Here is a 71,813-nt window from a genome sequence, read left to right on the forward strand (position 1 = left end):
TAGTTAAGTCTTGGCTGTTGTTGGCAGTTCAATGGAAGGGATTTACCCAGGCCAGTCAGCTGCAAGAATTGGGTGTGACCACTTACCACCAATGTCCACCATCCATGGTGGATCCGCTCTGCAGGAGTAGGGTGGTGCTCCAATGTGGTCTATAGCTGTCCACTGGGTGTGCTGGCCCTAGGTTTCCCAAGTGGTGCAGACCAAGGTCAGCCCCTGCCTGTGTTTTGCCCTGGGCCACCCAGTCTGAGTTATAAAGGAATCTGAGATGACTGCTAATTTTGCTGGGATTGCAGATCCCAGATGAAGCCAAGCTGTGAATCTAAGCTGGCTGCTGCTAGTACTAGGCCTGGGGCTCACTGAGGCCAGCTATTCCTTGGTTGAGAGTATTCAGGAAGTTGTGAAACATGAGCTAAGACTAGTCACGCATATGGAAAAGCAGCTTGGGTGGGCCTGTAGTTTGGGTGGGGCAGAGTCTCTGGGGATCTTCAAGGTGGGTCAAATAGTGTTAGCCAGGTTGATGGAGTCTCATATGTGGCACCAGTTTGCCACTTCTGTGGTTCTGTGGGGGGAGGGTTTAGAAAAGAGACAGTAGCCTCTGCTCACCTTGATGCCAGAAACTTCAGTTTCTCCCAGTATGCCACTGGTATCTTTCATGCTGCTACTCCAGTGCTGGAGCTCAGTGGAAGTGAGTCTGAGTAGATGAGTCTGTGTGTGGGTTCTTTAAGAGGAACTGACTAGGGCTCCAGAGTTTTTTCCACCAACTCAGTGCCCTCTGGTTTTTACAGCCAGAAGTTGTGGGCACTTATCTTCCTGATATTGGAACCCTGGACTTGGAAGACTAGTGTGGGGCTGGGACTCTTGGCTCCTGAGATATCCCTCCTTAATTTCATCCACCTCACATAGTTGTGGGACTAACCTGTTCTACATCTTTACCCCTCCAACCAGTCTGGATGGGTGTGATTTTTTTAATTCTGTAGTTGTCAGACCTTCATTCAACTTGATTTCTGATGGGTCCAAGTGCTCATTGTTCTATACTTTAGTTGTAATTTTGATGTGCTTGAGTGAAGAGGCAAGCTATGTAGTCCTCCACTGCCATCATGACTGGGAGTCAGGATTTTCAATAAATGGTGATTGAATTCCAGTCAGTGGAATGTGAGTGAAAATGATGTGGGAATTTCTTGACTAAGGATTTCAAGAGGTAGGTAGACTACCTCCACTTTTTTCCCCACTTTGTTGGCTGGACACAGGCTGTGATGATGTCCCATGATAGAGATAGAATAAGTAAGTGATGGTTAAGAATGAGAAACATTACTGAAGGCACTGTGGCATTGTGCTGGACATGGCTCTTCCAAACCCCATAATGGAAAGTTGGCCAGAGGTCCCCTGGCCAGAAGGAATATGTATTGCTTTGGAAATGTATTGTAATTACCTCCTCATCTCCTTTTGGGAGCAGCTTGGTGTCCTGTGTGACTGCTTCTTGACCTTTTCCCTCCACATTTACACACTGAGGTAATGTAGTTTAGAGTCATGTGCAAGACACATGCTCCCTTTGTGTGGGACCCCTTAAAGTAAATTTTGGACTCAGGGAGGTGTGATCCTGCTTTCCCAATCTGCCGCCATTGGTGCTCCCTGCAATGTGAGTAATAAAGGCTATGTCTACTTCATCCAAACCTCCTTGTGGTTTTTTGGCTTATCTGAATGAGCAGTTGAGGTCCCTGGGTTCATGCTCTTGTGGTTACTGTTGGTGTAATTGTCAGCAGTATTCAAATACCCTGAACACCCCCCAAGTTCAGTCAACTATGGACGATGTTATGCCAAGTGAGAGTGAATTCAATCACCATTTATTGATTGGCCGGGAGAAATCCTGGGTTGGCCAGCAAATTATATGTGATATGAGGTGGCAAACCTTCTTGATATATGAAGACTGCCACAGGATTAAGGGGATGCCCCTGAAACTCCCATTGTCCTCTTATGAGCCTTGCAGCATGTGGGAGAGTGGTGCACCCTAGGGACAAAGAAAGACCTCTGCCACTTTTTTGTCCTGTGGGCTGGTTAATGTTACCAGTGCTGCAAAAGATAATTGAGAAACAGTGGCAGAGGCATGCACTGTTTGTTTAGAAGAGAAACTGAAACTAGAAAGAAACATGTGTTTCCTAACAGCAGACAATATGGATGCCTTGGGGAGCTGATTAGAACAGACTGGTGTGCCACTTTGAGAAGATACAGAGAAGGCAACTAGCATCCACCCATTATATGGGCAATTGTGGCACAGTGTGAATGGAATCCTTGCAAATGGGATCCTGTGGCTGAAAGTGAAAGTGACTCAGATGGAGAAATCATAATAGATGAGAGCAGGGAGGCCATATAGCTAGAAGAAGGGACACTTATGGTTCGTTTGATTATAACTCAAAAGATTAAGACCAAACAGCCACAAGAGCTGCAGGGAACTCCAGTACTGCCTCCCAAGCAGACCTCGCATAATACAGTGCACCCCTACACCTCTGCTGAGAGAGTAGAGCTGACTGCTAAGTTCAGACAGAAAGGGTTCAAATCCATCATAGGATGGCTATTGTGGCTGGGGAATATAGGGACTGATGGTATTTTGCTTATGGGGGATGAATTAAAGCATATGTCTTCTGTCACCACCCACCCCTCTCTGAGACAAAGAATTCACAGGGCCAGAGCACAAGGAGGTCACACAACTATGCTCCTTATGTGACTAATGGCTGGCTATAGGGTGGTGTGGCCTGATTAGGGGAATTTACCCTCCTCTAACCCATGTTGGACCAGTTTACTAGAACTTCAGCAGTTCATCCAGGAGCTAGGCATGAAACATGCCATCTATAACCTACAGTCTAATGGGCCAGATATGGAAAGATTTACTGTGGGAATGAGGGATTGGGTTGTGCAAACAGCACCCCTGACTTACTTCAGTGCCTTTATAGCTATTTTGTCCACCAAGGTGGGCAATTTTGTACAAGAGGCACAGAGAGTCACCAATCTAGAGAAAGTAGAGCTACTGAGACAAAAGAAAGGAATAAGACAGGTAGAAAAGAAGAACAAGGAAGGGAAAAGGGAGAGAATCTAACTGTGAAATATAAGCAAAAAGTCCCAGTGAAAGTAACCTGCTAACAACTATGGAATGATCTGGTAAAGACTGGGGTAGATAAAGATAAAATGGACAAAAAGTGTAACCACATATTTGTAAGGTTGTGGCCACAACTGCAACCTGAGCAACAGTTGTAGTCCATAATAACATCTACTGTTGAACATTAGAATGGACACTGTCAACTGGAAAGGTCCCATCAGTGTTCCCAGAGCTGACACCCTGCTTGTCTGACTTCATGGCTGCCCAGCTTGTGGAGTGGCCTCTGGGCCATCCAGAGGACAATTCATGGGGAGGGTCTTTGCATGAGGGGATGGCCAAGGTACTCACTTATGAAGACCCAGTGGGGACTTGAAACCACATGTAGAACTTGCTATTTACTTGTTCCCAAAGAATGTTGGCTTTAGTTGATACTGGTTCAGAATGTTCTTTTATTTATGGTATCCCAGAGAGACTTAGGGGGTCCATAACTGCCACTGATGACTACAGAGGATATCCATTCTGTTGCAGGTTGTGACAGTGACTCTCAGAATAGGGTGTTTACCTCCACACCCCTATAAGGTGTATGTTTCCCCTATTCCTGAGTATATCCTGGGAACTAACATTCTAGCTGGCATGTACCTGGAGACCACCATGGGGGAGTTTCACCTCTGAATATGGGTTGTGAAAGCCATTTTGAGGGGGCATGCCAGACAACCCCCTGTGTCACTTCCCACTCCCCATAGAACAGTGGCCAACAAACAATACTGCCTTCCAGGTAGCCATAAGGAGATTGGGGAAACCATAGAATTGGCTAAGGTGAACATCATCAGACTGGCCCATAACCCCTACAACTCACTTGTGTCGCCTGTCTGAAAGCAGGATGGAACTTAGTGCATGATTTAGATTATAGAGAACCAATCAAGGTAATTCCCCCCTCTTTTCAGCCGAGCCTAATATAGCTAGCCTCCTGCACCAGCTCAGCCATGAGCTGGACACATACCATTATATATTAGATTTACCTAATGTTTTTTTCTCTACTGATATTGATTCTGAGTCAAGATCAGTTTGCCTTCACCTGGGAAGCCTGCCAGTGAACATTCACTGTTCTGCACCACCTTACTGTCTGCCACAGCCTTGTAGCTGAAGACTTAGCTTCATGGACTGTACTTAGCTTCATGGCTTCATCCTCTGTGAGATTATACTAATATGTACTATGTATTGATCATCAGTACTATGTATTGATGATATCATGCTGACCTCTGATTCTCTTACAGAGTTAGAGACTATCACCCCTCAGCTGTTGACTTATCTCCAGGGTTGAGGATCGGCAGCCAATTCCAACAAAATCCAGGGACCTGGGTTGCCTGTCAAATTCTTGGGTGTTGTTTGGTCAGGTAAGACAAAGGTGATGTCTGCTGCCATGATAGTTAAGATTCAGGCTTTCCCCATCCCACAGAAGCTGAAGAAATTACAAGAATTTTTAGGGTTGTTGGAATACTGGCAGGATTTTATACCACACTTAGCTCAGTTAGTGTGCCCTCTTTATCACCTTGTCTACAAAGGAGCCAACTGGGATTTGGGGCAAGAGCATGACCAGGCCTTTAAGACTGCTAAGCAAGTGATGAGGACCATACAAGCAGTGGGGGTCATGGATCAATCTCAGGAACATGATTTATACATCTACATCACCCCTGAAGGGCATGCCTGGTGCCTCTGGTAATAGCAGAGATACACCAAGGTGCCAATTTGCTGAGTCAAGAATTGCAGCAGCTAATGGGCCCAGTTACTTACCAAGATGTGGGCATGGAGGTTCCTGCTCCTTGACCCATCTTGAGCCTACAATTAAAGATGGTTGAGCCTCTGTGCCTGAGGACACCTGTTACACTGATGGCTCCTGATGGGGGCAGCCACCCACCTGGAGGGTAGTGGCCTACCAGACCAGCATGGACAGAATATGGATGCCAGATGGCTGAGGACAAAGTAGTCAATGGGCTGAGTTGAGAGCTGTCTATATAGTCAACCCAAAAACCTGGGTCAGAGACCTTCTGCACAAATAGCTGGGCAATATAAAAAGGACTGACTTTGTGGCTGCCCCATTAGTGGCAAAATGATTGGCAAGGGGCTTGAAAACTCCTATGAGGGCAGGAATCATAGATGGACATTGATGAACATACTCTAAAAAAGTTAATAACTCTTTTTTATCATTCAAGTACAGTTGTCTACATTTTACCACTGATGCAGACCCTGGCTTGTGGGGTCCGCCACATTGTGGATGAGATATGAAACAAATTCACATGGACTACCAAGTCCTGTGGAGGAAAAGGGATGGCATGGCTCTTCTCTCTCAAGAGGAGAAAAAGCCTTGGAGCAGCTTGGCCACTCTCTCAAGGGGACAGCACCCCAACCCTTGCTTTGACAAGCTTTTATTGCTTTTCTGGGCACATTACATGATGGCCCTCATTTACTATGCACAGGTTCACTTTAGGTGGTTACCTTTTACAGTAAACAAAAGAGAGGATGCCGCTAATCACAACACAGAAGAAGGATATTTGCAAATGCAAAGGGAAAAGTGGCTGAACTGGTTACACTCATCCTTGGAAGGTTTAGCATAGATTTTAGGAAGTTACTTTAAAGATATGCAGTAAATGTTCACTGCCTCAATTCAGGATGAGGGAGTTTCAGCAAAAAGCAAATCTCAAAGTGGCCGAGGTGCAATGGAGGCCTGATTCCCTATGGGAGAACCTATCCATGAGCATGGGTCCTGTGCATCGGACCTCCCTTTCCACTGGGAGCTGGGCCCACGCCACACAGAATGGTCTCATATATACCACCACCACTTTCCCCTTCCCCACCTATACAATTTCCACCCTCAATCATTCCCACATTTGGCTTTGACCATGGGTCCTTTATACATGTTTCTCTTCTTCCTTTATACTCACTTCCTCTTCTTTCTGCCATTATGCCCCCTCCACCAACCCTCTGGATACTGTTCATTTATTCTTTATTTCAATGTCTTTGGTTATACTCTGCTTGCTTGTTTTTTTGTTGTTTTTGTTGTTGTTGTTGTTGATTATGTTCCACTTCCAGGAGAGATCATATGGTATGTCTCTTTTACCACCTGGCTTATTTCACTTAGCATTATGCTCTCCAGATCCATCCATGCTGTTGTGAAAGAGAGGAGCTCCTTCTTTCTTTCTGCTGCATAGTATTCCACTGTATAAATGTACCATACTTTTTTGATCCACTCATTTACTGATGGTAACTTAGGTTGGTTCTGGCACTTGGCTATTACAAATAAAGCTCCTATGAACATTGGGGTGCATACGTTCTTCTGAATGAGTGTTTCAGGGTTCTTAGGTATATTCCCAGCAGTGGAATTGCTGAATCAAAAGGCACTTCCACTTTTAGATTTTAGAGGAAATTCCATAGTGTTCTACACAGTGGCTGCCCCACTCCAAATTTCCACTAAGTGCGCTAGGGTTCTCTTTTCTCCACAACCTTGCCAGCACTTCTTGCTTCTTGATTTGTTAATGATGTCCATTCTAACTGGTGTGAAGTGGTATCTCATTGTGGTTTAAATTTGCAACTGTCTGATGGCTAGTGATGTTGCACATTTTTCATAGGTCTCTGGGCCCTCCATATATCCTCCTTGGAAAAGTATGTGTTCAGGTCCTTTGAACATTTTTTAAATGATTTTATTGTTGTTTAAGTACAGTTGTCTGCATTTACCCTCCTCCACCACCCCCCACCCTAGCCATTGCCACCTTCCTCCCCTGATTCCACCTACCTTAGTTGTGTCCATGTGTCCTTTATAGCTGTTCCTCAAAACCCTTTCAACTTTCCCCTGATTTTCCTCCCACCTCCCCTCTGGTTGCTGTCAGATTGTTTTTAATATCAATGTCTCTGTTTTTATTTTGATTGCTTATTTGTTTTGTTTATTAGGTTCCATTTATAGGTGAGATCATATGGTAATTTTCTTTGACCACCTGGGTTATTTCACTTAGCATAATGCTCTCCAGTTTCATCCATGCTGTTCCAAAAGGGAAGAGCTCCTTCTTTCTTTCTGCTTTATAGTATTCCATTGTGTAAATGTACCATAGTATTTTGATCCATCCATTTACTAATGGTCACTTACATTGCTTCCAGATCTTGGCTATTGTAAATTGTGCTGCTATGAACATCAGAATGCATAGGTTCTTATGGACTGGTGTTTCAGGGTTCTTAGGATATAACCCTAGCAGTGGAATTGCCAGGTCAAAAGCCTTTGCCCATTTTTTAATTGGGTTGTTTGTTCCTGGACTGGAGTTATGTGAGTTCATTATATATTTTGGAGATCAAACCCTTGTCTGAGGTATCATTGACAAATATATTTTCCCACACGGGTGGCTCCCTTTTCATTTTGCAGAAGTTTGATTTAGCCATGCAGAAGCTTTTTATTTTGATGACATCCCATTTGGTTATTCTTTCCTTTATGTCCTTTGCTGTAGGGGACATATCGGTGAAAATATTGCTATGTGGAATATCTGAGATTTTCCTGCCTATGTTCTCCTCTAGGACTTTTATGGTGTCATGACTTGTATTTAAGTCTTTTATCCATTTCAAGTTCATTTTTGTGCATGGTGTCAGTTGGTGGTCAAGCATCATTTTTTTGCATGTAGCTGTCCAGGTTTCCCAACACCATTTTTTGAAGGGGCTGTTTTTATTCCATTTCATGCTCCTTTCCCCTTTGTTGAATATTAATTGACCATAGAGACATGGGTTTACTTCTGAAGTGTCTATTCTGTTCCATTGGTCTATGTGACTGTTCTTATGCCAGTACCAGACTGTTCTAATTACCATGGCCTTATAAAATAGCTTGATATCAGGTATTGTGAGCCCTCCTACTTTGTTCTTTCTCAATATTGGTGCAGCTATTCAGGCTCATTTATCATTCTATATAAAGTTTTGAAAAATTCTATATCCTTGAAATATGTCATTGATATTTTAATAGGGATTGTTTTGAATCTATAAATTCCTTTGGGTAGTGTGAACATTTTAATGATGTTACTTCTTCCAATCCATGAACATGGAATAAGCTTCCATTTATTTCTGTCTTCCTTAACTTCTTTCTTCAGTCTTGTGATGTTCTCTGAGTACAGGTCTTTTACCTCCTTGGTTAGGTTTATTCCTAGGTACTTTATTTTTCTTGTTGCTATATCAAATGGGATTTTTTCCTGATTTCTGTTTCTGTTATTTCATTGTCGGTTTCAAAAATGCCTTCAACTTCTGAATATTGACTTTAAATGCTGCTGTTTTGCGAAATTCACTTATCAGGTTGAGTAGTTTTTTGGTAGACTCTACAGGATTTTCTACGTACACTATCATGACTTCTGTAAACAATGACAGTTTTGCTTCCTCCTTTCTAATTCAGATGCCTTTTATTTCTTTTTCTTGTCTGATTGCTGTGGCTAAGACTTCCAATACTATGTTGAATAGAAATGGAGAAAGCATGCATCCTTGTCTTATTGCTGATCTTAGTGGGAAAGCTTTTAATTTTTGCCCATTGAATATGATGTTGGCTGTACATGTCTCATATATGGCCTTTATTATATTGTGGTATGCTCCTTCTACTCCCATTTGCTGAGTGTTTTTTATCATAAGTGAGTGCTGTACCTTATCAAATGCTTTTTCCTCATCTATTGATATGATCATGTGATTTTTGTCTTTCCTTTGTTTTATGTGATGTATTACATTTATTCACTTGTAAATATTGTACCATCCTTGCATCCCTGGGATGAATCCGACTTGATCATTGTATATGACCTTTTAATGTATTGCTGGATGCAGTTGGCCAATATTATGTTGAGGATTTTAGCATCTATGTTCATCAGCGATATTGCCCTGAATTTTTCTTTCTTTGTCGTGTCTTTATCCGGTTTTGTGTTTAGAGTGATGCTGGCTTCATAAAAAGAGTTTGGGAGTCTTCCATATTCTTGGATTTTTTGTAATAGTCTGTGAAGGATAGGGGTTAGCTCTTCCTTAAATGGTTGTAGAATTCTCCTCTGAAACTGTCCGGCCCAGGGCTTTTGTGTGTTGAGAGATTTTTGATTACTGCTTCCATTTTGTCAGCTGTTATTTGTCTGTTCAGGCTTTCTGCTTCTTCTTCATTGAGTTTTGGAAGATTATATTTTTTTAGAAATTTGTCCATTTCACCTAGGTTTTCAAATTTCTTGGCATAAAATTCTTCATAATAATTTCTTACAATCTTTGTATTTCTGTGGTATCAGTTGTAATCTCTCCTCTTTCATTTCTGTTTGTTTGTCTGAATCCTCTCTCTTTCTTTCTTAATGAGTCTGCTTAAAGGCTTGTCAATTTTTTTATCTTTTCAAAGTGCCAGCTCCTGGCTCTATAGATCCTTAGAATTGTGCTTTTAGTCTCTATGTCATTTAATTCTACTCCAATCTTGATTATTTCCTTCCTTCCACTTGCTCTAGGCTGTCTTTGTTGTTGTTTGTCCAGTTCTTGTACGTGTAAGGTTAGGTTGTTTATTTGAAATGTTCCTATCTTTTTTAGGTAGGCCTGGATCAGTACGACGTTCCTTCTCAGGACTGCCTTTGCCACTTCCCACAAGTTTTGGCTTGTTATGAGTTCATTTTCATTTGTTTTCAGAAACTTTTTGATTTATTCCTTGATCTCACTCTTGACCCATTCATGAGTTTGAGTGTTTTTGAGTTTTTTTTCTTTTTTTTTTAATTTTTTTAAAGACTTTATTTATTTATTTCTAGAGAGGGAAGGGAGGGAGGGAGAGAGAGAGAAACATCAATGTGCGGTTGCTGGGGGCTATGGCCTGCAACCCAGGAATGTACCCTGGCTGGGAATCGAACCTGGGACACTTTGGTTCCCAGCCCGCACTCAATCCACTGAGCTACGCCAGCCAGGGGAGTTTTTTTTTTTTTCTTTGAAGTTGGTTTCTATTTTCAGTCTCTTGTGGTCATAGAAAATGCTTGATATGATTTCAATTTTCTTGAATTTGTGGAGACTTGTTTTGTGTCCTATCATGTGGTCGATCTTTGAAAATGTCCATGTGCATTTGAAAAGAATGTATATTTTCCTTTTGGGGGATGAAATGCGTGCTCTGTGTGTGTGTGTGTGTGTGTGTGTGTATACATATACATATATACATATACATATATACATACACATACACATATCAGTACATATCATTAGGTCCACTTGATCTAGGACATTGTTCAATGCTGCTATATCTTTGCTGATATTTTGTTTGGAAGATGTATCCATTTTTTTAAAGTGGGGTGTTGAAATCCCCTACTATAATTGTGTTGCTGTCAATTTTTTTCCTGAAGTTCTCCAAGATTTTCTTTATATATTTGGTGCTCCTATGTTGGGTGCATATATATTTACAATGTTTCTGTCTTCTTGATGGATTCTTCCTTTGAGTCTATTGTGAAGTGACTTTCTGTGACTCTTATTATGGCCCTTGTTTTGAAGTTTGTTTTCTCTGATATAAGTATTGCTACCCCAGCTTTTTTTCCCCTGTTTATTTGCTTGGAGTATTTTTTTTTCCAACCCTTCACTTTAAGTCTGTGTAGGTCTTTTGTTCTGAGGTGGTTCTCTTGCAGGCAGCACACGAGTGGGTCACAATTTCTTATTCATTTAGGTATTCTAATTCTTTTGTTTGGAGTATTTAATCCTTTTACATTTAAGGTTATTATTGGTGGGTACTTATTCATTACCATTTTTCCTACCTGTTTTCTCTGTCTCTCTCACTCTTTTTCTCCCCTTTTCTTAAAGCAGACCCGTTAGCATCTCTTGAAGTGATGGTTTGAAGGAAGTGTATTCTTTGAGCCTTCTCGTATCTGGGAAACTCCTTATTTGGCCTTCCATTTTAATTCAGAGCCTTGCTGGATAGAACAGTCTTGGTTGCAGACCTTTGTTTTTCATTACTTGGAATATCCCTCGCCAATCCCTTCTCACTTGGAGAGTTTCTATTGAGAAGTTAGCTGCTAGCCTCATTGGGGCTCCCTTGTATGTTACTTCCTGTTTCTCCCCTGCTGCCTTTAAGATTCTATTTCTCTTTAAATTTTGCCCTTTTAATTATGATGTGTCTTGAGGTGGGCCTCTTTGGGTTCATCTTGATTGGAACTCTCTGTGTTTCCTGGATTTGTGTGAATTCTTCTCTCATCAAATTAGGGAAGTTTTCCATCATTACTTTTTCAAACAGGTTTTCTATCCCTGGTTCTTCTTGTTCTTCTTTTGGTATCCCTATTAGAGAGATATTATTATGTTTCATGTTGTCATGCAGTTCCCTTAACACCTCTTCATTCTTTCTGAGACTCTTTCCTTTTTCTTGCTCTTTTTGGGTGTTTTTTTCTACCTTTTCTTCCAGCTTGCTGATTTGATCCTCTGCTTCATCTGGCCTGATTTTTATTCCTTCTACTGTGCCCTTCTATTCAGAAATTGTGTTTTTCATTTCCTCTTGGCCCTTTTTGATATTTTCCATTTCCTGTTTCATGCTGATATAGTTTGCAGTGAGTTCATTGTAGTTTCCCTGTAGTTTTTGGTAATTCTCTGTGAGCTCATTGTGATTCCTTATTACCATTACTTTGAACTCAATATTTGATAGTTGACTTGCCTCTATTTCATTTAGCATTCTTTCTTTGGCTTCCTCCTTTCCTTTCATTTGGGGTTCATTTCTTCGTATTTCCACTGTTTGTGAGACTATTGTTGCTTGCTTCTGTTTCTTAAATTGACCTGTTCTGACTTCCTGGGTTTGTTGTGTGAACTTCTGGGGTAGAAGACCTGTGAGATTCAGTGGTCTCCTTGATCTACTGAACTTGCTACTCTTGGTCTGTCTTTTATCTTGGCTCTCTGGATGTCTTTCAGTTTTGATTGTTGTTGGGTCTTCCTGTGTTGGGTCCTTCCTTCCATCTGGTTAACTGAGGGTCACTCTGCCCACCACATCTTGTGTGCTCTTGCACAGGTGCGGATACATTGTGTTGAAGCTGGTTCTTCTGTCTGTCTGAGGTTTGAGGCTACACTCTCACTATTGTTCAGTTCTTTGTTCTGGGTAATTTCTCCACCATTTAGTTGTAATTCCAGATTGGTCCTGGGTGGAGGTTAGTGTGGCTTCCACTCACTCTTTCACCTTTTCCAGTTATCATCTGTTGGTGGTTCCTTTGTTGGTGTGTTCTCTCTTTCAGCAGGTATACTGGTGTTCACACAATCCAGTATACTGGATTTGCCACAATCCTCCTTGTGAGAATGGCCAAAATCCAGAACACTGAGAAAATGAAATGCTGGTGAGGATGTGGAACAGAAGAAACTCTAATTCACTGCACGTCTTCCTGACCTTCGAGTCCACTGGCTTTCACACTTCCTGCTTGGCCCATGGAGGCTTGCTGTGCACCCCAACTTTTTCCCATTCATTGCCTGAGCCTCACAGAGGTGGGGATTCTGTGTCTGGATCCACAACATCTGGGCAGGCTTGCGTCTCCTCAGGCCCTGCCAGCCCAGCCTGCGTGAGTTACATTTGGGACCAGCTTGGCTTTGGGGCCTCCATGGTCACCTCTTCTTGAATTTTTTGAGGCTTGTTTTGTGTGCTATCACGTGTTATATCTTTGAAAATGTTTCATGTGTATTTGAAAAGAATGTGTATTTTGCTTCTTCGGGATGAAATGTTTTATATATATATATATATATATATATATATATATATCCATATATATATATATATCTGTTATGTCTATTTGATCTAATGTGTCATTGAGTTCCATAATATCTTTGTTGATATTTTGTTTGGAAGATCTATCCATTGTTGACATTGGGATGTTAAAATCTCCTACTATAATTATGTTGCTGTCTATATCTTTCTTGAAGTCCTCCAAGATTTTCTTATATATTTGGGTGTTCCTATGTTGGGTGCATATGTGTTTACAATTTATGTCTTCTTGATGGATTCTTCCCTTGGGTATTATGAAGTGTCCTTCTGTGTCTCTTCACATGGCCTTTGTTTTGAAGTCTATTTTGACTCAGATAAGCATTGTTACCCTGGTGTGTTTTTTTTTTCCTGTCTGTTTGCTTAGAATATTTGTTTCCAGCCCTTTACTTTCAGTCTGTGTAGGTCTTTTGTTCTGAGGTGGATCTCTTGTAGGCAGCATATGTGCGAGTCATGTTTTCTTATACATTCAGCTACCCTATGTCTTTTGATTGGAGCATTTAATCCATTTACATTTAAGGTTATTATCGAGAGCTATTTATTCATTGCCATTTTCCCCTTTGTACCTGTGTTCCCCCTCTCTCTCATTGTTTCCTTCCTCTTCTTAAAGCAGTCCCTTTAGCATATCTTGCAATGCTGCTTTGGTGGAGCTGTATTCTTTTATTTAGCCTACTTTTTTTCTGGGAAACTCATTATCTGTCTTCCATTTTAATTGAGAGCTCAGCTGGGTAGAGTAGTCTTGGTTGCAGGCCTTTTCATTACTTGGGATATTTCTTGCCATTGCCTTTTGGCTTATAGTTTTTCTGTTGATAAGTGAGCTTACATGCTTTATCAGAGCTCCCTTGTATGTTACTATCTGTTTTTCTCTCACTTCCTTTAAGTTTCTATCTTGGTCTTTGAATTTTGCAATTTTAATTATGACGTGTCTTGGAGTGGGCCTCTTTGGGCTCCTCTTGGTTGGGATCTTCTGTGCTTCCTGGGCTTGTATGACTTTCCTTCAACAAATTAGGGAAGTTTTCCATCACTGCTTTTCAAACAGGTTTTCTATCCCTTCCTCTTCTTCTCCTTGTATCCCTATTATATGGATATTATTACATTTCACGTTGTCCTGCAGTTGCCTTAACCCCTCTTCATTCTTTTTGAGTCTTTTTTTCCTTTTCATGCTCTTTCTGGGTATTTTTTTCTACCTTGTCCTCCAGCTTGCTGACTTGTCCTGTGCTTCATCTAGCCTGCTTTTCATTCCTTCTACTGTGTTCTTTAGTCCAGAAATTGTACTCTTCACTTCCTTTTGGCTTTGGTTGATAGTTTCTATGTCCTTTTTCTTGCTAATATAGTTTGCGGCAAGTTTCTGTATAGTTTTTTGGCAATTCTCACTGAGTTCATGGAGCTTCCTTATAACAATTGTATTGAGCTCAATATCTGATAGTTAACTTACCTCTACTTCATTTAGCACTCTTCTGAGGATTCCTCCTTTCCTTTCGATTGGGGGTTGTTTCTTTGACTTCCCTTTTTTTTGTGAGACTCTTCTTGTTTTGTTTAGCTTCTTAAATTGATGTGTTTTGACTCCCCAGTTTTATGGTATGAACTTCTATGGTAGGAAACCTGAGAGGTTTAGTGGTGCAGTCTCCTTGATCTCTTGAACTTGATGCTCTTGGGATGCCCTCTATGCTGTTTATGTTGGCTCTCTGAAAAGAATTGGGTCTTGGTGGTTGTTTAGTCCTTCTTTGGTGGTTCCTTCTCTCCAGTTGGTTGACTGAGGTTCATTGCAACCACTAAATATTGTATGCTGTTGTGCAGGTGCTGCCAGAACAAAACCACAAAGCCCAAGAAACAAACCCACACCCACATAAACAACTCACCCCAGCAATCCCACTATCACCAGCAATTTAACCTGTATTAATAAGTATGTAAAAGGAAGGGTGAAAGAGGAAAAAAGAAAGAAAAACCAGGCTAAAACAGGGCAAAATTTAAAAATTGAGATAAAAAAGGGTAGGAAAGGGGACTAGTAAAATTTGAGATGGGAAATACCATATTAGTGAAGATCTAGAGATAAAATTGAAATTATGCAACAACAACTACCCTATCCACAACGAAGAAGGAAATATTGCTAAAGGTGGGGAGAGAATGTAGGTATTTTAAGAGCCGGGGGGCATGGATGTGAGATGACCTTTGACAAGAAAATTGGTTTTGTGAGGTTGTATGGAGGAGAAATAATAAGAGTTTGGCATGGAAACGAGTCGTAGCAAGGGTGAAAACAAAATTTAAAATGAAAATAATGAGCAGAAAGAAGGTAAAATGGGGTAAGAGAAAGGAGGGGCAATGTATGTGTGTTGAAATAAACTATAGTATAAAATCTAGTGACTTAATATGCACAAATTTGATGGACCAGATATGAATGTTAAAAAGCTATGCAGGAAAGAAAATAATCACAAATTGTGGAGAAGACCACAGTAGATTTTGTGCCGGTAGCCTCTAGTATTTACCACTGTTTTTTGTTTCTGGATCTGCCTCTGGTGATGTCAGATGTTGACCCCTTCTGACCTTAGGCAGTCTGTTGGAGACTACCAGGATCTACTGTCTGTGGCTGTCTCCTTCAGTTGTTCATCTAGTCACTCTGCACTCAGCAGTGAGGCTTAAGCCACATAGGGCAGTACAGGAATCCCTCCTGGGGTTTGGGCTATTATTTCTACTAGGTTCCTCAGGCTACTGCTGCTCAGAGGTGAGGGATCTGTTTAAGCAGGACAGATGCTTCAGTATGGGGGATGACTCAGCACTGGGACCCTGGCGGCTACTCTGTCAGTTCTCTCCCCAAAGCTTCTGTCCCCAGTCTCTCAGGTGTCTCTGGCCCACCCTGTCCACCGCCTCCCCCTTTGCCAGAGCCCAGGGTAAGTAGCTGCAAATGAAAATGTTTGTGTTGGCCCTTTAAATGGTGCTTTGTGTCTCCAGCCACCCATCTCTGACAGAGAGAAACCCAGCTGCTTTTCACCACTGGTTGTTATCTATGTACTTTGCAGGCTCTGCTGCTCTAGGTCGGTGATCCCAGCCTAAGGTTCGGACCCCACTCTTCTCAGGGGGATCCAACTGATTGCTTAATTATCCTTCTGGTACTGCCATCTGTGGGCATCCAGCCAGCCTTCTCAAGTCTCCACTGCACTCCTTACCAGTGAGGTTGTGCTGAAGCTTATTCTTGTGTCTGTCCAAGGTTATATGTCTTCTCTCTCACTATTGCTCAGTTGTTTCTTCCAGGTGATTTCTCCACAATTTAGTTGTAATTCCAGATTGGTCCTGAAAGGAGGTTAGTGTGACTTCCATTCACTCCTCCACCATCTTGCCAGTCCATTAATAATTCTTCACTATGTCAATGGGCAGCAACCTCTCCACAGCCCTGGCAATGCTGAGGGTGATAACCCAGTATGTATCTGCTGGTTGGAAGAGGCTCCAGCAGTAGACACAGTTGAGTGGTTCCACCAAAAGATGTGCCATGTGGGACAGAAGACTTTCTGGGAAGTGGTAAAAGCTTGGGACCTCCTGCTTTGTTACTTCAATGCAGTCACAGCCTGTGAGCAATGTACCAACCATACAGAGAAACACTCTCACTGGCTACCCCAAGATCTGGGAGGCCTGTGATAAGGGGATACTCCACTGACCTGCTGGCAGGTCAACTACATTGGCCCCCTGTCACTATCTGAAGGCTCATGCTGTGCTTTGGCATGTGTGAACACAACTACTTTCTTGCTGCAAACAGACCTATGCCAGCAGGTCACGGAGTGAGCCACCATCTTAGGCCTAAAGCTGCTCTGTGCTGCCTATGGGAGCCCAGACATCATCAAAAGCTACCAATGCACCCATTTCATGGAACATCAAGTACAAGAATGAGCAAACACCCTCAATAAAGATTTGAGATTCTATCTGCCATACAACCCCTCTGGAGCCTGCCTCACCAAAAGGTACAACAATCTTTTGAAAGATGCCTTGAAGACTGACTCTAGCTCATTCCAGGGGTGGATGACCCACCTTTCTGACTGCCTGCAAACCTTGAACCTTGAACCTTGAAACCTTGAAATGGCCTGGAATAGGAAAAGGATCTCCTGTCACCATCCTCACTAAACCTTGGGTGGCCCTGGGCTGAGACAACAAAAATAACATGCTTGCTCTTGCTAGTGCCCCAAAACATACTCCCAGGGAAAAGCACCCTTACCTGGCCAGTGCAGGTAGAGTCCTGCTGGTGTTCCTTGGTGGCTACTTGGGGGAAGGGCCTTGTCATGGGGTTGCAGCTGGCATGTATGGTGGCAGCCTCTTGGCCCCTTACCCTTGTTTGTTAAAATGCACAGCAGACCTCAGTTCCTAAGGGAACCTACATAGCCTTAGTTTGGCAGGTACACACACCTCCCTTGGCCCTTTGAGCACAGGAGATCCTTAGCCTAGGGCCAAAGAGGACATGGTACCAACCAACAACTAAGGCATACACCAGTCAGTGTAGCCATATTAACCAAAGACCAGACTGTAGCATATACATTGCCAGACTGCCAAGACCTAGTTTTACTAGTTCCTATTAAACATCTTTCTTATCACCCTTAGGCTCTGCTCTGGAAACTCCTTTCCACAGTGGGCCGGTAGGCTAGTAGCCATCAGCAACTGCTCTGATTACTGGGTCTGCATTGAATTTCCCACTGCTGCCTCCTTCGGCCTACCATGGTGGATCTGTCCTGTGAACCAAACACCTTGGGACTGGTGGCAAGGCTAGAAGGCTCCTGACTCCTCTTTGAGCAGATGCATGAAAAGGTATTTTCCCTCATGAGAGAACAACAGGCCAACTGCACCAAGCCATGGGTTTTATATGCAATCTGGGACATTGTTGGGTGGCTGTCAGCATTACAGGTAGAGGTGTGACAACCTGTGTCCATATGTATTGAATGTAGAAATGGTACTATAAATGAGACTGTTCAGCTCATGGGGTGCATGTCAGCAGTCTTATGCAAGAAGACAACAGTAATGACTGCTACTGACCACTGGGGACAATATACTAGCAGGGATAGGCCCACTCAGTCCCATGGGGAGCTCTGTGGGCCTGTGGCCAATACGGTTGGCTTACCTCCCATTTAACTGGACTGGGTGTTGCACCTGGGATAAACCATATGCTCCAGGGCAAGTGTTACTCTTCTAAATGTCCCTATAAATTGGGACTCACTTTAGGGACTCATAAATTGGGACTCATTATAAATTGGGACTTATCCTATCAAATCCCTATAAATTGGGACTCATTATAAATTGGGACTCATACTATCAAGTCAAGCACTGACTGGTGGTTGTGTCCTCTAGCCACTTTTGTGCCCCCTGAAGGTACTATTCTAACCCATGAAGCCATTAAAGCCCTAGCAAATCACACTGCAATAGCTCTTAATCACACTAGATACACTATAGCCCTGGTTGCTGATGAGGTAAATCAAATGAGGAAAGTTGTGCTGCAGAATAGAATGGCACTAGACTTATTCACTGCTGCCCAGGCTGGTACCTGTGCCATTCTGCACAGGCTGTTGCATATACACCACAATGTGTATCAGGCTTTAACTGCTCTAAGAGCTGAGATTAAACATATATCGGCCATAGCCTCTGATCACTTTACAACTTGGTGGAATTCTCTAGGTTCCTGGTGACATTCCCTTCTCTTAGGTCTCTTTGGGTTTTGTCTTGCATTGTTGGTCTTGGAGTGCAGCCTTTACTATATTTGTAGTATATGGATGCCACGTGCCAACATGCTCCCCACACAGATCCCCTATTGGAAGAATGTGATGTGAAAAACGTGAGGTGGAAGAGCAATGTTTGGCTGGACTGTACAGTTGTGCTGGGCATGGCTCCTCCAAATCCCACAATGGAAGGCTTGCTGGAGGGTCCTTGGCCAGAAGGAATGGGTATTGCTTTGGAAATGAACCTTAATTTCCTCCCTATTTCCTTTTAGGAGTGGCTTCTTGTCCTCTATGACTGCTTTTTGACCTTTCCCCTCTGCATGTATACACTGAGGTAACATAGTTTAGAGTCATGTGTAAGACACATGTCCTGTTTGTGTGGGACCCCCTAAAACAGGGGTGTCCAACCTTTCGGTGTCTCTGAGCCACACTAGAAAAAGAGGACTTATCTTGGGCCACACAGTAAATATATTGCAACACGTAATCACGCACACAAAAAATCCCTCAATGTTTTAAGTAAATTTACAGTTTTGCGTTGGGCTGCATTCATAGCCATCCTGAGCTGCATGCAGCCCTCAGGCTGAAGGTTGGACACCCCTGCCAGAAAACAAGTCTCAGACTCAGGGAGGTGTGGTCCTACTTTGCCACCATTGGTGCTCCCTGTAATGTGAGTAGTAAAGGCTATGTCTGTTCCACGAGGTCCTCCTTGTTATTTTTCTGGCTTATGTGAATTAGCATTCGAGATCTTCAGGCTTGACCTCCTGTGTTACATGTACTATATGGACTTTTCATTATTTTTTCTATTTTGAAAAGTAATTTGACATTCGATTAAATATCAGTATTTGCTGGCATTGTAGAAATTCAGGATTTCTTATCCCTATAAATTTAATAATCTCACCTTACCAGCCCTTTTAGACCTAACAGTCTTCAAGGAGTATTTTCTATGTCCTGAATTTCATCGACTTTCACGCGATTTTTCTAGGTGTTGTTGCCACACTCAGCTTTATTGTTAAACACTTATGTCCCTCCAACTGCTCCCTTTAATTTTCCCAACCACTGTCCATACCTAGAGTCCTCATGATGTCAGAGCTGAGTACTGGTCCACATTTTAAAGCCATGTTGGAGAAGAGGATGTTTTCCTCTCTTTAGGCTGCACTTTTATAAATGGAATTTGCACACCAGAATATAACAGAGTTTATTTGAAAACAGTGCTTTCTGGGATACTTTATGAATTTGACTTTGTTATGACAGACATACAGTTGAGGGTGTATGTTAGAATAGACAAAAATTGGAGTCTTAATCCTAGGGCTGCAATTAGAATAGCTATACTCCCCTAATGACAAGGCATTATTTCTGGGCTGAGATCATTGTGCCCAGTTTTGTTTTCCCTCAGGATACATTCTCTTAAACCAGAACCCACCCCAAATCCAGAATAACCTGAAAATATTGTTGGGGCAAGCCTACCCACAAGTTCTCCAAATGTTCCTTGTCTCAAGCAGTAGACACAGGCCAAGAGGCTCTTTAGCCTCTACTGAAACTATACATCTGTTGAGACAATTTTATCAGAAGAACCCAACCTAGTCTTTTTGGTCCCAACTGCAAGGGACTTGAGCTCCTGTCTAAAGCTCCTGAAACTCAGGGATAGAAGAATGGATACATTCTAAGAATGCACAGGGTTTGACTCAACCTTGGACAAAAGGGAGACCCCAGGAGAGTTTGCCTGAAGCACATGAAAAAGAGAAGAAAGGTAAGTTAAACTAAGTGGGCATAAACAAGTCCATGACCACTATGACTGAGAGGGACAAGAGATAATCTGAGCTGCACAGGCAAGTGATATTCTAATATGAAATTTCACATGAATGTTATGTGGGAGGTGAGTGGGGGTGTGGGCAGACCTATAGATATGATGAAGCAGCACAGCTGTTTCTGTATCCTGGACTAATGCTTGGGAGAATATTTGGTTATGAAAATGTTCCATAGGTCTTTAGACTATTGATGGTAGCACCCTCAGTTAGGAATGCCTGGGGGTGGGCAAAGGAGAGAAACAACAAATCTGGGGCTCTGGCTTTATTAGGGTGTGAGGGTGGGGAGCCTAGGGTTCAACAGGCTTTAGTGTTGGCTAATTTAAAGTATAAGAGCAGGAAGTAAGGTGCAGGAAGGATAAATTGGGATCATGCAATGGCTCAGTTATGGAGGTTACTCTGGACTTTTTGAAAAAGAAATCTTTTATGGGGTGACCTCGTTCCTTATCCAGTTGTTTTGCTAGTAGCTGTGTCATACAGCTGTTAATGTCTATTAAAGATGGATGTCTTTTGAAATGGATACCTTGGAAATAAAAAGATTAATGTTAGGCACTTACAATATAATAAGAAGGCATAATGTCAGGTATTAATGAGGCAGGAGACAGCATAGGAAGAACTCTCAGACTGCAATACTGTTACGGGCCAGCATCTAGCATCCTGGTTGCCAGGAAACGCTTTTTACCAATTAGGTAGAATAAACAGTAAACCGAGGTAGGGAGGAGGAAGGGGATAGGTCTCACACACTAACTCAGCAGTCCTTAGCCTGGTCTGATAAAATTGCCAAGGTGTTCCAATATCACAAGAAACACTATGTTAGCAAGAAAGAAGGGAAGTCCTTGAAATTCAATGTAGCATTTCCACTATCTGGGAGAGAAAGCCTTGAAACTGTTCTTTCATCCCAAGGCCTGGAATGCAGGAGAGGGTCCACAGTGCCCAAAGAAGCCCATAAAACAACTTTGGTTAATTGTCTACCTCTGGTCACTATTTGTTTTATGAGTGAGTTCCTGATGCTCACAGAAAGAGCCCATAAATAACTTGGGAAAGTGCCCCAATTTTAATTAACTGCCTCCTGTCACATATTTATTTTATAACAAGATGAACAAATGGAGTCTGGAGCAAGATAAGGATTCAGGCTGACAGACCCCCACACATACCTAAGTTTGGATAGTCACATTCCCCCAGGAAAGCTGGCACCACATTTACCTGTTAATCAATATGTAACTTTTTTCCCTCCTATTCCACCAACTATATAAGTTGTCAGAACAAAGGACCTGCTTTCTCTCTCTCAGGGCCTCAGGGCACTCTTGGCTTCTGGGCCACTGGGCCACTGGCCACCGGGGCTCAGGCTGCCTGAGGGCTTGCCATCCTAGTCTTCAGCCACTCTTACTTTTGCCGCCCTGCTCTGCCCTGAAACTTTGCCTTTCACCCCCTGCTCTACCCAATCCCATTCTCTTCCATGGGAATGGGTCACTAATAAACTGATTACACACGAATAGATTTGCTGATCTGTGGCCTCTCCCATCAACACTTAGACTAAAGTATTTTAAATGCCAGAGGCTAGTCAGATTTACATATCTGCTAGTAGAGACAATAGGGAGTGGAACAATGTCTGTTGCAATCACACCAGAATCCATTTTTAGGAAAAAATAAATAGAATATTAACTAACAGTCAGACCCACTTCAGTCATTTGCATCCTGTTTCCATCTTTTCTTTGCTCTCTGATTTTAAAGATGATAATTAACTTACCTGGTATATACACATAAAGAGCTAACACATAGAGATTATAATAGGACTTTTCTCAGTTCAATAAATGTTAATCAGCATACAATGCCTGTTCTATAAATGAACTGAGAACAAATTGCACAAGAGATATTTCAAAATCTCACAGTGAAGTCATTTTTTGCAGATCCACTCCTCTGTCAGTAAATGTCTTGGAATCAATATTCCAGCACCTCGAGAATTACCTGATACATTATGCTGATATGATTGTAAACTTTTAGTTAGGAAATCAAATAAAATAGAAACCACAAGTGAATGTAAGCTCAATAAGAACTGGAATTTCTTTTTGTTTTGTTTACACTGCATCCCCAGTGTCTATAACAAAGTATATACTCAATATATAATTGTAGAATGAGTGAAAGACAAAAGTAACTTTAAGAAAGAGAAGGAGCAGTTTAGGGAGTCAAACAGATTCACACACACCCACAGATCCCAGCGGTGCTTAAATCACCAGAAAAGAACCCAGACTAAGGTGGGTCTGCCCCTAGCACAGTCTGGAATGGGTAAATCATTTACTCCTAATTGTCCTTGGTTAGGGAAGATAAGACTGAACAATTTATTATCTGGCTGTAAATTGATCGACTGTTTAACTATCTGTCTCAGTTTCCCCATTCCACTCGCTGAGGAATTTTCTTAGCTTCTTACTAATCTGCCTCACTCAGACTCCCTTCTTAAAGCCTAGTATTCACCAAGAGAGTATGCTGCAGAACAAAGAAAAATCCACAATTCACCTAAAGCCATTAAAACTGCACAGTAAAAGTTAAAGGGTCAGGCAAGTTTTCCAACACGGCTGGACTGCCCAGGACTCAGTTATCCCAACTCAACTGATAGCCCAAGGCTTAATGGAAACTGTCTCCCACCTCTCACAATAGACATCCAGCACCAGTCACAATGGCCTGTGGTCAGACTGACCCTCCTGTACCTGGGAACAGCCCACCCTTTACCTAACCCATTGTCCTGGCTAACATCCTGAAATGCCCCAGGCACCTGCCCATGAAGAACAAAAGACTAACCCCTCCCCTATCCTCACAGACCCAGCCCTTTTTCTTTTAAAAACCTTACTCTTGCCTTCCCTCTTCCACCGTGCTGGAGTTGATCCTGACTCAGCTTGCTGTAAGCACAGCATCAAATAAAGGCACTTGGATCAGATCACCTGGTTCCTCTCGCCTCTATTTCTCGAGCATTTCTAACAAAAAGTGGCTGTCCTCTGATAATTCACATCGATTGTCTTCAAATACTATATATACAATCATCTCCAGATTTTTCCTGCTGTTACCTAAACACTGCAATTATAATAAATAACAAATAAAAGCTGCTATGAAGTTTCATGGTAAGAATATGCTTCCCTTTTCATTCTGGGAAACATCACTAATTTTTAGCAAACAGGGATTTTCTGCAACATGAGCCTCAAAAACCCTTGCAAAAATTTCTCTTTTTTAGAAAACAAAGTGAAGGGAATTGCTGGAAAGGGCAGTTACAGTGGTAAGAGGTAAGCCTCAAAACTGATCCTCCCAAGGCTGAAGCCCAAGAAAAGAAAGTCAAGGGAAATAGACTTTATCAGGATGGTCGGTGAATTTGGCTCCTACTGCAGCTGTATCAAATTGCCACAGCCTCAGTGTCTTAAAAATAACAAAAATTCATTATCTTACAGTTCTGGTGTTTGGAAATACCAAAAGGTCTTACTGGTCTAAAATAAAGGTGATATCAGAGTTTATTCCTCCAAGGGGTTACAGGAAGAATCTGTCTCCCTGCTTTTCCATCTTCCTGGAGCTGCCTGTATTCCTTGGCCTCTGGCTTCCTTTTGTTGGGAATAAGGAAAGTAAGAACTAAATTTAACCTTAGTAAACAAGAACCACATTGTAGCTAAAAAGAAATGATAAAAGAGACAAAGTGCAGTTAAGCAAACATCCTGTGTCGAGCAGATGCTCTCCCCTGGGTAGGCTAGATAAGCAGTGCTTTGTAGTTTTTAATGAGAAAATAGAAAACTAGCTAGCTAGAGCCAGGAGATTACTAGGTTAATGAACAAACATCCTGCCTTCCCACCTTATGCAAGAATGCTTGATTTGAAATTCCCGCACGGTCTTTGTAAGCGAATTGCTAACTGCCACGTCTGCTTCTGTATAACGCTTGCTTGCCCGCCCCATATAAGAACGTAGTTGTAAGCGCTCGGCGCGGCTCTCGTTTGCAGCTCCTTGTGGGCACTGTGTCGCTGGACACTGAGAGTTCGCCCCTGCGCAGGTTAAACTTGGCCAATAAAGTAACATCTTTGATACCCTGAAAGTCTCCGATATTTGTTGTCGCGTTTGCTGGATGCTACACTTTCATCTTCAAAACCAGCAAGGGCCTGTTGGACTGTAGTCTTTCTCCTGATACTTCCCTGTGACACCGACTCTTTTGCCTGACTCTCCCGCATTTAAAGTACCTTTGCAATCACATTGGCCAGGATAATCCAGCATATCCTTAATCTTTAAATTTGACTATATAGTAATCTTAATTCCCTCAGCAACCTTAACTGTCCTTTGCATTGTGACATCATATATTTACAGATTCTAGAGATTTAGATGTGGACACCTTTGGAGGACCTTCATTCAATTTATCACAGTGGGGGTGTTGTTTAATTGGCTTTTAAAAAGAGAACAGTGCCAACAAGATTGTGTTCGACCACAGGTGTGCCTAACCATGATTGTGCTGTTTGCCCATGGCACAGAATAGTAGGACTCAAGACTAGAGTTAGAATGTAGGGGCGAAGGAACCAAAGGATTCAAGAACTGCCAGGTTTCTCTCTTGGGAAGTGTGATCCCGCTGGGACCTTCCCCAAAGAATAACTGGGCAAACTAGACAGGTGCCTATGGGAAGTGCTGAGGTCCAAGCTGGTTCTAATCCCTGCCACATTTCCAGACTGCCAAACATCATGAGAGCTTGGATGTGACTGCAGGAGAAGACTTGACAGAACAGAGAAGGAGAAGACTTGACAGAACAGAGGAGGAAAAGCCAGGACCTCTCCTATCTGGTGTTTGACACTTGGCTGTGCGGCGACAGAGAGGGAGGATTGCAGGACCAGTGTGGGTCCTGACAGAGAAAGGAACTCTTGGACAACTGTGGGGACTGCAAAATGGCAACATGGGTAACCACTTCGAACGAGAGAAAACGCACTGTGGCAGAAAGAACGACTCTGGGCGCAGAGCAGTGGACTGTTTCCCAGAGTTAGAGGTCTAGGTCTGCCCTCCAAATGGTGAAGTCTCCATGGAAGCCCCCCTCCAGACTTTCTCCCCTCCCTCACTCGTGAACAATAGAAGAAAACCTTGGGGGTTATCCCAACGACGTCTGGGGTGGTCTGGCTTCAGATCGCCTCTCCTCTCCCAGCCCGCAGTCCTCACATCCCCTCCCCCATCTGCGTCCTGGAAGGGTTGGCTGGTGGGATGGGGGAGGGGGAGGTAGGCAGAGGGAGAAGTCTGGCGATTCACAGGCACCAAGAGAGAGTTTGTATCCATCCGCTGCTGCTTCCAGCGCAGCTGCTTCTGACCTCCCGATCCCGCATCCCGCATCCGGCATCCCGGCCCCGGCCCGCCGGTCCCATAGACTGTAGTGCCGGGAATGTGAGGGTGGTCGCCTAGTAGAGGGGTTCGTAGGTCCTCAAAGGCAGGCTGCGGTTCCTGCCGCCCCCGGCCTGGGTCCCGGCCCCGCCTTCTCCCGGTCGGAACTACAGTGGGCTGCGAGGGGGCGTCAGCCCATTCGTGCCATATCCCTCCGCCCCTCTTCCCGACACCCTCGCTGCCAGCAGTTTGTGTCGCATCCTGCGCAACCCCTACCCAACACCTGCCTGTTTTGGTGCAGCGGTCCGCGGGAGAGGTTGGTGGTGAGGTGGGACGCCTCTTTGCAGTTCGGAGCGCACGGAGAGAGGTGGAAAGCTAACTGAGGAGCTCCTAGAGGAGGGGAGATGACCACCCGGCCGTGAGCCTGTAAAGGCAAGTGGGGGTATGGTGGGGGCCGAGGGTGGTGCCCCACCCCGCACCAGCTTATAGCCCTCGCCCAGGCTGTGGCAGCCTGGCAAGGAGGAGGCGACCCGGCCGGTCGGAGCTGGTTTGTTAGAGAGGTGCGCAGCGCTGGGGGAGCCTGGCGAGGAGGCGGCGGCGACTGGCGGGGGCCGGGTCCAGGGCGCTGGTGTGGCCAGAGAGACTCCCAGTGGTCCTGTGGAAGCGAATCACGCAGGCTGCTCCCCAGCCATCTTTCCCGGCGCCCGCATCCTGCCTTCGATGGTGTCTGTACTGGGAGAGGGCTGTGGGGGAGGGAGGCTGCTGCGGGAGAAATGGCGGAGCGGGAGCTGGGCTGGAGGGGGCATGCCGGGGGAGGGGTGTTGGGCTACTCTGGCCTCAGATTTCTGGAAAGGGCGCTTGGCCTGTTGGGCCCCGCGTCCTGGGTGCTCTCTTTCAACAGGCACCTCGTTGATGCCCAAATCTCCTGTCTGCGCAGTAGGTCTGGCGATTTCAGGCGGCAGGATGCATCTGTAAGAGGAGCGGCTTGAGAAAAAGTTGAGCAAGAAAATAGCGTGGATTTCTGGAGGTGTGTGGGGTTGGGGGTTGGTGGGCAGCAACCATTGACTGGAGACCCCAATAGGGGGGTGACTGAGACCATAACATGTCAAGCATCCAGGAATCTTAAAATTTCCCTGTGTACCAGCTTCTAGGCAATTTCCTTGCTTTCTTGCCTTATTTCCAACCAAAATTGGGGGCAGGAAAAGATGGGTTCAGAGGCAAGGGTGAAACAGATTCATAATTACAAGCACCGCTGCACAACCTGTTTTCTAGAATATGTGGGCGCCCATCCCCCAAGTTATTCTGCAGAAGGCGAAGGGATGAGGTGCACCTAGTGGTGAATACTCAGAATTAGAGAAGGGAGTAATGGGAAGATTATTACGTCAAGAAAAGATATGATTATCTGGAATCCTGACACAGAAGGCCTTAATTAAATGAGAATATTCAACCAAGAAGACTCTGGACTCCCATCATTGGTGTTGGTCTGTCCACTAAGTGGTCAGTTTGCTATAATGGTCTCCTGATTGTTTTATCTTTTTGTGTGTCTGTAGGCTTACTTTAAGGCTGGTAACTTTCTGCAAGGAAGGAGAGGAGAACGAAACGGGATCAATTTTCTGCAGGTTGGTGCAAAGAGGGACAATGCAGGGGACAGTTACAGAGTAAGATCATAGCAAGTCTTTGTGATCTGCCTCTCCTGCTCTGCCACATTTGCACATTGCACCAGCCTCCCTTATCCATTTCTTGCAGGAGGTATTAGAAATATTTGTGTAGGTGTGAATTGGGCTGTAAATGGGAGCAAACCTGAGGTCAGAAACCAGGAGACAGGAAACATTAGAAAAATTTGACCCTTAAAAAGAAAGATGTTTGCATCAAAGGTCAGGCCATCTGCCTGCCTGTCAACTAAGTACTCAGAATCCATTTTCTCTTGTATGTTAACTTGTCCATAGGACAGCCTGCTGTCTGCTGTAGGGCTTAATACAACTGGAACAAAGCAAGGAGGGCGATATTGCACCACGTCAGAGCAGGTTGGTATGGGAGTGGGCACAAACTAGGGTGGAATAATGGAGACTAACAGGTCCAAGAGTGATTAGGGTCTAATCTGGGGGCTCCTTAGCCCTACTGCCAACATACTTTCCCACCAATCTTATACCTATTTTGTGGTAGACCAAGTGTGTAGCAGCTCTGGGTAAATAAAGGTGACATACTTTCTAACAGCCCTACAGTCCTACCAAGAATTCAAGTTCCAGTCTCTGTGTGGGTATCTGTTTGGAGTGACACAATTGGAAGAGACTTAAAGCGCCCCATACTGCTCTCTCTCCTTAGATCCACCTCTAGTGGCAGCTCTGGTGGTGTTGCAGTTGCTGTTAATCACCACCCTCAACAGATCAACACCCACCTGGGAACCATCCATCCTCCTCCAGCCTCTTCTGAATTCTGCCTGTAATATTGGCTGAGGCTGGTCTTGGGACAGAGGCTAATTAACTGCTGGACTGGTGATTGACTATTTTCCAACTGTATTGTCTGAATCATTGAAAGATCGGAGTGTGAAGATACAAAACTGTGACACTTCAGTGGTAGAGGCTGGGACTGTGTTACTGGTGTTTAACTGTGTCTTTTCTGTAACTGGTACTATGACTGGGGCTGAGATTGAACCTGGTGCCCAGGCCAAACCTGGAAAGAAGGCTGGAGAAGAGGCTGGAGGTGGGGCTGAGAGAGAGAATGACATTCCGATGGTGGTTAGACCCAAAGTTAGGGCCCAGGCCCAGGCTGTGCCTGGGGCAAGACCCAAAACCGAGTCAAAAGCTATGAATGGGACAAGGCCCAGAACTGAGGCCCAGGCAATGGCTGGGGCAAGACCCAAAACTGATTTCCAAGTAATGGCTGGGGCAAGGCCCAGAACTGAGGCCCAGGCAATGGCTGGGGCAAGGCCCAAAACTGAGTTCCAGGCAATGGCTAGGGCAAGGCCTAAATCCGAGGCCAGGGCAATAGGTGGGGCATGCCCTAAAACTGAGGCCAAGGCAATCCCTGGGGCAAGGCCCAAAGATGAAGCCCAGGCTTCGGCACAGGCTGAGCTCGGGGCCGAGGCAATGTCCCAAACAGAGGGTATGCCCCAGACCAGTGCAGCAGCCTGGCCACTGGTCAGTACTGAATCTGAATCAGTTGATAAACCTGTGGCCATGTCTGTAGATAGAGAACTGGTAAATGTGGATGTTGAGACCTTTCCTGGCTCCCAGGTTCAGTCAGGAATTCAATCCTGGTTCGGATCAGGGGATGAAACTAATACAGGCTCTTGGTGTTATCCCAGGCTCAGGGCCAGAGAGGAAGCCTCTAACGAATCTGGATTCTGGTCAGCAGATGAGACCTCTACTATTTCTTCTCTCTGGGTTGGAGAAGAGGCCAGTGTCAGATCATGGCCCAGGGAAGAGGCCAATACCAGGTCCAGGCACAGGGCTAAACATCAGCCTAACTTCCGGTCCAGGCCTGGATCCAAGCAAGATCCCTATATTGATTCCTGGTCAGGGTCTGAGGAGGAGTCTAGCAACCCATTCTGCTTGTGGCCTGGAGAAGATACCAATAACTTGTTCAGACCCAGAGTCAGGGATGAGACAAATACTAGGTCCAAACTCAGGACAAAGAGAGAGGATTTTTTTGAGTCTGAGTCTGAAGATGAATACTATAAGGAGTCCTGGTTTTTGCCTGGAGAAGAGACCAATAGTAGATTCAGGCCAAGAGATCAGGAAGAGCCTAATACTGACTTGAAGCCCAGGGCCCAGAAAGATGTTAATAACAGCGATAGGGTCAAACCGGACCCCAGGTTTGAGGAGGACATCATCATTGGGTCCTGGTTCTGGGCAGAGAAAGAGGCTGGTGTGGAGGCTGGGGCTTCAGCCATCTGTGAATCCACCCCAGGGGCTGAGGAGGGGGCCATTGGTGGATCCTTGTTCTGGACTGAGGAACCTGAGTCCAATTTGGGGGCTGTAGCCAGAGAAGAGACCAGGCAGGAGTCTGAAGAAGAAGCCATATTTGGGTCTTGGTTCTGGGACAGGGATGAGGCCTGCTTTGACCTAAATCCCAATCCTGTGTACAGGGCTAGTTCCAGGTTCAGAGATTCAGCTGAGGAGGAAATTAAGGCATCATCCAGGCCCAAAACCTGGGAAGAGGTCACTGTTGAATTCAAACCTGGTCCTTGTCATAGGATTGGCTTCCCATCCCCAAGCTCCTTTAGAATTCCTGAAGAAGCATCCTCTGCATTTGCTGAAATGTTTGAGGGAAAGCCCCAGAATGCGGAACTTACATCAGAAGGTGAAGATGAGGCCAATCAGCCTGAACCTCAATTCACATTTCAGTATGAACCATCCTACCGGTCAGTCAGGGAAATTCGGGATCATCTTAGGACCAGGGACAGTGCACAGCCTGAGAGTTGGTCCTGCAGCTGTATACAGTGTGAGCTTAAAATCAGCTCTGGAGAGTTTGAGGAACTCCTTCTGTTAATGGAAAAAGTTCGAGATCCTTTTATTCAGGAAATATTTAAAATTGCAATGGGTATGAGAAGTGCTTCTCAATTTACCCGAGATTTCATTCGGGATTCAGGTGTTGTCTCACTTATTGAAACCTTGCTCAATTATCCCTCTTCCCGAGTTCGGACAAGGTTTTTGGAAAATATGATTCTCATGGCTCCACCTTATCCAAATCTAAACATGATTGAGACATTCATATGTCAAGTGTGTGAGGAAACCCTTGCACAAAGTGTGGATTCCCCTGAGCAGCTGCTTGGATTAAGGCTACTGAGGCACCTCACTATGACTACTGACTATCACACACTGGTTGCTAATTTTATGTCTGGGTTTCTCACCCTATTAGTGACAGGAGATGCAACAACAAAGTTTTGCATTCTGAAAGTACTGTTGAACTTGTCTGAAAATCCTATGGTGGCAAAGAAGCTATTCAGTGCTAAAGCTCTATCAGTATTTGTGGGTCTTTTTAACTTGGAAGAGTCACACGATAATATTCAAATTGTTATTAAAATGTTTCAAAATATCAGTAATATTATAAGTAATGGAACAATGGCCTCAATTGATGATGAGTTCAGTCTTGAGCCGCTTATTTCTGCATTCCATGAATTTGAGAGCTTGGCTAAGGAACTACAAACCCAAATAGACAACCAAAACGATCCTGAGGGGGGGCAACCAAACTAATATGTTTGACCTGTCTGTGATCAGCCTTATGTTCCCCTAAAGCCCTGAGTAGTGCTTTGGTTTTCAGTTTGATTGTATGTTGTAACTTATATTTTTATGCTGATGTTAACTTTGTCCAATTCTTGGCTTGAGCTGGTCATTTTGTGGATGCCAAATGAATATTAGAGCTGAACACATTTGTTCATATTTGTCTTGCTGTCCAGATTGCAGTATTTTTCAGTATTGAGCGTCCAATGAACTGAGTCACCTATGTAAACTACACTGCTATTTGTTGTTTAAACATGTGGTTCTGTATTTGAGTGTATTTTCAATAAAGTTCTGTGTGACAATTGGCAGAAGTGACCCTTCAGTTTAAAATCCAGGTGCAGATTCATTATGCACACTTAACCAACATAGATAATTAGAAGTATGGTAAGCATACCCTCATTGGAAAATTCCATTCCTGGAGCTTAAAGAGATTACTGAAGGTTGTGGTACTTGAAAAATGTTTTAGAGAAGAGGGACCCACTTAAATTGGTCACTGAAGGGTAGGATAAGACAAACCATTAGGCCATTCTTGTAAGTGAGCAGCAGTAGTGTGAAAAAAAGTGTGTAATTGGAAAATCTGTTTTAGTATCCTGGATGTATCCTGTCTCCCTGGAGTAGGTGAAACAAGTTTATTGAGGGATGTGGTTAGAATGAGGGCAGTTTGGAGAACTAAATCAGCCAAATCTGCAAATTTTACAACTCGAAGGACAGGTGTTGCTTCAGTGCCACCAAAAGAATGAAATAATAGGGTAGCATAACAATTAAATGGAGTCAGAAATAAGATTTTTTTTGTGATCCTAGTCCAAGGCAAGTATTAAAGAAATAGTATGCATCTATTAAAAATGACCTATTGGCATGAGATGACACATGCTTTTATGTCTGGTAAAGTAGAGAAGAACATTATGGAAAAATAGAGGACTGGCTGGTGTGGCCCATGGACTGAGTGCCAGCCTGTGAACCATAGGGTCACATGTTCTATTCCCAGTTGTGGGCCAGGTCCCCAGTAAGGGGGAGCACTGAGAGGCAACCACACATTGATGTTTCTCTCCCTCTCTCCCTTCCCTTTTCTCTAAAAATAAATCTTTTTTAAAAAAGAAAAATTGGTACCATTTTAAAATTTGTGAGTAAAAAACTTCTATGAAATTATAAAATGACTTTTTAAGAAATTTCATATATTACATAGTCTGGAATAAAAACTACAATGCAAAAAAACATTTCAGAGACATCAGGGAAACAAGACAGGGATTTTTAAAATAAAATATTTTTTCTTTTTTTAAAAGATTTTATTTATTTACTTTTAGAGAGGGAATGGAGGGAGACAGAGAGAGAGAGAGAGAGGCATCAATGTGCAGTTGCTTGGGTCATGGCCTGCAACCCAGGCATGTACCCTGACTGGGAATCGAACCTGTGACACCTTGGTTCGCAGCCCGTGCTCAATCCACTGAGCTACGCCAGCCAGGGCCAAAATAAAATATTTTTCTAATGCCTTAAGTTACAGGTAGACATGTTGGAAAAGATAGTTATATAAATGAATAAACTATATGTGTTACAAGAAATTTTTAGAGATAAAATCACTTAGAGTAAGTTGGAAAGAAAAGTGGGCCCCAGTGAGATTTAAGAAAAACTAGCTTTTTAATTGAAATGCTTTAAAGAAAAATAAGTTATCAAGGTTGCTAAGTTTATATTAGTCTCTTGACAGTACAAAGATTGCAACATTTTTAAAAAGATTTTATTTTTTAAGGACGAAAAGGGAGGGAGAAGCCCTGGCTGGCGTAGCTCAGTGGATTGAGCGCAGGCTGCGAACCAAAGTGTCTCAGGTTCGATTCCCAGTCAGGGTACATGCCTGGGTTGCAGGCCATGACCCCCAGCAACCACACATTGATGTTTCTCTCTTTAAAAAAAAAAAAAAAAAGGAGGGAGAAAGGGAAAGAAACAATGTGTGACTGCCACTAGCGTGCCCCCTACTGGGGACCTGGCACCTAACTCAGGCCTGTACCCTAGACTGGGAATCGAACTAGCAACCCATTACTTGGCAGTCTGGCACTCAATCCACTGAGCCACGCCAGTCAGGGAGAGTTGCAACTTTTTACATGGCTTACATTCAAAAGAGCATTTCCTTTTGGAGTAACAACAAAGTTCTGGAAATAGATTGCCGTGATGGTTGCACAATATTGTGAATATACTTAATGCCACTGAGTTATTCACTAAAAAATGATTTTATGTAATGTGTATTTTCCAAAATAATAACTGAAAATAAGTTATACCATACCTTCAGATAGAAATTGCAGAAGTCGGGGACACAATTGGTTTGGACAGGGAGTCCAGACTTGTGAGAAATATGCTTTATTATGTTTTAGTTATGGTAGAAATGTTTCTGTTTTGTCTGAGGATGATGTTAATTTTTGAAAAAATTAAATTGTGACTTAGAAATGAACACATGAAAGATTTCTCAACACAATGAAGAACTTCTAAGAGTATGTAAATGAGATGTGTGTATACAATATAATAAAACAGTATGTTAAATTTCATACATGCATAGAAAATGTTAGGATAACATTGCTGGGTTAAATACAAAACGATAGTATCTTAAGGGCAATAAATTATAGCCATTGATGTTATCTGTTTCACTGGATGGAAATCAATTTCATATCTATTGCACAAAATATAGGTTAACATCAGCCTCTCAGATTGGAAAACTTGCTCAATCAAAAGAAAGAGAAGCCTAGCCCTGCACTGAAATAATATCCAGTGACCTATGTTGCCTTTACTCAAGTTTTGAGTAATTTTTCTGACAGTGCAACATGCTTTTTTCTCATTATAATATGCAAGGTTTATGGCAGCAATTTTCAACCCTTTTCATCTCATGGCACACATAAACTAATTACTAAAATTCTGCAGCACACCAAAAATATCTTTTTTGCTGATCTGACAAAAAATAGGTATAATTTTGATTCATTCGCACCAGACAGCTATTGAGTTGGCTGTTGTCATTTTTTATTTGACAATCTAGGAAAATAGTCGGTGCCCCTGACTAAATAAGCAGGTATTGTATGCTTTAAAAATTCTTGTGGCACGCCAGTTGAAAATCGCTGGTTTATGGAAATAGGGCAAAGTGGCAATTTTGCCTCCCTTCTAAAACCAACCACAGTGTTAAGAGGAATCACGCTGATGGTGGAAACTGAAATTTGAATGTTTATTTTGCCTAGCAATATTTTTCAGGACACATCCTGTGTGTATGTTTAACATGTCACTCTGAGTTTTAGACAGAATGTGCAATGTCACTTCGTCTCCAAACTCCTGGTTCAGTGTTCCCTGTCAGCCCTGGGCTCCCACAGAACAAGGCCCAGGCCTTGGGCTGGAAGCTTTGGCTACAAATCCAGCCTTCCTTCAGCTCCCTATCTTCACCTTGGTCTGGAGCCGCAGGTTCTGCTAGCAAGCAACTCAACCCCAGAGGCAGAAAATTCTGCTCTTTGGTGCTTCAGGAATGTGGCCAACGAGCTGACTGCATGGTCCTGTGCAGGCAGACAGTGGGTCATGTGACCATGCTCACCCTTGAGCTGGCCCAGAGGTGTATCCCATGGAAAAGGGACAAAAGTCCCTGGCTGGCGTAGCTCAGTGGATTGAGCGCGGGCTGTGAATCAAAGCATTGCAGGTTCGATTCCCAGTCATGGCACATGCCTGGGTTGCAGGCCATGGCTCCCAGCAACCACATATTGATTTTTTTTTTCTCTCTCTTTCTCCCTCCCTTCCCTCTCTAAAAATAAATGGATAGCATCCTAAAAAATTCTTTTAAAAAGTTAAAAAAAAGAAAAGGGACAAAAAGAGACAAAGAGATGGGGAAGTACATGCACACCTGATGATTGACAGACTGCTGAGGAATGAATGGTAGGATGTTAGGGTGGGTGGGTGGCTGTCTCCCTGTGCTACACTAGCCTGAAAACTAGTCTCAGGTGACCAGAATTATAGCATTTATTGGTAGAGGAAACAATACTGCAGGCAATCACAAGCATCTTAGCTGGGTCTATCTTTTGTCCAAGAGCTCAAGAAGCAGAAAGTCATCCTGTGGGAGGCACACATGGAGAGAAATGGTGGTTGCTGGTGGAGGAGATGGGTAAGGAGGAGGTGGGTGTGAGGCTCAGAAGTGGCTTCTGCAGATGGTGGTTGAGACTGGATCCTGGTACAGGAGGTGCCTGGGACCTTCCTGCTCTCCCTGCTTCCTGAACACCTGTCCCTTTTCCCCATGCTCCCTGCTTAATGCTGTGTGATTCTGTGTTTCTTTTTGTGGGTGGGGGAAGTGGACACATGGAGGGAGTTGGCATCGGGGATCCCAGAGAAAGGAAATTGTGAAGTGATAATTCATGAACACACAATTTGTATAATCTATTGATGCTGGCTCTGGAAAAGTGGGTGTTAGGATAGGAACTCTGTCCTCCCACCTATTTGCTACTTACTCTATTTTCTGTGTGTATTTTCCAGAGGATGGGAATTACTGAGACCAGCTCAAAATTGGGAGGGGGTGGGAGAGAAGGAGTGGGGAAACATGTAACTAATGTTCCAAGGCTCCAGGTGCCTGGAGATGCAAGAGAAGAATGAATCCCAATTTGAGCAGCTCTAGGGAAGGGGGTTGGGAGACAGACTCAAGAGGAGAGAACCTAGGTACTTTTGGCCCCTGACAGAGGATTTGTCATTGGGATAATGCCAAGCTTCTCAACACCCTAGAGAATCTCTGGATCTCAGCCCCAGGCAGCAGGTCCATCCCATCTAGGAATACAAAAGTTGCTGCTTCATCTGAGATTCCCTCCATTTACAGTCCTGGGCCTCAGAGTAGGATCTTCCTGGGAAACATCTGCAGAAACTGCTTAGTGGATGGTCCCATGGGTTCCCCTCTGCAGACACTTTGATGTCTTCCATCTGTTCTGCTCTCTATCCACTTCTTAGGACTTGTTCCTTTGGTCTCACTCATCCCAGGTAGCATCCCTTTGTCACAGGTGGGCACAGGTAACCAGGTTCTTGGTGACTGCAGACAAAGAACCAAACACAGAGAGTTTATAAGAGAAAGAGAGAGAGCAGATTTATTAAGTGATAGTACACTCCACAGAACATGGGAGCAGGCCAACTCCAAGCAGAGATTGCCCTCTGGTGCTGGAGGAATTCTATTCATATAGGGCAGATATTTCCTGGCTAGTTTAGGCAAGCTTTTATTGCACATGTACAAGTAGTTATATTACTTTAAAGCTACTGTGCATGTGACCTCCCATGATTTTCCTTGATTGGCCACCTGAGAAGGGGGGTCACACAATGTTAATTTATTATAATGCTATTATAGTGAATCAGGGGTCATGTAGCATCTTCTGCTCAAGTGTATTCATGATTCACCGTGATTCACCATGATTCAGTGCTTTTCCAGAAAGCAGGAACAACCAGTCTTAGAACAAGGTCTCTGTCCTGTATTGATGTCCTTTATCTTAGCCCTGGGACATCTCCAGAGTTTCCTCCTTCCTGATTATCTTTTGCCTCACCTTGATAAGTTTGTGTCCTCTTTCTAACAGAATATTCCCAAGCCTGAGGGGCTCATGGGAACTGCTGATGTTCCAAGACTGGATACTGTGGCAGTTTAGGAAAGTGTCAGTAGGAAGCAGTTAATTTCCCTAAGCCTACTCATAGCCTTATATGTATTGTCAGTATACAGTTGAAATTTATGCTGTAATACCCTTTTGTTTACATTTAAAAGCTAGGATTGAACAGTGGACATGTGAGGTAAAATTACAGAGATTTGAGGCCTAGTACTACCTCCTCTCTTACAGTGCCTCCTTTATTATCCTCTTTCCTCCACTCTCCAGCAATATGGTAACATAAGTATTGGGGCCAATTTTCAGATTATGGTCTTTTTGCTTAAATCCTTGTCTCTGGCCTGTGTCTGTGTTTTTAGAGTTTGACAAAAGAGAGTATCTCAAACATGGTGTGGTGTAGAAAGAATATATCTAAACTTTGTCTCTGGTTTCTGGCACAGACCTTCAAAAAAACCTTTGGAATTATTTAGTGATAGGAGTATCTCTGTAATGCTAATGAACTGACTTATGGTGGGCCCTGAAATAGCTTCATGATGTGGGCTGGTCACTAGAAGGACCAATCATAATAGGATTTGGAACTTTAGGCCACAGAGGGAAGGAGGGCTGGATTTTTGGTAAAATTAGGTGGCCAATGATTTAATCATGCATATGTAAGGAATCCCCAATGAAAACTCAGGGCTTTGTGGAGCTTCCTAGTTTGGTAAAGACACTGATATCCATTCAACTGGTTTTCCTTGTACTCTCATATTCTATTTTAATTTTCCTAGTTTCACTTCACTCTTTTTCCAATAACACTGTACTCTTGGGCATGTGCTTACTATTCCTGTAATTCAGATCATATATTTCTTGCCATATTATTGTTGTTCCAGTCTTATTGTAAATAATTATTGTTCCGTATAACTTCATATACTGTATCGCAATCCTCCTTGATCTTAGCCCATTTCACTATCTCCCTGAGCTTTATTACTGTTGTGGTGAACTCTATTTTATCATACACTATACCTGCTTTCTGTTCTTTACTTTCACTATATCTCATCATCTAACCTCACACAAGCACTCTGTCTTCTGGATTCAGCTCACAATCCTCCCCTCTAACAAGAATCTAATCTCTCTTTCACCTTTCATAAAAAGTGGCTAATTGGGTGAAATATCATGGGTAACACTATACTTATCCAAAGGATCTCTTATCTGTTCTCTACTTGTTGGTACTTTAAATCCCATTGAATACTCTCCTGCTCTATTAATCCATTTTTGCCCCCCCCCCAACTGATCACATACAAGAGTAGGTGGGAGCTGTGAACACCAATATACCTGCTGGAAGAGAGAATCTACCAACAAAGGAACCACCAACAGGTAAATACCCAAATACAATAAGAAATCCCACACAAAAAGAAGAAAAGAGCAACCCTAGAGCATCTAGACAAGGAGATCAAAGAGACCACACCACTGAATCCCATAGAACTCCTACCATGGAAGCTCACCCTACAAAGACAGCTAGCAAAGCAAAATATCAGGAACCACAAAAACAAAAAGAGTCACCTAAAATAGGGAGACAAAAAACGAACCTGCAATCAAAAGGAGTGGAAGACTCCCCACTAAAAGAGCTAAATGAAATGGAGGTACACAAACTATCAGATATAGAATTGAAAATAATGCTTATAAGGATGCTCAAGGAACTCACAGACAAGGAACTGAGTGAAAAAGGAAATAGAAACTATAAACAAAACCAGGAAGAAGTGAAAAATACAACTTCTGAAATAAAAATCACACTAGAAGGAATTACAAGTAGGCTGGAGGAAGCAAAGGATCGAATTAGTGATCTGGAAGACAAGGTGGAAAGAAACACCCAGGTAAAGCAGCTACACACACACACACACACACACACACACACACACACACAACCACTAAAAAAATATAAAGATAGCTTAAGTAAACTCCAAGTACCAGAAGGAGAAGAAAGGGAAAAAGGGATAGAAGCCCTGTTTGAAAATATAATGACAGAAAACTCTGAACCTGGAGAGGGAAAAACCATGCAAGTTCAGGAAGCACAGAGAGTCCCAATAAAGATAAACATAAAGCGGCCTACTCCAAGACACATCAAAATTAAAATGCCAAGTTTAAAGGACAAAGAGAGAATCTTAAAAAGGAACAAGGAATAAACAAGAAGTAACCTACAAAGAGTCTCTAATAAGGCTAGCAGCTGATTTCTCAATGGAAACACTCCAGTCCAGGAAAGAATGGTTACAAATATTCCAAGTAATGAAAAACAAAGGCCTGTATGAAGACTACTATACCCAGCAAGGCTCTAAATTAAAATGGAAGGCGAAATAAGGACTTTCCCAGACAAAAGAAGGCTGAAAGAATACAACTCCACCAAATCAGCACTACAAGATATGCTAAAGGGACTACTATAAGAAGAGGAAAGGAAAGAATGAGAGAGCGAGAGGAACTCAGGTACAAAGGAAGAAAAATGAATAAATACCAATCAATAATAACCTTAAATGTTAACAGATCAAATGCTCCAAACAAAAGACACAGAGTAGCTGAATGACTGAGAAAACATGACCCACACATATGCTGCCTACAAGAGACCCACCTCAGAACAGAAGACCTACACAGACTGAAAGTGAAGAGGTGGAAAAAAATATTTCAAGCAAATGGACAGGAAAAAAAGCTGGGGTAGCAATACTCATATCAGACAAAATATACTTCATAACAAGGTCCATAAAAAGAGACCCAAAAAGACACTTCATAATACTCAAGGGAAGAATCCATCAAGAAGACATAAACATAAACATTTATGCATCCAACATAGGAGCACCCAAATATATAAGGAAAATCCTGGAGGACTTCAAGAAAGATATTGATGGCAACACAATTATAGTAGGGGGCTTTAATGCCCATCTGTCAAAAGTGGATAGATCTTCTAAACAAAATATCAACAAAGGTATTGTGGCATTGAACAATGCCCTACATCAAATGGACTTAACAGATGTATATAGAAATATTCATCCCAAAGAAGCAAAGTACACATTGTTTTCAAATGCACATGGAACATTTTCAAAGATAGATAGCATAACAGAACACAAAACATACCTCACCAAATTCAACAAAATCCAAATCATATCAAGCATTTTCTTTGACCATAAGGGACTGAAACTAGAAACCAACTTCAAGGAAAAAACTCAAAAAGACTCAAACTCATGAAGATTGAATAGCATACTATTAAACAATGAATGGGTCAAGAATGAAATCAAGGAAGAAATCAAAATGTTTCTAGAAACAAATGAAAGTGAACTCAAAACAATCCAAAATTTATGGGACATAGTGAAGACACTTCTCAGAAGGAAGTTCATAGCAATACAGGCCTAGCTAAAAAAAAAAAATAGAAACATTTCAAATAAAGAACCTAATCCTAAATCTACAATAATTGGAGGAACAACAAACAAAGTCCAGAGTGAGTAGAAGGAAAGAAAAAACAAGATCAGAGTAGAATTAAAAAACATAGAGACTAAAGCAACTATCCAGTGGATCAATAAATCCAGGAGCTGGTTCTTTGAAAAGATAAACAAAATTGACAAGCCTTTAAGCAGACTTATCAAGGCAGAAAGAAAGAGTACCCAAATAAACAAAATCAGAAATGAAAGAACAGTGATTACAACCAAGAGCAAGATACAAAGGATTGTAAGAAATTACTATGAAGAACTGTATGCCACGAACTTTGAAAAGTGGGGTGAAATGGACAAATTTCTAGTAAAATATAATCTCTGAAAACTGAATTAAGAGGAAGCAGAAAGCCTGAATAGGCCAATAACAGCTGATGAAATTGAAACAGGAATCAAAAAACTCCCGCCACACAAAAGCCCTGGACTAGATGTTTTCACGGGAGAATTTTAAAAAAACGTTTAAGGAAGAGTTAACTCCTATACTCCTCAGACTATTCCAAAAACTCCAAGAAGAAGAAGGAAGACTCCCAAACTTATTTTATGAAGCCAGCACCACCCTAATTCAAAAACCAAATAAAGATACAACAAAGAAAGAAAACTATAAGCCAATGTCACTGATGAACATGGACGCCAAAATCCTCAGTAAAATACTGGCAAACAGCATACAGGAATACACTGAAAAGATCATACATCATAATCAAGTGGGATTCATCCCAGGGATATAAGGATGGTACAACATTTGCAAATCAATAAATGTGATATATCACATAAACAAAAGGAAAAAGAAAAATCACACCATTGTATCAATAGATGCAGAAAAAGCATTTGATAAGATATAGCACCCATTTATGATAAAAAAAAAACACTCAGCAAAGTGGTAGTAGAGTGAGTATTCCTCAACATGGTATAGGCCATATACGAGAAACCTACAGCCAGGATCATACTCAACAGGCAAAATCTAAAACCTTTCCCACTAAGATCAGAAACAAGACAAAAAATGTCTGCTTTCACCACTTCTATTCAATATAGTATTGGAAGTCATATCCACAGGGATCAGACAAGAAAGAGAAATAAAAGGCATTCAAATTGGAAAGGAGGAAGGAAAATTGTCACTGTTTGCAGATTTCATTGTGTACAAAAGAATGGTGTACAAAGAAAATCCTATAGATTTCACCCAAAAAGTAGTCAACCTAATAAGTGAATTTGGGAAAACAGCAGGGTTCAAAGTCAATACTGAGAAATCAAAGACATTTTTATATACCAACAATGAAAGATCAGAATCAGAAATCAAGAAAAATCCCATCTGCTATAGCAACAACAAAAAAATAAAGTGTCTAGATATAAATCATACCAAGGAGGTGAAAGACCTGTACTCAGAAAACTACACAACACTGAAGAAAGAAATTAAGGAAAAACACAAATAAATAGAAGTATGTATCATGTTCAAGGACTGGAAGAAACAACATCATCAAAATGTCCATATTACCCAAAGCAATTTACAGATTCAAGGCAATGCCTATTAAAATACCAATGACATACTTCACAGATACACAACAAACATTTCAAAAGTTTATATGGAACTGTAACCAACCCTAAATAGATGAAGCAATTTTGAGAAAGAGGAACAAAGTAGGAAGGATCACAATACCTTATATAAAACTATATTACAAGGCCACTGTAATTGAAACAGTCTGGTCCTGGCATAAGAGGAGTCACACAGTTCAATGGAAGAGAACAGAGAGCCCAGATAGAACCAAAGACTTTTTAAAAATATATTTTATTGATTATGCTATCACAGTTGTCCCATTTACCCGCTTCAGTCCCCTCCACCCTGAACACCCTCTCCCACCCACATTTCACCCCCTTTAGTTCATGTCCATGTGTCACACTTATGAGTTCTTTAGCTTCTACATTTCCCATACTACTCTTGTCCTCCCCCTGTCTATTTTCTACCTACCATCTATGTCACTTATTCTCTGTACCTTCTCCCCCTCTCTCCTCCTCCCACTGCCCTGTTGCTAACCCTCCATGTGATCTCCATTTCTGTGGTTCTGTTCCTGTTCTAGTTGTTTGCTTAGTTTGTTTTTGTTCTTGTTTTAGATGTGGTTTTTAATAATTGTGAGTTTGCTGTCATTTTACTACACATGTTTTTTATCTTCTTTTCCTTAGATAAGTCCCTTTAACATTTCATAAAATAAGGGCTTGGTGATGATGAACTCCTTTAACTTTACCTTATCTGAGAAGCACTTTATCTGCCCTTCCATTCTAAATGAAAGCTTTGCTGGATAGAGCAATCTTGGATGTAGGTACTTGCCTTTTATGACTTGGAATACTTCTTTCCAGCCCCTTCTGTCCTGTAAGGTCTCTTTTGAGAAATCAGCTGACAGTCTGATTTCTGTAGGTTACTACAGAACTCCTTTGTAGGTTACTGTCTCCTTACCTCTTGCTTCTTCTAGGATTCTCTTCCTCATTTTTACCTTAGCTAATGTAATTATGATATGCCTTGGTGCGTTCCTCCTTGAGTCCAACTTCTTTGGGACTCTCTGAGCTTCCTGGACTTCCTGGAAGTCTATTTCCTTTGCCGGATTGGGGAAGTTCTCCTTTATTATTTGTTCAAATAGCTTTTCCACTTGTTGCCCTTCCTCTTCCCCTTCTGGTACCCCTATAATTCGGATGTTGGACTGTTTAAAGATGTCCTGGAGGTTCCTAAGCCTCTCCTCATTTTTTTGATTCTTGTTTCTTTATTCTTTCCTGTTTGGTTGTTTTTCTTCCTTCTGGTCCACTCCATTGATTTGAGTCCCAGCTTCCTTCCTATCACTATTGGTTCCCTGTGCATTTTCCTTCATTTCACTTAGCCTTCATTTTTTCATCTAATTTGTGACCAAATTCAACCAATTCTGTAAGCGTCCTGATCACCAGTGCTTTGAACTGTGCATCTGATAGGTTGGCTATCTCTTGGTCGCTTAGTTGTATTTTTTCTGGGGTTTTGATGCATTTTTGTGTTTGAGCCATTTTGTTTTGTCTTGTCGCACCTGTTATGTGTGAGGGGCGGAGCCTCAGGTGTTCACCAGAGTGGGGCAACCCAGTTGCTCAGCTGTGATGCTGTACATGGGGCAGGGGTCTGAGAGGGAACAATGGCACTTGCTCCACTCTCTGCTGGATTTCAATCCCTTCCTCCCCTTCCCCCAAGCAAACTGGGCCCTTCTGGTGCTGATTCCCATGTGGGTGAGCTTGTTTACATTCTAGGACCCTGTGGTTCTCTCCAGCGAACTCTCCTGTGAGGCTGGGAGTATCTCCTAGCACCTCAACCCCCACAGGGGTTTTCAATTGGTGTTTGAGGCTTTATTTGCCAGTGATGGGACCCGGGGTTGTGGTCTGTCTCGCTCCCCAGTTTCACCTGGTTTATCTGGGCGCGAATGTGGGACCACTGATCAGCCAGCCACCTTGCATGCCGTGCCTCACTTCACAATTGCCACCTCGCTGGGTCTGCCCATTGCCACTTGGCGCCTGGGGTCTGCCAGCTGCTGCCTGAATACCCAGGGTCCACTTGCTGCTGTCTTGCGTGCCTGGGGTGTCTTGCATACCCAGTGCCACCGCATTTTGTGCCTTGACCCCTCTCCCACCCACTGCCCTACTCCACCCTTCCTACCAGTCTGGATGAATGTGTCTATTTTAACTCCTTGGTTGTCCAATTTCCATGCAGTTCCATTTTCTGTCAGTTCTGGTTGTTATTTTGTTTCTAAATTGTTGTTGTCCTTATTTTGGTTGTTCGAGGAGGCACAGTGCATCTACCTACACCTCCATCTTGGCCAGAAGTCTAAACCAAAGTCCCTATGGTCAATTAATATTTGACAATGGGGACAGAAACATAAAATGGAGTAAAAAAAGCCTCTTCAACAAATGTTGTTGGGCGATCTAGACAGCTACATGCAAAAAAAATGAAACTCAACCATCAACTTACAACATACACAAAAGTAAAGTGAAGGTGGATAAAAGACTTAAACATAGGCACAATGCCATAAAAGTCCTAGAGGAGAATATTGTCAGGAAAATTTCAGATATTCCACACAGCAATATTTTCACTAATATGTCCCCTGGAGGAAGGGACATAAAGAAAATAATAAACAACTGGAACTTCATCAAAATAAAAAACTTCTGCATGGCTAATTAAAACGTCAGCAAAATGAATGCCCTGGTTAGCATAGCTCAGTGGATTGAGCTCAGGCTGCGAACCAGGCATCACAGGTTCGGTTCCCAGTCAGGGCACATGCCTAAGTTGCAGGCCATGGCCCCCAGCAACCGCACATTGATGTTTCTCTTCCCCCACTCTCTCTCTTTCTCTCTCCCTTCCCTCTTTAAAAATAAATAAATAAAATCTTTAAAAAAAGATCAGCAAAATGAAAAGGGAACCAACATATAGGAGACTATATTTGCCAACGATACCTTGGACAAGGGTTTGATTTCCAAAATATATAATGAACTCACACAACTCCACTCCAGGAAGACAAAGAACCCAATTCAAAAGTGGCCAAAGTACTTGAACAGACACTTCTCGAAGGAGGACATACAGAGGGTCCAGGGACATATGAAAAGATGCTCAATGTCACTAGCCATTAGAGAGATGCAAATTAAAACCACAATAAGATACCACTTCACAATGGTGAGAATGGTCATAAACAAGTCAACACACAACAAGTATTGGAGAGGTTGTGGAGAAAAGGGAACCCTCGTGCACTGTTGGTGGAAATGCAGGCTCGTGAAGCCAAAGTGGACAGCACTATGGAATTTCCTCACAGAACTAAAATGGAACTGCCTTTTGGCCCAGTAATACCACTGTTGTGATTATGCCCTAAGGCTACTAGAACACCAATTCATAAGAACCTATGCACCCCAATGTTCATAGCAGCGAAAATCACAATAGCCAAGAGCTGGAAGCAACCTAAGTGCCCAGCAGTAAATGAGTGGATCAAAAAACAATAGTACTTTTACACAATGGAATAGTACGCAGCAGAAAGGAAGAAGGAGCTCCTGCCCTTCACAACAGCATGGATGGAAGTGGAGAGAAATATGCTAAGAGAAATATGCCAGGCGGTGAAAGACAAATACCATATGGTGTCACCTATAAGTGGAACCTAATCAACAAAACAAACAAGTAAAACATAACCAGAGACATTGAAATAAAGAACAATCTGACAGGGGGGAGAGGGATAAAAGGGCATAATGGAGAGGGGGCCATCAAGGAACATGTATGAAGGACACATGAACGAAGACCAAGGGGGTGTGTTCGAAGGAGGGAGGTGGTGTTGGGTGGGGTGGAGGTGCGTGGTGGGGTAAAAATGGAGACCATTGTACTTGAATAACAAAAAATATATTAGAAAAATCAATAAAACTATAATATGAGGTATAGCACTTTTAGTGATTTCTGTGTTTTTCTAGTAAATTATCCAACCTGAGGGGGTCATCGGAATTCCTGAATGTATAACTGGTAGTCAGTATGGTTGGCCCCCTAAGACTTGTAACTGGCATCTTATCTTAAGTGGGGGCAGTATTGCTGGGGACTGTACCTTTAAATCTGTGGAGTCTAATGCTAACTCCCAGTAGTTGGTGTCAAAAATTGATGTCAGAACAATGGTGCCAGTCTTTCAGCAAGCACCCCTGGATTAATATCTGCAAAACTACATTTGATCCTATGTATCATACATAAATAAGTTAAAATGAAGAGTGCAGCCTGGCTGGTGTGGCTCAGTGGATTGAGCGCTGGCCTGTGAACCAAAATATCAGCGGTTTGATTCCTGGCAAGGGCACATGCCTGGGTTGTGGGCCAGGTCTCATTGGGGGTATGCAGGAGGCAACCACACTTTATTGTTTCTCTCCCTCTCTTTCTCCTTCCCTTCTCCTCTCTGAGAAATAAATTAAATCTTTTTTAAAAAATGAAGGATACAGAGCCCACTAGTATATTAGAGGGGGAGCAACACATGATTTTATGGCACCCTCCTGCATTTAAATGATTTTTAAAGTTATCTAAACATTTTATTTCTTATCAGATCTCCCTCAGCCTTGAATTCCTATTGGGGGTACTGTATTAATATTTTTGGAGCTTCACATTGTGGCCTGGCTGGATACCTCTCACATGCACGGGAAGCAGAGGCTTAAGCAGTTTTCACCTGTGGATTTTTTCAATCTCAGCCAAAGGGCAGGGTAAGTGGTGTGTGTGTTTGCGTGTGTGTGTGTGTGTGTCCAAAAATGAAACTGATTATCTATATTCTGATCACTCATTTGTCAGGATCATCCCTCAATTTTTTATGGGATATAGTTGAAGTAAAAACCTCATCATTCATGTGGCCTTTTTGTTTCCACCCCTTTTCTGGATAAATATTATGGGCCATTTCATGTGATAAGATTATAAGGGTTCATTCAGAGGTCATTTGACCTAAATGTTGTTGCCTGGGGATAAAATTAGAGTAGATATGTCATCTCTCTAGTCATGAATGAAAAGAAAGGAACCTTCTTACAGTACAGCTGGACTCTTAGCACCCAATTTGACACTCTCTGCCCCCAATTTCAAAAGAGCAGCCCTCAATGGGATCTCACCTATAAAATGCTACAGAGTTCCCTATGGATGGTTTCAAGGCCCTGCACCCCTTCATACATTTCCACCTTTTGTGTCCATCTCCCAACATATTTTTCCAAGTCAGGGTCAGGACTGGAATGAAATAAGGACACAGTTTGAGGAGTCCCTCACTCTCAGGTGCCTTACCCTAATCCAAACCCTGCTCCACTTTGACTGCACTCAAGCCAGATTGGGCTGTCTGCTATTTCCCAACACAATTATACTCTGTGGTTTACTACTTCTGTGCCTTTCCCTGCTATTCACAGAGAAATAATCATTTCTTTGCTAGGGAAACACATTCATCCTTTTAGACTCAGCTCAAATGTTAGGGTCTGTTTGAAGTCCTTCTGATATCCTCACCCTTACTCTTTGCCCCTCAGTAGGAAGTAATTCCTCTGTCCTGTGTACTTACAGTCGTTTATTTTCTATTATTTTAGTATTTGTTTCTTTATACTAAGCACTGGAGTCTTTTTGTTTTATGAGTGAAATGGAACTAGTACAGAGGGGAAGGTAGCATAGGGGACAAAACTTGGACTCTGGAAATATGAATCAAACCCATCTGTCTGACTGAAAAACCTGAGAGCCTTTTAGTACTTATAATAGTAATTATTATTAAGATATGTTGGGTGTTTGATATGTACCAGATACTCTTCTAAGGGCTCTAAATGTATTAATGTATTTAATCCTCCAAACAAACATATAGAATAGATGCTGTTGTTGTCTCCATTTTACATATGAGGACGCTGAGACACAGACTGGTCAGTAACTTGGCCAAGCTCACTGAGCTGGTTAACAGAAGAGCTGAGATCCAAAGCTTTTTAGGTTGAATCTGGAGCTGGTGTGCATTACCACTATGCTATGTCTATATCACTCTAGTGCTAATTGTCACTAAAAGCTGCCGTCATCCTGCATATCTTCAACCTCAGATTTTCTGTAACTTACAGCTTGTACTAAAGTACTCTGTTCATCATAAGGACACTTAAACCTGTGTTTTGTTCGATCTTCTGTTCTTTCATCCCTTCCTTCCTTTCCAACTTAATGGTTAATCATGGTTCATCATTTTTATGACTCTTCTACCTCATCATTTAGTGCCTGGATCCACTGTCCTAGCAAAATCCCAGCTCTTGATCAATCCCAAATATCCACCTGTTTTTATACTTGTGTTGCATAGTGCAGTGTGCCTGAGGAAACTTAACATCTTTCTGACTGTTGGCACCATGAATTTATCTTTCTCAAACTCAGTATAGTCCTCTAAATTGAATACATAATGGACATTTTATAAGGGTGCACTTTTATACAGTAACTCTAAATTGAAACCAGGCTTATCTGTAAGCTCAAGTATTTCATGTACCTCTGAACCCCCTAGGAAAGTAAGGGTTTAGGTTTTCTTCTTGAGGCTTTCCCTTTAAATCTAGAACAGAAGGCAATCACAGTTGTCAAACCTCTTGCAATCATTAGGCAAGGCATTCAGAATCTACAGTTTTCCTCTTCACATGGAAACCTAAGTTCTGCCACTGGTTTGAAGGGGCAGATGCTCAGTGACAGACAAAAGTCAGAAACTATTACTCACTGAAGAGTTGTTCTGTGCCTGAGCCTACATATCAGTTAAGATTGTTCCATTTTCATATAACAAGTAACTCAACTAAAACTAAATAAGGACATTTATGATCCACAGATTGGAAGTACTGAGGCCTTGATGGCCGTTTGATCCTGCCAGGAACTCAGTTTTTTAACATCTCCTGCCAGTCACAATATCAGCTTTCATCCTAAGGCTGGATGCTTTATGGCTGCAATGATTCTAGGAGTCGAGCAATTTCCTGAAAAAGAAAAGGAGACAGTTATTCCTGATGGCATAAGGGAGGACACTTTCCTTAGTTTTTCTGCAGCCTTCTCCTAATATTTCATTGAGCAGAGTTAGATCATCGACACTTCCTGATCCAGAGTACCAAGGGGATGGATTACTCCTGAAGCTGAGACCAGCCTTCCTGTGGTACATGACCACAAGGAAGACGGAGGCATACTTATGAAAAAATGATGTTCTTTTAGTGAGGGGTTAGTTATGGTAGGCAAAACAGAATATTATGAAACACTGAGATTATATTAACACAGAGCACAGGGCAATGTCTTAGCAATTAAGACCACTATAAGCCACCATGGAGTTCTTATCTACTCTTTCCTAATTAGCCCAGTCTACCCTATAATGTGACTAGATCACATATTTTAAAAGGAAGTAGAAAGACTTGATACATGAGGTATTTCAGAATATTATAAAGTTTCTCATTTAGTGTGCACAGGAATCCTGTGAGGTAGTTATTACCAGCCCCCATTGAAGGATGAATTAACTGAGTTACAGAAACATGAGGTATCTTTTCCAAAGTGACAAATAGCTAGTGGCAAAGTCTCTATTCAAACTTTGGACTCAAATTTTTGGACTTGAGTCCAAAGTTTGAATAGAGAATTGCTTGGCTCTGAAGTCTAGTCAAGTCCCAGAGTAGAGTCCAGAGGAAAAAATCCCAACTCCACCACCATACAGCCTCCTTTTAGAGTTTCCAGGGCTCAGAAACCGGTTACTCTAGTCTAAGCAAGCACCTAGTACTATAGTACACTGACTCTTGGTGGTGGTGGTGGTGGTGGTGGTAGTGAGAGACTTTCTGCTCCTAAGGTTAAATTACTGTTGCTCAGACCTCGTGACCAGGAACTTTGATTCAGGAAGTCTAAATTCTAATCTGCACTCCAGATTAAGACTTTGAAGACTGTAATGACAAGTTTAGGGAGCCATGTAAATTTCTGATATCTGGGAGAGAAAAGAACTAATATTTATGGAGAGGCTAGGTTTGAAAGAGCAACTTTATTTCCATACCTGAAGTTCAGCTGAAAAGAAAAGGATATAAGCTATTCACTGGACTTCAGCTACCCAGTTAAAATCCATAGTCCAGACTTCCAGAGTCAGTTGACATGTAAAGAGCTTGGAAGCCATTGCTCCTGCACTTACAAGCAGAAAAAAAGCCGAACAAAACTGAGAATCAATGACTTACCTTAGATGTATCAGAAAACTGAGGTCACAGGGCAAATGCCCACCCCAAATTCTTGAGAAAAGACAAATCCAGAGAGTCACAGCCTCTCTTTACATAGAGCACAGAGAGCTAGAGACATACAAGAGAGAAGACTTAAACAGTAATTTTGAAAAATTATTGGAGACAGAGTGTGGAATAGTATGAGAGCCAGAAACCCAACCTGTAGTCTTAGAGGTTTAGTGGGCTTTAAATTCAGGAACTCTAGCAGGTTCTTACAAGGGAGAGCCCAGAAAGATCTCCTCATGGCTCTGGAAGTGAGAGAAGCAGTGTGCTCATATGAAATATGTAAGGAGTACGGAAAAACTTAGACCATGAGAAAATAGGAACCTAGCTAGCTAGAGCCAGGAGATTACTAGGTTAATGAATAAACATCCTGCCTTCCCGCCTTATACAAGAATGCTTGATTTGAAATTCCTGCGCGGTCTTTGTAAGCGAATTGCTAACTGCCACGTCTGCTTCTGTATAAAGCTTGCTTGCCCGCCCCTATATAAGGACTTAGTTGTAAGCGCTCGGGGCGGCTCTCGTTTGCAGCTCCTTGTGGACACTGTGTCGCTGGACACTTTGAGAGTTCGCCCCTGCACAGCTTAAACTTGGCCAATAAAGTAACATCTTTGATACCCTGAAAGTCTCCGATATTTGTTCTCGCGTTTGCTGGATGCTACAAAATACACCCAGAACGTTCTCCATGGGAAAGGCCTACTCTGGAGTGGAAAACTTTCCCAGAGCATCAGGCCTGCTGAGGGAAAGGCATTGCTCCTAACCAGCCCACTCTAGTCCTCCATTTTCACATAAGGTGGAGAAAGAAGCTGAGAAATATTTGTGAAGTACACAGCCTAGGGACACAGGCTCACAAAGACTGGAATTTAATATTAAGATTATAGAGCATGCTTTCCACACGTTTTTATGTCACAAACCTGCAGTATAATAGGAGTGGAATATAGCTAAAAGAGCTATAACATGCAGACTCTCTGCATGGAATACTTAGGGAAGCCCAAAGATAAGAGGTAGGACAGGAGAAAAAAGGACAATAAAGGAATTTGAAGACTCTGGTACCTACAGCTACAGCAAACATTACACACAGCTCAGCAGCTAACCAGCCTAACATACAAATTCTTGCTAATTGTCTATTCACCTGAATTCCTGTTGCCCAATGCATTATATCCAGTTTTCAATGACAAATTAAAAGGTATGCTAAAAAGCAAGAAAAAGCAGCTTGAAAATACAAAGCAAAATGAGAATAGATTCAAATATCATGCAAATTATGTAATTATCAGGGAATTTAAAATGTATATGATTAATGTGTTAATAGTTCTAATGGATAAACTAGACAGGTGCCTATGGGAAGTGCTGAGGTCCAAGCTGGTTCTAATCCCTGCCACATTTCCAGACTGCCAAACATCATGAGAGCTTGGATGTGACTGCAGGAGAAGACTTGACAGAACAGAGAAGGAGAAGACTTGACAGAACAGAGGAGGAAAAGCCAGGACCTCTCCTATCTGGTGTTTGACATTTGGCTGTGCGGCGACAGAGAGGGAGGATTGCAGGACCAGTGTGGGTCCTGACAGAGAAAGGAACTCTTGGACAACTGTGGGGACTGCAAAATGGCAACATGGGTAACCACTTCGAACGAGAGAAAACGCACTGTGGCAGAAAGAACGACTCTGGGCGCAGAGCAGTGGACTGTTTCCCAGAGTTAGAGATCTAGGTCTGCCCTCCAAATGGTGAAGTCTCCATGGAAGCCCCCTCCAGACTTTCTCCCCTCCCTCACTCGTGAACAATAGAAGAAAACCTTGGGGGTTATCCCAACGACGTCTGGGGTGGTCTGGCTTCAGATCGCCTCTCCTCTCCCAGCCCGCAGTCCTCACATCCCCTCCCCCATCTGCGTCCTGGAAGGGTTGGCTGGTGGGATGGGGGAGGGGGAGGTAGGCAGAGGGAGAAGTCTGGCGATTCACAGGCACCAAGAGAGAGTTTGTATCCATCCGCTGCTGCTTCCAGCGCAGCTGCTTCTGACCTCCCGATCCCGCATCCCGCATCCGGCATCCCGGCCCCGGCCCGCCGGTCCCATAGACTGTAGTGCCGGGAATGTGAGGGTGGTCGCCTAGTAGAGGGGTTCGTAGGTCCTCAAAGGCAGGCTGCGGTTCCTGCCGCCCCCGGCCTGGGTCCCGGCCCCGCCTTCTCCCGGTCGGAACTACAGTGGGCTGCGAGGGGGCGTCAGCCCATTCGTGCCATATCCCTCCGCCCCTCTTCCCGACACCCTCGCTGCCAGCAGTTTGTGTCGCATTCTGCGCAATCCTTTCCCGTTTTTGGTGCAGCGGTCCGCGGGAGAGGTTGGTGGTGAGGTGGGACGCCTCTTTGCAGTTCGGAGCGCACGGAGAGAGGTGGAAAGCTAACTGAGGAGCTCCTAGAGGAGGGGAGATGACCACCCGGCCGTGAGCCTGTAAAGGCAAGTGGGGGTATGGTGGGGGCCGAGGGTGGTGCCCCACCCCGCACCAGCTTATAGCCCTCGCCCAGGCTGTGGCAGCCTGGCAAGGAGGAGGCGACCCGGCCGGTCGGAGCTGGTTTGTTAGAGAGGTGCGCAGCGCTGGGGGAGCCTGGCGAGGAGGCGGCGGCGACTGGCGGGGGCCGGGTCCAGGGCGCTGGTGTGGCCAGAGAGACTCCCAGTGGTCCTGTGGAAGCGAATCACGCAGGCTGCTCCCCAGCCATCTTTCCCGGCGCCCGCATCCTGCCTTCGATGGTGTCTGTACTGGGAGAGGGCTGTGGGGGAGGGAGGCTGCTGCGGGAGAAATGGCGGAGCGGGAGCTGGGCTGGAGGGGCATGCCGGGGAGGGGGTGTTGGGCTACTCTGGCCTCAGATTTCTGGAAAGGGCGCTTGGCCTGTTGGGCCCCGCGTCCTGGGTGCTCTCTTTCAACAGGCACCTCGTTGATGCCCAAATCTCCTGTCTGCGCAGTAGGTCTGGCGATTTCAGGCGGCAGGATGCATCTGTAAGAGGAGCGGCTTGAGAAAAAGTTGAGCAAGAAAATAGCGTGGATTTCTGGAGGTGTGTGGGGTTGGGGGTTGGTGGGCAGCAACCATTGACTGGAGACCCCAATAGGGGGGTGACTGAGACCATAACATGTCAAGCATCCAGGAATCTTAAAATTTCCCTGTGTACCAGCTTCTAGGCAATTCCCTTGACCTCCTGACTTATTTTATCTTCCTACCTTTTTTGATTTCAACGCAAGGGAGACTGGATATGGAGATTAAGAAGACACCAAAATGAAATGTTTACCTGCTTCTTTATACAGCAGTTTTATTTTCTATGTTTATGTCTTGCACCCAATTAAATGCAAGCAAATGACACGGTGAGGATTCCATGTAAATAAACACTGTGCTATTAATCAGTCTTTCTCATTCAAGATCTGATTTCTCAACATCCCAGCCCACTTAAATAAGTTGAGGTAATGGCAGTTCAGAATAGAGGGCACAGTTTCTGTAGAGTCTGTTTTGGAATCATGAAATCAGTCTGGTTATTTAATTTCTAATTCAGGAAACCTAAACTCTGTCTCCCACTACCCCTCAGAGCCCCTCTCATTTTGGTGTAGTGACAGTCTCACAAAAGATTTGGGGGGGGGGCGGCTGGGATGGGAGTAAAAGGCAGGAAACTGTACTTGAAGAACAATTAAAAATTTTTAAAAAATTTGTAGAGTTTACAAGAGCAGATACCTGAGGAACCATGGGAGTGGAGAGACGTTTGTTTGCTTATTTCCTGATTCTTGAACAGGAGATATTAGGACCTGAACTCTGGGTATCTTATCTATTAACCTGAAGTTTTTGTATCATTGTCAACATATTTTCTTGGTGTTTTGCTGAGTACTCCCCCCTTTTCTGTGTGATGTCACTGTTCTTCAGCTAAAGGACTGATCTCTGGTGGGAAGTAGAGCATCTGAGATCTGCTGTGTGGGCTGGCCACCATAGGTGGTGAATAAGGGAGGATCTATGTATACAATGGAAAAGGGGAAAGGGCAGCAGCTTGCAAAATTCTATTAAAATAACAGTTCCCATTATTTTTACTGCCTACTTTTTAAATACAGTTGCCCATTTTCCACTACCCACTGTTGCATCTCATATTTTTGTTCAAGGAAAGAAGTGTGGCTCCTGCTTGGAAAATGACTGACTTCAGAGTTGGGGGGTATAATTAGACAAGCTGCAGGTCTTACAGGAATGGATGGGGAATCATTTGACATGGGCAGATAGGTGGGAGACATTTAACATGACCTTGAATATAAAAAAACATGTTATCATGCTTGTCATGGATGTTGGCCCATTTCAATCTCTTTTCTCTGCCTGTTTGTGTATCTGTACATTTGTAACATGACCTTGACTATAAAAAAACATGTTATCATGCTTGTCATGGATGTTGGCCCATTTCAATCTCTTTTCTCTGCCTGTTTGTGTATCTGTACATTTGTTTCTTTATAGGTTCTTATAGAAATCTGGAGATAGCTGTTGACTTTGAATTTCGTTAAGAAAGAGGACCAAAACTGTTAATCAGGATCCAAGGTGAGTGTGAGCATGAGCACCCCTATTGACTAGATACAGCAATTGGCTGTTGGCAAGTGGATGAGACCAAATTATAGCTTGGAGTTATTATCTTCCATCATTCTAGAGATAGCTCTGCTCTCACACTTGTGTATAGGAAATGGGGATGCGGTGAGCCAAGATTGTGCCTATAGGGTTATTGGTAGACACCCAGGATATGGGAAAGGAAGCCATGAGGAGGACCAAGGAGGTGAGAAACATGTAGTTGACCCTTGAACAAACATGAGTTTGCACTGCGTGGGTCCACTTATATGTGGATTTTTTTCCAACTAGCCGCAGTTCAGTTGACCCACACAGTTCTGACTACAGTTCAAACTTGTGTTGTACTAGATTCAACTTTTTGGTTGGGGATCCATATGTGTGGAGAGCGTATTTTAGTTATACGTGGATTTTCAACTGTGGAGGAGGTCATTGCTTGTAACCTCCACATTGTTCAAGGGTGAACTGTATAACCAAAGCCCCAGATTTGGAAATGTAGGTATTGGGTTTAAAAAACAAAGTGCATGTCTATCTGTCAAAACTCTTATTTCCATTCCCTCCTGTGTTTTTGACCATAGGTCTGCCTGTGATTTCAGCTGTATGGCTCATTAACACTGGAAGCAAAAGGAAGGAGGAAAATCAGTGTAGGTCGGTGTGAGGCCCACCTGGATAGATCTGTAGAGTATAGTGGTATATACCAAAGGGACTGGGCCCTCTGTATCCTCTCTTACTTTCAGCAAGCTTTCCCATCATCCCTGCTCCGATTTAATGTAGAGAAAAGTATGGTAGTGCCTGGGCAGAACATTGTTGGGCATTAGTGGGAATGTGAAAGGGAGGTAAGAGTCATCTACAATTCCACTTCTATCACAGTCCATCTCTACTTTCTCACATCCTTTGCAGCTCTCTATATAGATAAGCACACTTGGAAGAAACTCAAAGTCCATTTCCTTCTTCCACCTCAGGTCTATCTCCAGCGGTGGCTGTAGTAGCCTTGTAGTGGCAGAAGATTATCACTTTCAACAGGTCTGCACTTAGGAACCATCGTCTTTCCTCAGTCTTGAGTGCCTCTGCCTCCTGCAGGTATCATTGACAGAGGCTTTGTGTTTGGAAAGGGGACTGTGTGACTACTAAACTGGCAATTGACTTTAACTCTTGCTAAAAGTTTCTCTCTGACTGAATGAAAGTGTGTCAAGACACGACCTGGGACACATTGACAACCAAAGCCCTGACTCAATAGGGTTATTGATATAACTGGATTTTAACCATGACTAGGAGTAGAAACAAGGCCAAAACTGAAAAGACAACTGGTGTGGAAGCTAAAACAAAGAGGGAGGCTACTGGCATAGTCAGACCTGTAGCCAGGACCCAGGCTAAAGCAGTAGCCAATCCAGGGCTTCAGGCAAATGCAGTGGCAGAGATGAAGGCAGTATCTAAGAACAAGATTGTTACTGAGATGAAAGGAGGAGTCCTGGCAAATTTCAGTCCCAAAGGTGAAGATGAGGCCACTCGAGTATCTCAGTGTTCTGTGGCTGGGGCTAGTGCCAACTCCAGGTCCACATGTAAAGATGAGGCTGGTAGTGATGCCTGGTTCTGGGCTGGGGAAGAGACTAGTGTTGGTCCCTGGTTTTGGAATGAAGAAGAGACTGGTAATTATTCCAGTGCCAAGGATGAAGGTAAAGTTGCTGTTGCTACTCCACTCTGTACTGAGAAAGAGCCTGTGGCCGGGGCCACCTGTAAGGCTAGGCCAGGGGCTGAAGAGGAAGAAGAGACTGTTATTGGGAACTGGTTTTGGGATGGCGATGAAACTAGTTTTGACCCTAATCCTAAACCTGTGAGCAGGATAGTTAGGCCCCAACCTGTGATAGAAATTAATGAAAAAAATAGGCCCAAGGACTGGTCCGAGGTAACTGTCTGGCCCAAAGCCCCTGCTGTAACTCCAGCAGTGTTAGGATTTAGATCCCAAGTTCCATCTGAGATAAGGCCTCCTTCATATATTGTCCTGGCCTCAGCTGAGGAAAATTCTCAACCTTTGCCTGGGGCAACAGTGAGTTTTTCTAAGAGCACACCTTCATGCTTACAGTCTATCCAGGAGTACCCATTTGGTTCTGATCCTTGCGTTCAGACCATAGAGGAGATTAGACGCCAAATCAGGATCAGGGAGATGAATGGGATTAAGCCATTTGCTTGCCCTTGCAAAATAGAATGCTACATGAATTCTGAGGAATTTGAAAAACTTGTTACTTTACTTAAGTCAACTACTGATCCTCTCATTCATAAAATAGCTCAAATCGCAATGGGCATTATTAATGTTAATCCGTTTGTCCAAGAGTTTATTAATGAGGTAGGTGTAGTGACGCTTATTGAAAGCTTGCTCAGTTTTCCTTCCTCTGAAGTGAGAAAAACAGCTGTAATTACACTGAATCCTCCTTCTGGGAATGAAAGACACCGCAAGATTGAATTACATGTTAAACATATGTGTAAGGAAACCATGTCTTTTCCCTTGAACTCACCTGGACAGCAGTCTGGCTTAAAAATACTAGGGCAACTGACTACAGATTCTAACCATCACCATATTGTAGCCAGTTACTTTTCAGAGCTTTTTAATTTGCTTTCCCAGGGAAATTGTAAAACCAGAAATCTTGTTTTGAAAGTACTTTTGAATATGTCTGAAAACCCAGTTGCAGCCAGAGACATGATCAATACAAAGGCATTAGCAGCATTAAAACTAATCTTTAACCAGAAAGAAGCAAAAGCCAATCTTGTTAGTGCCGTGGCCATATTTATTAACATAAAGGAGCATTTCAGAAAGGGCTCAATTGTGGTTGTCAATCACTTGAGTTATAGTACACTCATGGCCATTTTCCGTGATGTTAAAGTGATTATTGAAACAATGTAGAATGAGCCAGAAAAAAAAAAACAGAACAATCTCCAAACTCTAATTTTCAGTTCTCAAAGCCTTGCGTAATACTTCATGTATTTCATTGTGTCCATTATAAATTACATCTTTAACAATATTACCTGTGACAGTCTCTAGGTTTCAGATAGACCATTTAGGGGGTCAAATAAATACTACATCGTGAGTTAAAAATGCTTGTTGATTTTTATCTTGTGTAGATGGGGCACTACTCAGTATTTTACTTAAGAAATTAATGAACCTGTTTATCCTGAGTAAGCTAACTTGTTCATATCTGCTTAGATCCATTCGTGGTTTTAAATGGCGCAAAAAAAAAAGCCTTAAATTTAGAATCTAGTTGCAGAAATAAGGCATATATACACAAAAAGATAACTAACTGATTATACATATATTCACACTCTCACATATTGCAAAATGTACACTATCAATATGTAAGGAAGGTAGGGGTTTCTATAAGCTGTTCAGTGTAAGAATTGCTATTTCTCTTATCCCTGCATTGCATAACTTAATTCTTCAACACAGAAATGGCCCTGACTCCTAGATAAATGTAATATTCATTTTCAAATGTTGCTACTACATTTATAACTCATTCTTAGGCTATTTAGTTTATGTCAAGTCATCTCACAGAAGAGAAAGGAGGTAGGTATACAGAGGAAACATTTCCTGAGTGCCTGCTCTTATGTCAAATACTGTGTTGGCACTATACTTCACAGGTTTCTATTCCTGTCTTCCCACAGTGGTCCTGTGAGCTAGGTAATGATACACACACACACACCATCATATTGGATCACCTCTAATGAGAATTAGGGAGGTTAAATACTTTTTCCTAGATTCCCATAGCAGGCAGGTGGCATATCTGTTTTTGTCTGGTAATAAAACCCATTCACTGTACTACCTTACGGTCCAAACATTTTATTAGGTAGTGGCCTTGGAGACTCAGTGTCTGGTTTTAATGATTCAGTGTGCTGTAGATAATGTCCCTGCCAGTCTTGCAATTCTTCATTTCTTCCAAATGCACATGTCCACTAAGCATTTGGCTATACGTGTTTGGGGTCAGGAGAAAAGTCTGGGTTCAGTGTGTGGATATGAATTGGCAGTGTCTGGAAAACAGTAGGTACCCAAAATTGTTGAATAAGATGTAAATTTGGACTCATCAGCAAGTGAAATATGTTATATATCTGTATCTTTTCACAATCTGATTATACTTTTTTTCAAAGAACTGGAATCATTCTGTATATTGTTTCACATATTACATTTAAAAATAATTACTACTTCTTTGGAACGTCATCTTTTTACCATTTATAATTTTTCCTATTTCATGTGCATGCCATGAAATTTCAAAAGGCTCCATCTTTTACTACTAGTCTAGTCCATTTTCTGCTTTTGTACCAACTAAAACTACAAGGTAAACTTTGTTGGAAAAATTTTGACCCAGTTGTAGCTTTATCAACACAGGAAAACCGGGAGACAAGCTGCTGTCTCATCTGACATAGTAGTGATTCCTGCAAGTCTTTGCGGTTCAGAAAACATCCCCAGGACTTTTGGATTATTGGATGTGTTCTCCAAGGCTCATGGTAGGAATTATAATCCCTGGTCTGAGCTGAAGAGAATGTCTGTTTGTGAAAATAATAGGTTATGTGCTTTGAACTTCCTACATAGTTTAGAAACTAACACAAGATCTTACTGTAAATACTGTTTGTAACTTGCTTCCCTCTGCCACCATCTGTGTATCGTGAACATCTTTTCATGTTAATAAAGATGCTTCTGCAACATATTTTTGAATCAGTCAGTGTTTTTTGTGTCTCCCCACAGTTGATGCACAGTGCCTAATCTTTTATTGCATATCTTCTTAAATCATATGCACAAATTCTTTTGCAAAAATAGGGCTGTAGTGATCTGCAATTTTTTGTCTTTCCAGTTCTATTTTCAATTTAATATTATACAGATCTGCCACGTGCTTTTCATTTAATAGCTTTATTGAGATATAATTGACATACATTAAACTGTACATATTCAAAATATACAATTTGATGTTTCAGTACATGTATACACAAGTGAAATCATCACCACAAGCAAGATAGTGAACACATCTAACACCCCGGAAAGTTTCTTCTTGGTAATCCCTCTCCCACCCTTCCCTGTGTCTCTTTGCCTTAAACAACCACTAATCTGCTTTATGACAACATAGAATCAATCATTCTAATTTTCTGTAATTTTATATAAATGGGATCAGTATATGTATTCTTTTGGGGGGGGGGTCTGTTTTCTGTCACTAATTTAAAATCCATCCATGTTACACATATCTGTAAGGTTTTCTTAGACCCCGCCGAGGAAATAAACAGCCAATTAGCCATGGAAACAGGCAGATGAGCTTTATTTTGGAAGTTTGTGCTCCCAGGTGACATCTTCCCCGCCCGGAGAAGGAGCTAAGAAAAGACCGTGCTGGAGAAGGAAAAGGCTGGGAGTTGTATATAGCTGGACTCCGCGCGGGAGCCAAGGATTGGTTCTTGGTGAACAAAGAAGCAACTTAGCATTGGTGGCTCCTGGTCTGATGTCAGTCACCTCTTCTGGGTCAGAGTTCAGTTGCCATATTACTTGTAGTCCAAATGGTGGCCATATTTGTAGTCCAAAATGCTAATTGTAACTAGATTCCCACTTGTCCTACCCTGCCCAGCCTGACAATATCAACAGAGCATTGCTTTTTATTACCAAGTAATATTCCACTATATTGCTAAACCACAGTTTCTTATCTGTTTATCTTTTAGTAGATATTTGGTTTGTTTCCAGATTTGGGCTAGTGGAAACAGCTGCTATCAGCATTCACATAAACTGTTCCTATGGATATATGCTTTGCTTTTATGTTGGGATAACTGGATCATATGTTTATGTTTATATAAAGTGTAACATTTTACATTCATGTAGCAGTATATGAAATTTCTAATTACTCTACATCCTTGCTAACACTTGGTGTGGTCAGTCTTTTTCATTTTAGCCATATCTCATTGTTCTAATTTGCATTTCTGTAATGGCTAATGATGATGGACATCTTTTCATATGCACATTTGCCATCCATATATCTTGTATGATGTATGTGTAAATCTTTTGCCTTTTTAAAAAATTAGATCATTTTTACTTTTGATTTTTAAAAACAATTTTATTTTTAGAGAGAGGGGAAGGGAGGGAGAAAGAGGGAGAGAAACATCAATGTGTGGTTGCCTCTTCCACACCCCCTACTGGGGATGTGGCCCAGAACCCAGGCATGTGCTCTGACTGGGAATGGAACCAGCAACTCTGATTCACAGACCAACACTCAATCCACTGAGGCACACCAGCCAGGGATTATTGTTGATTTTTTAAAGAGTCTTTATATATGCTGGTTACAAGTCAATTATCAAATACATGTTTTACAAATATTTTTCCCCATCTGTCGATTGTCTTTTTATTCTCTTAAAATATACTTTGAAGAGCAGAAGTTTTTAATTTTGATGAAGAATAATTTTTTACCAGTTGTGTTTTAGTATTTCATTTAAGAAATTATTGCCTAAGCCCTGGCTGGCGTAGCTCAGTGGATTGAGCACGGGCTGCGAACCAAAGTGTCGCAGGTTCGATTCCCAGTCAGGGTACATGCCTGGGTTGCAGGCCATGACCCCCAGCAACCGCACATTGATGTTTCTCTCTCTATCTCCCTCCCTTCCCTCTCTAAAAGTAAATAAATAAAATCTTTAAAAAAAAAATTATTGCCTAAACAAGGTTACAAAAATTTTATCCTATATTCTTAAAAGTTTTACAGTTTTAGGATTCACATGTTGGTTTATGATCCACTTTGAGTTATTGTATGTGATATAAATTACTGGTTGAAGTTCATTTTTTGGCAGTGATAACTAATAGTTCCAGCATCACTTGCTTAAAAGACTTCTTTCTCCATGGAGCTGCTTTGCATCTCTGTCAAAACTCAATTGTCCCTGTATGTGTGGGTCTGTTATTGGACTTGTTATTGTTTTCCAGTGATCTACTTGTGTGTCTTGATTATGATGCCAGACTGTCTTCATTACTGTAGCTTTAGTATGTCTTGAAATCAGGCACTTTGAGTGCTCTGATTTCACTATTTTTCAAATTCTTTTTATTGCTCTATTACAGTTGTCCAAATTCTTCCCCTGCCCCACCCAATCCCTGCTTACACAGTCATTCCCCACCCTGTTGTCCACGTCCATGGGTCATTTATACTTGTTCTTTAAGTAGACCCTACCCCTTCTTTCCTCGCTTATCCTGCTCCCCCCACCTCTCTGATCCCTATTAGTTTGTTCCTTGTTTCCATGCCTCTGGTTCTGTTTTGCTCCTTAGGTTATTTTTGTTCATTAGGTTCCTATTAGAGGTGAGATCATAACAGTATTTATCTTTCACCACTCGGTTTATTTCACGTAACATAATACTGTCTAGTTCCATACTGTGGCGAACTGTGGGAGTTCATTTTTTTCCTGCTGTTAGTATTCCATTGTGTAAATGTACCACATTTTTTGATCCACTCATTTACTGATGGATACATAGGCTGTTTCTGGCACTTGGTTATCATAAATAATGCTGTTATGAGGATAGGAGTGCATAGGTTCTTTTGAATTGCTGTTTCAGGATTCTTAGGGTATAATCCCAGTAGTGGAATCTCTGGGTCAAAAGACAGTTCCATTTTTAGTTATTTGAGGAAATTCCATACTGTTCTCCACAGTGGCTACACCAGTCTGCATTCTGATCAGCAGGGGACTAGGGTTCCCTTTTCTCCATATCCTCGCCAGCACTTGTTGTTTGTTGATTTATTAATGATAGCCATTCTGACAGGTGTGAGATGATATCTCATTGTTTAATTTGCATCTCTCTGATGGCTAATGATGAGCATTTTTTCATTTGTCTATGAGCCATCTGTATGACTTTGGAGAAGTGTGTTCAGGGCCTTTGCCCATTTATTAATCGGATTATTTGTCTGTCTAGTGTCGAGTCCTGTAAGTTCTTTATATATATTTATAGATCAAACCCTTGTCTGAGGTACTGTTGACAAATATGTTTTCCCATATGATCGGTTCCTTTTTCACTTTGATAATGTTATCTTTAGCTGTGCAGAAGCTTTTTAATTTGATACAGTGCCATTTGTTTATTTTTTCCTTTATTTCCCTTGCCCTACAGGATGTATCAGCAAAAATGTTGCTGTGTGGGATACCTTAAATTTTACTAAGTACATTTTCTTCTAGGACTCTTATGGTGTGGCTTATATTTAAGTCTTTTATTTATTTTGAGTTTATTCTGGTATATGGTGTAAGTGGCTGGTATAGTTTCATTTTTTTGCATGTACCATTGCAGACCTCCTAGCAACTTTTGTTGAAGAAGCTATTTTTACTCCATTTTATGCTTCTGTCTCCTTTGTCAAATGTTAATTGACCATAGAGACATGGGTTTATTCTTGAGATCTCTTTTCTGTTCTATTAACCTATGTGTCTGTTCTTATGCCAGCACCAGACTGTTTTGATTACAATGACCTCATAATATAGTTTGATATCAGGCATTGTGATTCCTCCTACTTTGTTCTTTCTCAAGATTGCTGTGGCTATTTAGGGTCGTTTTTGGTTCCATATAAAATTTTGAAAATTTGTTCTAATTCTGTGAAATGCATCATTGGTATTTTAATAGGGATGGTGTTGAATCTATAGATTGCTTTGGTTAGTGTGGACATTTTAATAATGTTGTTTCTCCCAATCCATGAACATGGTATATGCTTCCATTTGTTGTATCTTCATTATTTCTTTTTTCAGTTTCTGTAGTTTTCTGAGTACAGGTCTTTTACCTCCTTGGTTAAGTTTATTCCTAGGTACTTTATTTTTCTTGTTGCTGTACTAACGGGGATTTATTTCCTAGTTTTTGTTTCTGATATTTAATTGTTGGTGCACAAAAATGCCTTAGATTTCTGAATATTGACCTTGTATCCTGCTGCTTTGCCAAATTCACTTATTAGGTCGAGTATTTTTTTTTTGGTGGAGTCTACAGGGTTTTCTATGTACACTTTCATGTCATCTACAATGACAGTTTTACTTCCTGCTTTCAGTTTGTATGCCTTTTATTTCTTTTCCTTGTCTGATGACTCTGGCTAGGACTTCCAATACTATGTTGAATAAGAGTGGTGAAAGCAGACATCCTTGTGTTGTTTCTGATCTTAGTGGGAAAGTTTTTAGTTTTTGCATTTTGAGTATGATATTGGCTGTAAGTTCTCATATATGGCCTTTATTATGTTGAGGTGTGCTCCTTCTGTTCCCAGTTTGCCCAGAGTTTTTATCATAAATGGTTGTTGTACTTTATCAACGTGATTTTTGTCTTTCATTTTGTTTATGTGATGTTACATTCATTGTTACTATGTTTATTGATTCGTGAATATTATATCATCCTTATGTCACTGGATGAATATCAATTGATCATGGTTTATGTATTGCTGGATGCGATTTGCCAATATTTTGTTGAGGACTTTAGCATCTATGTTCATCAGAGATATTCACCTGCAGTTTTCTTTGTTGTGTCTTAACCTGGTTTTGGGATTAGAATAATACTGTCCTCATAAAAAGAGGTTGGGAGTCTTCCCACATCTTGAGTTTTTTAGAATAGTTTGAGAAGGATAGGAGTCAGCCCTTCCCTAATTTGGTAAAAATTCAACTGTGAAGCCATCAGTCAAGGGGGTTTGTGTTTTGGGAGTTGTTGTTGTTATTATTATTATTATTTCTTCAATTTCACTAATTCTTATTGATCAATTCATGCTTTCTGCTTCTTCCTGATTGAGTTTTGTAAGATTGTGTCTAGAAATTTGTCCTTTGTGCCCATGATGTCTTGTAGTTCTTTGTAGTAACTTCTTAACGGTCCTTTGTTTTTCTGTGGTATCAGTTGTAATCTCTCCTCTTTCTTTTCTGATTTTATTTATTTGGGTCCTCTCTTATTCTTGATGAGTCTTCTTAAAGACTTGTCAATTTTGTTTATATTTTCAAAGAACCAGCTCCTGGATTTCTCTATCCTTTGAATTGTTCTTTTAGTCTCATTATTTACTATCATGTTATTCAGTCTCCATGAATTTGAATATTTTTGAGTATTTTCCTTGAGGTTTCTAGTTTAAAGCCATTGTGATCCAAGAAGGTTGATATGATTTCAATTTTCTTGACTTTGTTGAGACTTGTTTTGTGACCTACCATGTGGTCTATCCTAGAGAATGTTCAACATGCACTTGAGAAGAATGTATAGAGTGCTGCTTTGAGATACAATGTTCTGAAAATATCAATTAAACCCATCAGTTTAACTGTGCCCTTTAAGATCTCTTTTGCCTTGTAGATTTTCTTGTTTCAAAAACCTATCTTTGATGCCAGTGGGTTGTTAATGCTCCCTATTATGAATTTGTTACTGTCAATCTCTCATTTTATATTCACCAAGATTTTCTTTATCTATTCAGGTGCTTCTGTTTTGGGTGCATATATGTTTACAAGGGTTATATCCTCTTGTGTGATTGATCCCTTTTATATTATATAATGTCCTTTGTCTTTTGTTATGGCCTGTGTTTTGAAGTCCATTTTGTCTGATAAAAGTATTGTTACTCCAGTTGTTTTTAATATATTTTATTGATTATGCTATTACAATTATCCCATTCCCCCCTTCACTCCCCTCCACCCTGCACACCATCTCCCACCCACATTCCCCCCTTTAGTTCATGTCCATGTGTCATGAGTTCTTTAGCTTCTACATTTCCCATACTATTCTTACCCTCCCCTTGTGTATTTTCTACCTACTGTACATCTGTGCTACTTATTCTCTGCACCTTTTCCACCTCTCTCCTCCTCCCACTCCCCTGTTGCTAACCCTCCATGTGATCTCCATTTCTGTGGTTCTGTTCCTGTTCTAGTTGTTTGCTTAGGTTTTGTTTTTGTTTTTTTTTTTTTGGTGTGGTTGTTAATAATTGTGAGTTTGCTGTCATTACACTGTACATGTTTTTTTATCTTCTTTTTTCTTAGATAAGTCCTTTTAACATTTCATAAAATAAGGGCGTGGTGGTGATGAACTCCTTGAACTTGACCTCGTCTGAGAAGCACTTTCTCTGCCCTTCCATTCTAAATGAAATCTTTGCTGGATAGAGTAATCTTGGATGTAGGTCCTTGCCTTTCATGACTTGGAATACTTCTTTCCAGCCCCTTCTGGCCTGTAAGGTCTCTTTTGAGAAATCAGCCGACAGTCTGATGGGAACTCCTTTGTAGGTTACTGTCTCCTTATCTCTTGCTGCTTCTAGGATACTCTCATTTTAATCTTGGGTAATGAAATTATGATTTGCCTTGGTGCATTCCTCCTTGGGTCCAACTTCTTTGGGACTCTCTGAGCTTCCTGGACTTCCTGGAAGTCTATTTCCTTTGCCAGATTGGGGAAGTTCTCCTTTATTATTTGTTTCAATAACTTTTCCACTTGTTGCTCTTCCTCTTCTCCTTCTGGTACCCCTATAATTTGGACGTTGGAACGTTTAAAGATGTCCTGGAGGTTCCTAAGCATCTCCTCATTTTTTTGAATTCGGATTTCTTCATTCTTTTCTGTTTTTTTTTCTTCCTTCTGGTCTACTCCATTGATTTGAGTCCCAGCTTCCTTCCCATCACTATTGTTTCCCTGTGCATTTTCCTTTATTTCACTTAGTGTAGCCTTCATTTTTTCATCTAATTTGTGACCAAATTCAACCAATTCTGTGAGCATCCTGATCACCAGTGCTTTGAACTGTGCATCTGATAGGTTGGCACCTCTTGGTCACATAGTTGTATTTTTTCTGGGGTTTTGATCTGTTCTTTCGTTTGGGCCATTTTTTTTTGTCTTGGCGCACCTATTACGTAGTGAGGGGTAGAGCCTTAAGTGTTCACCTGGGCGGGGTAACCCACATTGTTGTGTTGTAACACTATATGTGGGGCAGAAGGCTGAAAGGGAACTATGGCATTTGCTCCGCTCTCTGCCAGATTTCAGTCACTTCCGCCAGCTCCCCCAAGCAAACTGGGCCCTTCTGGTGCTGATATCCATGTGGGTGGGTTTATGTACATTCTAGGACCCTGTGGGTCTCTGTGATGAACTCTCCTGTGAGGCTGGGTGTCTCTCCCAGCACCTCAACCCCCACAGGGGTTTTCAATTGGTGTTTTGAGGCTTTATTGCCTGGTGCTGGAACCCTGGGTTGCGTGGTCTGTCTCACTCCCCAGTTTTGCCTGGTTTATCTGTGTGTGAATGTGGGACTGCCTGGTCCACCAGTCACCTTGTGGGTCATGCTCCTCCAGAATCCACTGCCTTGCTGGGTCTGCCAGCTGCTGCCTTGTGCCCCATGGTCTGCCAGCCACCACTTTTTTTTTTTTTTTTGCCGCGACCCCTCTCTGCCAAGCTGCCCAGCTCCACCCCTCCTACCGGTCTGGTTGAATGTGTTTACTTTAAATCCTTGGTTGTCTGATTCCATACAGTTTAATTCTCTGTCAGTACTGGTTTTTTTGTTGTTGTTGTTTCTAAATTTTTGTTGTCCTTCTTTTGGTTGTTCAAGGAGGGACAGTGTGTCTACCTATGCCTTTATCTTAGCCAGAAGTCCCAGGTGGGTTTTTTTGTTTGTTTGTTCTATTTTTATGGAATATCTTTTTACACCCCTTCACTTTCAGTATGTGTCTATCTTTTCTTCTAAGGTGAGTGTCTTATGACAGCCTATATAGGGGTCATGTTTTCTTATCCATTTAGCTACCCTATGTGTTTTGATTGGAGCATTTATTCAAACCATTTACACTTGAAGTTATTATTGTCAGGTACTTATTTATTGCCATTTTATTCTTTATACCTGTGTTCCTGGTCCTATTTCTTTTATCCTTTCTTCTTCTTACAAAAGTTGCTTTAATATTTCTTGCATAGAACACTGGTTTGGTGGTAATATAATCCTTTAGCATTTTTTTTTCCCTCTAGGAAGGTCTTCCTTCACTTTCAGTTTTAAATCATAGCCTTACTTGATATAGTAGCCTTTTTAAATTTTCATTTTAATCGTTTTTCAAGTACAGTTTTCTGTCTTTTACTTCCATCCAAGCCCACCCACCCATCCCTCCCCACGTCCCTACCATTTTCACACCCCCTACTTTTTGTACATGTGTCCTTTATATGTGTTCCTGTAAACCCTTCCCACACTCCCCTGAAATTCCCCTGAAATTCCCTTCCCTCTCCCCTCTGGTGACTGCCTGCCTGTTCTGTATTTCAGTGTCTTTGGCTACATGTTGCTTGTTTGTTTGTTTTGTTGTTTAGATTCCTGTTAAATGTGAGATCATATGGTATTTGTCATTCACTGCCTGGTTTATTTCGCTTAGCATAATGCTTTCCAGCTGCATCCATGCTGTTGCAAAGCGTAGGAGCTCCTTCTTTCTCTCTGCTGCATAGAATTCCATTGTGTAAATGTACCATAGTTTTTTTGATCCATTCATTTGCTGATGGGCGCCTAGGTTGTTTCCAGCACTTAGGTATTGTAAATTGTGCTGCTATGAACATTGGGGTGCAAAGGTTCTTTTGGATTGGTGTTTCAGGGTTCTTAGGATATGGCCCCAGCAGTGGAATTGCTGGGTTAAAAGGCAGATCCATTTTCAGTTTTCTGAGGAAGGTCCGTACTGTTTTCCATAGTCCTTGTAGCAGTCTGCAGTCCCACCAACAGTGCACTAGGGTCCCCTTTTCTCCACAACCTCTCCAACACTTGTTGTTTGTTGCTTTGTTTATGATGGTCATTCTGACTGGTGTGAAGTGGTATCTCGCTGTGGTTTTAATTTGCATCTCTCTGATAGCTAGCGATATTGAACATCTTTTCATGGACATATGAAAAGATCCTCTGTGTGTCCTCTGGATCCTCTGTGTGTCCTCCTTGGAGAAGTACCTATTCAAGTCCTTTGCCCATTTTTTAATTGGGTGCTTGTCTTCTTAGAGCCGAGTCATGTAAGTTCTGTACATATTTTGGAGATTAAACCCTTGTCTGAGGTATCATTGGCAAATATATTTTCCCATACTGTTGGTTCCCTTTTTATTTTAATACTGTTTTCTTTAGCTGTGCAGAAGCTTTTAATTTTGATGAGATCCCATGTACTTATTCTTCCCTTTATGTCCTTTGCTCTAGGGGACATGTCAGTAAAAATGTTTCTGCATGAAATATCTGAGATTTTCCTCCCCATGTTCTCTTCTAGGACTTAAATGGTGTCACTGTTTATATTTAAAAATTTTATCCACCTTCAATTTATTTTTTTGTATGGTGTAAGTTGGTGCTCGAGTTTTATTTTTTTTGCATGTAGCTGTCCAGTTCTCCCAACACTATTTGTTGAAGAGGCTATTTTTACTCCATTTTATGTTGGTGCCTCCACTGTTATATATTAATTGACCATAGAGACTTGGGTTTATTTCTGGGCTCTCTGTTCTGTTCCATTGGTCCACATGCCTATTTTTATGCCAGTACCAGGCTGTTTTGATTACAGTGGCCTTCTAATACAGTTTAGTATCAGGTATTCTGACCCCTCCTACTTTACTCTTCTTTCTCAAAATTGCAGCAGCTATTCAGGGTTGTTTATGGTTCCATATAAATTTTTGAAGTGTTCGTTCTATGTTTGTGAAAGAAGCCATTGGTACTTTAATAGGTATTGCATTGAGTGTGTAAATCACTTTGGGTGCTATGGACATTTTGAAGATGTTTATTTTTCCAATCCATGAACACAGTATATGTTTCCATTTGTTTGTGCCTTCCTTGATTTCTTTTCTCAGTGTTGTGTAGCTTTCTGAATACAAGCCTTTTACTTCTTTGGTTAGGTTTATTCCTAGGTAATTTATTTTTCTTTTTGCTATATTGAATGGGATATTTGTCTTGATTTCTGCTTGTGCTGTTTCATTGTTGGTGTACAAAAATGCCTTTGATTTCTGGATATTGACTTCATATCCTGCTGTTTTTCCAAATTCATTTATTAGGTCAAGCAGTTTTTTGGCTGAGTCTATAGGATTTTCTATGTACACAATCATATCATCTACAAAGAGTGACAGTTTTGTTTCCTCCTTTCTGATTTGGATGCCTTTTATTTCCTTTTCCTGTCTGATCGCTGTGGCTAAAACTGGCAATACTATATTCAATAGACATGATGAAAGTGGACAACCTTGTCTTGTTGCTTATCTTGGTGGAAAAGTTTTTAGTTTTTGCCCATTGAGTATGATGTTGGCCTTAGGTCTTTGGTATATGGCCTTTATTATGTTGAGAAATGCTCCCTCTCTTCCCACTTTGCTGAGTGTTTTTTATCATAAATAGGTGCTGTACCTTATCAAGTGCTTTTTCTGCAACTATTGATACGATCATGTGATTTTTGTCTTTGGTTTTGTTTATGTGATGTATTACATTTTCTGATTTGTGAATATTGTACCATCCTTGCATCCCTGGGATGAATCCCGCTTGGTCATGGTGTATGATATTTTTAATGTATTGTTGAATGCAGTTGAGCAATATTTTGGTCAGGAATTTAGCATCTATGTTCATGAGCAGTATTGGCTTGAAGTTTTCTGTCTTCGTTGTGTCTTTATCTGGTTTTGGGATTGGATGATGCTGGCTTCATAAAAAGGTTTTGGGAATCTTCCATCATTTTGGATTTTTTGGAATAGTCTGTGAAGGATATGGGTTAGCTCTTCCTTAAATGCTTTTAAGAATTCTCCTGTGAACCATCTGGTCCAGGGCTTTTGCATGTCAGGAGTTTTGTGATTACTGCTTCAATTTCATCTGCTGTTATTGGTCTCTTCAAGCTTCCTGCTTCTTCTTCATTGAGTTTTGGAAGACTCTATTTTTCTAGAAATTTGTCCCTTCCACCTAGGTTTTCAAATTTCTTGGCATACAGTTCTTCATAGTAATTTCTTATATTCTTTGTATTTCTGTCGTATCAGTTGTAATCTCTCCTGTTTCATTTCTGTTTGTTTTTCTGAGTCCTCTCTCTTTTTTTCTCGATGAGTCTGCTTAAAGGCTTGTTGATGTTGTTTATCTTTTCAAAGAACCAGCTCCTGGATTCATTGATTCTTAGACTTGTGCTCTTAGTCTCTATGTCATTTAATTCTCCTCCAGTCTTGGTTATTTCCTTTTTTTCTTGCTCTGGGCTGTCTTTGTTGTTCCTTGAGGTCATTTGCATGTAGGGTTAGGTGGTTTGTTTGAAATGTTTCTATCTTTTTTAGGTAAGCCTGTATCACTGTGAACTTTCCTCTCAGGACTACCTTTGCTGTGTCCCATAAGTTTTGTGTTATTGTGAGTTCATTTTCATTTGTTTCCAGAAACCATTTGATTTCTTCCCTAATTTCATTCTTGACCCATTCATTGTTTAATAGCATGCTATTCAATCTCCATGATTTTGAGTGTTTTGGGTTTTTTCCCTTAGGGTTGGTTTCTAGTTTCAGTCCATTGCGATCTGAGAAAGTGCTTGGTATGATTTCAATTTTCTTTATTTGTTGAGGCTTGCTTTGTGTCCTATCATTTGGTCTATCTTTGAAAATATTCCATGTGCATTTGAAAATAATGTGTATTTAGCTTCTTTGGCATGGAGGGCTCTCTCTATATATATCGGTTAAGCTCATTTCATCTAGGGGATTGCTGAATGCCAGAATATCCTTGTTGATATTTTTTTTCTGGAAGATCTGTCCATTTTTGACAGTGGAGTGTTAAAATCCCCTAGTATAATTGTGTTGCTGTCAATATCTTTCTTGAAGTCCTCTAAGATTTTCTTTATGTATTTGGGTGTTCCTATGTTGGGTGCCTATATATTTACAATGTTTATGTCTTCTTGCGGGATCCTTCCAGTGAGTATTATGAAGTGACCTTGTGGGCCTCTCTTTATGGCCCTTTTTTTGAGGTCTATTTCATCTGATATGAGTATTGGTACCCTGGCTTTTTTTCCTGTCCGTTTGGTTGGAAAATTTGTTTCCAGCCCTTCACTTTCAGCCTGTGTAAGTCTTTTATCCTGAGGTGGGTCTCTAGTAGACAGCATATGTGTTGGTCATGCTTTCTTATCCATTCAACTATTCTATGTCTTTTGATTAGAGCATTTAGTCCATTTACATTTAAGGTTATTATTGATAGGTACTTATTTATTGCTATTTATGTACCTCTGTTTCTCTCTCTCTCTCGTCTCTCTCTCTCTCTGTGTCTCTGTCTCTCTCTCCTTTTCCTTCCTTTCCTTAAAGCAGTCCCTTTAGCATCTCTTGCAGAGCTGCTTTGGTGGAGGTGTATTTTTTTTAGACTTCCTTTGTCTGGGAAGCTTCTTATTTGGCCTTCTATCTTGATTGAGAGCCTTTCTGGGTAAAGTAGCCTTGGTTGCAGACCTCTCATTCTCATTACTTGGAATATTTTTGCCATTCTCTTCTGAGCATTTTCATTGAGAAGTTGGCTGTTAGCCTTATTGGGGCTCCCTTGTATGTTACTTCCTGTTTCTCCCTTCCTTTAAGATTGTCTGTTTGTCCTGAAATTTTGCCATTTTAATTAAGATGTGTCTTGAGGTGGGCCTCTTTGTTTTCCTCTTGATTGGGACTCCCTGTGTTTCTTGGATTTGTGTTAGTTTTTCTCTCATAAAATTAGGGAAGTTTTCCATCATTACTTTTTCAAATAAGTTTTCTATCCCTTGCTCTTTTTCTCCTTCTGGTATCTCTATGATACATATATTATTACGTTTCATATTGTCCTGTATTTCTCTTAATCCTTCTTCAAACTTTCTGAGCCGTTTTCCCTTTTCTTGCTCTTTCTGGTTGTTGGTTTCTACTTTGTCTTCCAATTCGCTAATCT

At 41.9% G+C, this 71,813-nt stretch overlaps 2 protein-coding genes across 6 annotated transcripts; both read left to right on the forward strand.

Moving 5' to 3' along the window:
• Positions 1-26,047: 26,047 nt before the first annotated feature.
• LOC123805138 (G-protein coupled receptor-associated sorting protein 2-like) lies at positions 26,048-45,999 on the forward strand. Of its 3 annotated transcripts, none has more exons than XR_006783269.1 (5): positions 26,048-26,327; positions 26,540-26,629; positions 27,153-27,221; positions 27,549-27,626; positions 45,885-45,999. XR_006783269.1 is itself a non-coding variant. In XM_045817596.1 (5 exons), exon 5 carries the CDS (start codon positions 28,233-28,235, stop codon positions 30,795-30,797), a length of 2,565 nt encoding a protein of 854 aa, XP_045673552.1. In that variant the 5' UTR covers positions 26,048-26,327; positions 26,540-26,629; positions 27,153-27,221; positions 27,549-27,626; positions 27,925-28,232; the 3' UTR covers positions 30,798-31,760. The 3 variants fall into 3 exon arrangements, 2 of the variants coding, with proteins under 2 accessions (XP_045673552.1, XP_045673553.1); XM_045817596.1 differs by lacking the exon at positions 45,885-45,999 and adding an exon at positions 27,925-31,760; XM_045817597.1 differs by lacking the exons at positions 27,549-27,626; positions 45,885-45,999 and adding an exon at positions 27,925-31,760.
• Positions 46,000-51,987: 5,988 nt separating this feature from the next.
• Positions 51,988-58,769, forward strand: BHLHB9 (basic helix-loop-helix family member b9). 3 transcript variants are annotated; one of them, XM_045817599.1, is made up of 5 exons: positions 51,988-52,260; positions 52,472-52,561; positions 53,983-54,063; positions 54,660-54,729; positions 55,044-58,769. In XM_045817599.1, exon 5 carries the CDS (start codon positions 55,346-55,348, stop codon positions 56,975-56,977), a length of 1,632 nt encoding a protein of 543 aa, XP_045673555.1. In that variant the 5' UTR covers positions 51,988-52,260; positions 52,472-52,561; positions 53,983-54,063; positions 54,660-54,729; positions 55,044-55,345; the 3' UTR covers positions 56,978-58,769. The 3 variants fall into 3 exon arrangements, with proteins under 3 accessions (XP_045673555.1, XP_045673556.1, XP_045673557.1); XM_045817600.1 differs by having other exon boundaries at positions 54,660-54,725; XM_045817601.1 differs by lacking the exon at positions 54,660-54,729.
• Positions 58,770-71,813: the final 13,044 nt, after the last annotated feature.

This window comes from Phyllostomus hastatus, unplaced genomic scaffold (assembly GCF_019186645.2).
Source record: "Phyllostomus hastatus isolate PE091 unplaced genomic scaffold, TTU_PhHast_1.1 phas_scaffold_28, whole genome shotgun sequence".
NCBI lineage: Eukaryota > Metazoa > Chordata > Mammalia > Chiroptera > Phyllostomidae > Phyllostomus > Phyllostomus hastatus.

Coding starts and splice junctions, on each gene's coding strand:
- LOC123805138 (XM_045817596.1), top strand. CDS start 28,233: ATGACTGGGGCTGAGATTGAACCTGGTGCCCAGGCCAAACCTGGAAAG.
- BHLHB9 (XM_045817599.1), top strand. CDS start 55,346: ATGACTAGGAGTAGAAACAAGGCCAAAACTGAAAAGACAACTGGTGTG.